Here is a 53,097-nt window from a genome sequence, read left to right on the forward strand (position 1 = left end):
ATTATTATTTAATAGTTGACTGATGGCAGTTAGCAGCTTACTGAGTTGAAGTCTGTTATTTTTGCAGTGCCAAACCAAAACACACAAATCTCTCAGTAGGATACAGAAAGACATCCACTAAGTGCATTAACAAATCCTCTCGAGGTGTTACCATGGTTTGAGGCACTTATTACTTTATGATACTCTTTAATGGTTTATGAATTCTATCAATATTTAATTAAAATCAAAATCTTTACACAACTTAAATGATTTTCTGGGCAGACTCACCAGAGCAGCAAAATAGCCCACTGTAGGGCCACTATTCTTCTTTTTTTTTTATATTACCTACTCTCCGTGCAATACATAAGTAGCTATTAAGCATCTGCCTAAATTAGTACGTAAGAATAATATATACTGTAATTTTAAAAGGGGTATTTATCTCAGGGCCTCCAGATGGGACCCAAAGGTTAGGTAATAATAATAAGGTAATAAATAAAAATGTTGCCTTTACAGCTCCAGTCATTTTTGAATATATCACGCACCAGTGGTGCACTGCAAACCTAACACAATAAATAAAATGTTCAGCTAATCAAATTAACACAAACTAATTGCTACACTGTGAACCTGGAGAGTTTGGGCCCCATGTGGGTGTGGATGTTTAGTGCAGCTCCTGGGACAGTTGCCTGCTTCTCCTTGTTGCAGTTTTTCCACTGTGCAGTGCACTCCCACTGCAGTAAAAAAAAAAAAAAAAAAGACAACCCACGATCATTTGTTAAAGGCTGAAGGTGTTCACTGACACTCCTGCTGTCTCTGCAAATACAATGAGTTTTGGCTGAGCTACCACTATCTACAGGAGTGGGGAGGGAGTGTGTGTGTAACTTTTTTTTTTTTTCCAGGCTCACTTCAGCTCTTCTACCTGCAGGGGGCGCCTGTGTGACTCAGCAGCAGCAGCAGCAGAGCAGCTGCAGTGATAAAGCTGGTCAAAGAGCGCCACCGCTCGCCGGTTCACTTAAATACCCCTCTCCCCTCCTCCTCCTCCTCCTCCTCTCTACATCAGGTCCCCTTGACTGTCTCCTTCACACAGTGCGCTCGCAGGCAGATACAGCTGAATTTGCAACCGAGCTGGCCGCTGTCCTTGCAGTACGAGGGGGAGAAAAAAAAACACAGGGACCTTGCAATGATCTCGCTGGACTTCAATTTCAACATTTTGACAAGGGACCTGTCATATTATCTGGAAAATCAAGTGAAAGTTGGGCTGTTCGGCTCGGGGGTGGGACTGTCTCTGGTGCTGGGCTTTAGCGCAGCGTACACCTGCTACTATTTGATTTCAGTAGCGAAGGTAAGTAACGTTGGCATGAAGGCTGCTTTTTTCTTTTTTTTTCTTTTTTTTTAAAGACCCCTCTTTGTACCGTATAGTGTGTGCATGCATGTGTGTTGTCAAGTTGAAACCGACCGTGTGTGCTTTTCATGCATGAGTGATGATGATAGTCGACCGGTGCGTCGGGGTGATGGAGGTTTCGATCCGGTTGCATCGGTGGGATAAACGTTACACGCCTCCTCCTGCTGCTGCTGCTGCTGCTCCACATGTGGCTCTCACCACCACCATGTATTATCTGACATGGTTCATGTCTATAAGCACGTGCAGACACTTATATAACTGCAGTAAATCAACCAACATACAGATATGTCGGCGTCGTTGAAGCTAAGCTAACATTACTGTACGTTAGCTAAATAAAAAAAAATGCCGGTAGACCGTTAGTTGCTTTCGTTTTCACTGGGGGAGGAGGAAATATGTATAGAGATATCTATAACCTGTTGAGTAGCTATGATAAACGCCCGAGTTTAACAATTACATGATAGTAAAACAACTACATTTTAATAATTCTGCATGCTGCATTATCATTTTCTCTAGTAAGCAAAATAAATACACAGCAAATGTTTTTTTTAATTATTATATGCATAGATATTAAATAAAATATGAATAGGCTATTCGCTTTCATTATGCAAACAGGCGTTTACTATCAGTCTGTCCATGTGTACATAAAGGCCTAAACCGCAGGTTAATGCAGATGTGCTTTACTTTACACTCTGTGCTCAGTAGGTTTCTACTGCTTCCTGAAATAGTTGGATCTTTAAAAAAAAAAAAACATTTAATCATGTCATACCCTCTGTGTTAAATATTATTTTGAAATCAACACTTTATTCTATGCATCATGAAACTTGATTTTAAGTTAAATAAGTTAATGTAATGCTTTGGATGGTCTCATGGCAGGTGATGAAACAAAACATTGCTTGGAGCTCAAAAACATGTTGTGAAGGATCTGTTGTCATATTAAATAACTTAATTTACTCGTGTTTTGCAGAAACCACAGCTCATCTCCGGGGGTAAGAAGTTTTGCCAGTTTCTGAGGGAACAATGTCCAGTGGTGTCAGAGACCTACTACCCCACCTTTTGGTGCTGGGAGAGCCGCATCCAAACTCTACTGAGACCCTTTGTCACAGCCAAACCTGGGGTGGTTTACAGAAAGTAAGTCCTCCGAATGACTAACATACTAATTATTCATTGCATGAGAGATGTTCCTTCTCCCAAACTGAAAATGATTTCCTCCCTGTGAGCAGACACGCATCACGTGCACCCAATCTGCATATGAACTCATAAAGCGGCTTAAGTCAAAGAGGTCATATCCATGGAGAGATAAGTGTGAAGCATGCAAGCTAGGAAGTTCACCTTTGGCATAGTAATAGTAAATGTGTATTTAATATCATGGCCGTCGTCTATTCTGGAGTTAGAAATCGTGAGGGCAGACATTAAGAATGTCTTCCATGCCCACTTTTGCACAGCTTTGTTCAGAAACTTCTTAACCTTGCTTGCTCAGTGAGAAACTGCCATTGTCTGTTCCCTGATTTCTTTTTTTTCCTCCAGTTTCACAACTGGAAAACAAATCCCAGTCTTGTTCTTAACCAAGACTCAAAAGCTCAGAGGAGAAAGAGATCTTTTGTGCCACAATAGCTGGCTTGGGCTGCCCGGCCTGCTGCTCGATAATGTACATTGTGTTGAAGATTAATTGGCGCTGCATTCTTTACCCCCTGTGCATAAAGCAGATTAAAATGAATTAAGAGAGCCTTATTTTTCATCAATTATTCTTGTTACATACTCACTTAATCTGTTTAATATGTATTCCCTGACATTCCCTACTTTCCATGGACATGCTTTTAGACTAGTTGTGTGTGTCTGTATACAGTATAAATTGTATATGTATTATGTGATCAAGTATTGTGTGTCAGCCAACCACTTGGGGTTGGACTGAAATAAAAACAAAAAACATTTACTGTAAATGTAGTTTTTATTTTGTTCTATTGAGGCCTATCAGACTATTTGTAGTTTAGCTTTCTTCACCCTTAACATAGAAAACAAATCCTTGAATTAATTAATTAACAATCAATTATTATTATTATTATTATTATTATTATTATTATTATTATTATTATTATTATTATTATTATTATTATTATTATTATCATTTATAATTTTTATTGCAAAGTGCTAGAAGAAATCTGTTATTTGGGATTTGATAATCCCTTAGTTGAATTATTAGTCCCATTGTTTATGTTTGTCCCAAGGACATTCACACTGCCTGTGACTGTCTGCTGTCCCCTGAGTCAAGGAGATAAATATTCCCATAATGCACAGCAACACCTGTATCCAGCCCAGTCCAGCTCCCTGTTATCAAACATGATAAGAGTGATGGTCACATTGGCTGAAATTATTATCACATTTCCTCGGGGGACAACAGGACAACCCCCCCACACACACACACACACACACACACACACACACACATTCACCCTCGTTAATGAAGTTACCCAAGGTCGACCCAAGGGTCGACCTTGGCTGTGAAAACTGTCCTATTTGTCCTATACGCTGTCTGGGGGTGAAATTCCACTCATCTTGTTGTGCGAGCAGAAAGACCGGCAGCGAGATCCCCTCCCACTTTTCGCACTGGACACTCTGGATTGGTCCCCCACCTCCTACCCCTCTACCCCCTCACCCTGACTTTAAAGGCTAGCCTTAGGTGCATATTTCATGGCGGTTCTGTAATTTCATGCTGATGTCTTCACCGCTGGCTGGGCCAAGTTGGCTCACGGGGCTGCTGCGTGTGTCCGTGTGCAGTGCAGGTTTTAAAATACACCGGCACTGGGAATGAATGACCTCATCTGCCAGGCTTGGGTTGTAAAGGCCCACAAATTGATTGACCATAAGAACCCACTAGTGCAGTGCAGTGCAGTGCAGTGCCCCTTCTCCCCCCCTCCTTATCTTAACTCGCTGTGTGTTGCAAAGCATGCTGACAAGATGATCGCAAGGGAAATGAGGGAGCTGTCAGTGAGCATTGCACTCACATATCCAATCCCCTTTTGGCAGTGTGTGTGTGTGTGTGTGTGTGTGTGTGTGTGTGTGTGTGTGATGGATACAATGACACAGTTTGCCTCCAACTGAACCAACAACTAATTGGGCAGAGAATGGAGTATTGTGTCCTTTAATTACCATGCAATGAGAAGATGTGCATTTAATCCCAAGTCTAACATTGAATTAGTACTTTCTCTATCACTGTGTGTGTGTGTGTGTGTGTGTGTGTGTGTGTGTGTGTGTGTGTGTGTGCACCCGTGTGTGTGAACATGTTTGAAACAAACAAATGAGACAAATAAATGACACATAGAGAGAGAAGATGCTGTTCAGAAAGACCCGTGTTGCTGAGTTGCGTGTCCCGCTCGTCTCTGCAGTGAGCTTATTAAGGCAGCAGATGGAGGACAGATCTCTTTGGATTGGTTTGACAACGACGACAGCCTCTCTCATCCCGACCCCGCCACCAGGCCCACGGTCCTGCTTCTCCCCGGTCTGACCGGCACCAGCCGAGAGTCCTACATCCTGCACATGGTCCAACAGAGCCGGGATCTGGGCTATAGGTGGGTGGTCTTGGCTTGGATAACCTGGCTGAGGTCCAGCACTGTGAGCATGCAGCGCACATTCAGGACAGCAAATCGCACAAAACTGACATTCATGTTCTCATTTTGCCATTCATCTAGAATACAGATTTTTTTTTTCATCCAATCAAAAAAAAAAAAAAAAAAGGTTGCCACAATCATACTGATGCTAATTAAATAAAAACCCACCACTGCTTCATTTGGGGCGATTTTGTAACTTTTATATAATTGGTGCATGAGAGAGAGAGAGAGAAAGAAGGGGGGGGTGGCTTGGGGTTATTTCAGGCGAAGTGCACAAATAAAGTTGGACAGCTTAGCTCTGTGTCAAGAGCTGCTTTTTTTGTAAATAGCCAAACGTAGCACAAGCTTGAAGAGTTGCAGAGGGAGGCAGTACCCCCTCCGCCCTCCACCTCTCCTGTTTCCTCCCTCTCTCCCAATAGGTCCTCTCTGTATTCTCTCTCTGCACTCATTCTTTCACCCAGATTTGGGGAAGGCATGGGAAGAGAAGCCGGCAAACTCAGCATCTTCCACCCCTCACCCCCCTGTCCGTGTAGCTTAATGAATTACAGCTTATCCTATCCCGGTACAAGCTTTGCAGCTTAGCCCAGACCAGCATCCGAGTGTATGCTGCAGTGTGTGTTTAAGCACCCCACCACCACCACTACCACCCCCCCCACCCCCCCATCCATCCTCTTGCCCAGCACACTATCTTAGCCCCACCCTCCTGCTGAGTTACACAGATAGAAACTGCAGGTTCTGACTTCACCAGATAATAGATGACTTGCTGGAGGTGTGGGGTGAGGAGGGGGGAGGCCGATGCCCGTGCTCCACAGTACAAAACAGAACGGTGCTCACACAGCTGTGCCTCTCTGCACATCCCATCATGTTCTTACTCCGGTTTTTTGTTTTGTTTTTACAAAGTGAGAAACATTTGGGGCACTGTGTTCCTTTGTGCATGAAGGTTGATAACTTGCAGTGACAAGGAAAAAACAAACATAAACCTACCGGAGCTTTGAAATGTTGTTGTTTTAGGGCTGCAGTCAAATACTTTCATCACTGATTTTCTGGACAAACAGTCTGTAAAAATGTCCACAGTGGCGTAATAATTTTTCCCATTTATGCTAAAATTGTCAATCAAACATTTGACTTGTCGTTTTAGCTTTTCTTCAATGTGTTTCAGTTCAAATCAAGAGATGATGTGATTAAAGTTGTCATTTATGAGACTACAATGATTTAATACTTTATCTGATTTGTGTATTTCAGATGTGTGGTATTTAACAACCGAGGGGTTTCCGGTGAAACGCTACTGGTAAGCATCTATCTAAACCAGAGGTGTCAAACTCATTTTAGTTCAGGGGCCAAATTAAGTGCAATTTGATCTCAAGTGGGCCAGACTGGTAAAATAATGCCATAATATCCTAGTATAGAACTAGAACTCTAAACTTTTCTCTTTGTTTTAGTGCAAAGAAGCTCATTATTAAAATGTTTACATTAAAGAACTATCCTATTACAAAATATATTATGACCAACCTGAAATTTCTTGAGAATAATACATGCAATTTCAACAACATAATGCCTCTTCTGTCTTCTATGTAATTTTTTACATCTGGTAAATTCATCCCGCGGGCCAGATTGGACCCTCTGGCGGGCCGGTTTTGGCCCCCAGGCCACATGTTTGACACCCCTGATCTAAACCATTGCCAGTGTTTCTGTTTTTGTTGTTTGTTCTACACGGGGGTAAGCAGGATTGCTGAGGACAAATCACTTTCTCAGTTTGTTTGTATGTATGAAAGCTTCAGAGCAGAGTTGTCCTTTTCTTTGCCTCAGCCGTCCCCAGAGCACGTCAGTTGCACACACACGTGTCACCGAGTCCACAGGGACCCTGAGCAGACGCCGCACAGACAATGTTGTTGCACAGCGGGGATTAAGTTGCAGGCAGATACTGTATTTTAATGCCGATCCACAGAAATATGACCTCGTCGAGCACGTGCTGTTCTGACACCTGGCTTAATCTGTCCTCTTACACCCGGGTATATTTAGCCAACAAAATGGGCTGTGATAGTGCTTAGCATGCCCACTGTGTTTCATGCCTCCGCCTTCTCCTCTCTTGTCTGTATGTCTCCGCTTTGGAACAGAGACACGTTCTTTACAGACGACTGTATCACCCTGATCTAATCATGCCATCACTGCCATTACAGAGATCTCGTCCAAAGCACAAATGGTGTTTCATTACAAGCAAGGGCTCCCCCCCCCACAATCAATCTAATGTTCCTCTTAGTGGGTATCAATAGCTGATCTGTGTGCTGCTGCTGCTGCTGTCTTCGTCGTACTCTGTGTCAGCTGCAAATAAAAATGCGATAAATGTGACACTGAAGCAAAATGTTCGGTGTCACTCAGTTTGATTTAAACCTGCATTCTAGGTCATATCCAGAGTTTGGTTGGCTCAGCTGTTCTCAGATTTAAGGAGAAAAAAAAAAGTTGGACATTGTAGCCTTGGCACTGTATCAAGAGGTGATGGTGGAGGGGAATTATAGTCTATGCAAATGATTTAGCAATTGTGCGCTCCCGTGAGTGTTTTCTCTGTGTCTAGTTAGTGTGAATATCCTCTATTGTTTAAATAGGCCAGCGCTTTGGAATGACCCACTGTGTGAAAGATGCCCCCTGCCTCAAAAACTGTCCTAAGTGCCTTTTTTCCCCTATTTTTGGAATAATCTTGCAATAAGATTTTTTTTTAAAAGTTGGTCTCATTACACTTTCCTGTGAAACAGCTTTTGCAGTGCATTAGTTTAAGTCTGTTCACAATATTCCCCACTAACAATATGTATTTCATTTTCGCTTTAAATTACTATATTTGTTATCATCCGAGTTGTAGGTTCTGCTCTATTGCTGCAGAGTTCAAAACGTGTGTGTGTGCCTCTTAGAGGGAAGAAAAACAGGAATTTTCTTTGCCCGAGTTTCTGCTTGAATCTTAATGAAGGGCCTTGAAGAGCTGAGGATCTACAGCCTCCTGAGAATTTAGGCTCCTTCAAGTTAGAGCGAGTTTGTTGTCCAATGTTAAGTAACCTGCTCTACCTCACTAACTGTGTCAAGTTGAAAGTGATTTTACTTCTATTCCTAGAAAATACTGGATGTTGTTTTGATTGCAGTGAAATAAATGATGAAATAACATGGCATGTGTCAATAATAGTTGAGAAGTGCATGGTAAATTAACATTCAATGAAGAGTTCAAAGAATGTATACGCAGTTCGCACTTTTAGACGCATCATGATAACAACGATTGCACAATTAATGTGTTGCAGTTTAATGGTAGTAAGGCAATGCATGTTGACGTTTTACACTTTGGTTTGGATGTTTGCTGGTTATTCAGCAATCAATTAGCACCTTCAGTTTCTCAGTGTCAGTGATGTTCTTTAATGGACTGTAGTGTACAACCAAGGGTCCAAAGATAATACACCCCAGATGTGACTCGAACCCACAATCCCTGGCTTAGGAGGCCAGTGCCTTATCCATTAGGCCACTGGGGCTTTGAAAGGCCATTAGGGAAGCTACTCTTTACGCAGCATTTCAGTAGTAGTAACACTGGCTTGTTAATCCCTTTATGTTGATTTTCTATGGACAGGGATAGCAGCCTTTATGTGTGGTTCAGGAAAGTGTTCAGTCCGTGCCTGATGATGTCCACTGTAGCCCACGCTGCACACTGGTTGTTCTGTCTTTTGCTACTATATACTATATCCATTTTCTAGTGATGGTTTCTAGTTTAGGCTAATTGTGTTTCCTAATATTGAGCATATACCCACTGAAAACAGTTAGATAATGGATGTGAATGTGTTTACCAAAGCTGAGTTTTATGTTGAGTCCTCATTATTATTTAAACAGAAGTAGAAATTAGAGAAAAAAGTGACTGAATTGTCCGTGTTGTCCCATTTTAGACCCCGAGGACCTACTGTGCGGCCAACACAGAAGATCTAGAGACTGTTATTGAACACATTCAGAAGACCAATGAAGCTGCTCCGATCATGGCTGCTGGAGTCTCTATGGGCGGGTAAGTGGGGAATGGCACTGATTTTGGAGTGGGAGGCTGGTGTTCAGTCCCATGAATTTGTTTGCAAAGGGCGAAGGGATTAAGGACCCCCACACGTCGGTTATTACACATAGACACAGTAATTACACAGGAATTTTTCAGACACCTAATAAATGATTGTCCCAGTGTTTGTAACAGTCAAGTAGGTGATAAACAGCATAAAATCCCAGATGTTCCTTATAATCTCATTTAAAAGACCTGTGCCCTCAGAGGTTATCATGGTGATTTGATTTCACCTGCAAGTTTTACTGAATGAAACGTACCTCTCAAACATAGGCTTACAATGTAAATATCCGAACTTTTATCACATAAAATGCGTTAGCCCCATGCCACTAATTAAGCTATAAATAAACATAAGTATGGGTGTAGAAGTTTAGAACTCTTTATTAAGAAAGCAGTCTGGCAGAGAAGCTTCAATCATCAAGCTGTTAACTACCTTCCCATTCTTCGATGTAGCTGTAGCATCTATATTCACTTCACCGAGCCTCTGTCCTTCAAGATTTGTCGGGGTTTCCCAAAACAGCAAGGAAGGACAGACAAAGAGAGCGACATGCTAACCTGCGTTTCAACTGTATGCGCTGATTGGTTGACATGATGATGTAGTCTTGTAGTCTTTCTTCACAGCCGTCCGAGTTAGATTATTTAAAAACGTCAGTCTTGCAGTGGCGTCTTAAAAACTAGAGCTACTTTTAAAATAAAAAATCAAACAAACCTATAGCTATTCATAATGCAGGACATCATCTCAGTGTGCGTGATAGAAGACAAGGGATTGAAATGCTGTGCAGGACACCTGGTCACCCTGAGCTGTAGTATCACTTCAGTCATTTATTGCAGCACAGCTCTAATCCTATGAATTGAAAAAGTCTCTCTCTCTCTCTTTCTCCCTCATCTGCCCTTTCCCTATCACCCTTCTCCCTATCCAGGATGATGCTGGCCAATTATTTGGGGCGCAAGGGCCGGGAAACCTGCCTGAAAGGTGTCGTAGTCTTCTCAGCAGGCTGGGACGTATTTGAGTGCACCGCTTCGCTGGAAAAACCCCTGGACCGCTTCCTCTTCAACTCCTACCTCACCAGCTGCCTACAAGCCTCGGTGCACAGGTCAGCCAAGGCCAGAGCGGGATTAACACGGCCGCTAACTCACAGCTTGTGCTCGGGACTAAATGTTTCATGAGCTTCAATAACTGGGGTTTTAACGTATTTATTTATTTATTTATATATGCTGTTTTAAGCTTTTTACAGTGTTATGGAAAAAAAACTAAACATATTTGTGAAAATATAATTCAATCTATTCCAGTATATGATAATACATGCACAGTGATTCTTTTACTGTGAAAGTTGAGCTCTTTTGTTGTTTCATTAGGTTGTTACAACCTTGTCAGCATCCCTGAGGGACATTTTCTAATGCACATTATTCCACCTAACAGCAGTGGGTGACAGTTTTATTTTTAATCTCCCCTCCAGACACAGACCAGTGCTTGAAAAGTGTTACGACATCGATCATGTCATGAAGGTAGGGATTATTTTCAGTGACACCTGGCTGCAAATGCTAATCCAATTAAATGAGATGGCCAGAAGTTAATCATATTACTCGAAACCCACCACAGGCGAAGACCATCCGAGAGTTTGACGAGAGGTTCACCTCCATAATGTTCGGATATCCGACCAATGACGACTACTACCACGATGCCAGTCCTGTCCACAGGCTGAAATCTGTGCAGGTGCCAATGCTGTGTCTGAATGCTGCTGATGATGTCTTCTCTCCCTCTCATGGTGAGTCCAAAACAGCACCCGATTTCACTATGGAGCTGTCCTTTTTTAATCTCCTCTAAGATGCAAACGATAACAACTGTTTTCGATGTATATACGTTATAAAATAGTAGCTCCTATGCACTGTCTGTCACTGTGAATTTCATTTCATTTATTGGATCTCTATTAGCACCAGCACATTAGCATAGCTATTCTTCCTGGAGTCCAAACATTAAAGGGATAGTTCAACATTTTTTTCAACATTGGCCCACTGCCATAATCCCTATAGTTTTAGGAGTAGGTTTGTTACCTGTAATTGTCAGTGCAAGCTGTTTTTAGAATGGCGGAGCAGAGCCGCGAGCTGCTCAGTAGGCTGATGGGATTTCTTGGTTTCCCTCATCAAACTCATCAAATACACAATCCAACAACTCCACAACGCTCTGGTGGACAAGTTGTGACCTGCGCATTCACCACGCTATGAGATAATAACAGAACGTTACGAGACTGCTTGCCGAAAAACTGCCCCAAAACGGGAACACGCGTTAGCGGTTTTGCATGAATTGAATGGGCCAATTTGCCAAAATGTTGAACTATTCCTTTAAGTCAAATTGTCCATTCATCCGAGTCCATCAAAAAAACAAAAACAACAACAACTTATACAGTCACAACACATACACACAATCATAGACGTAGACAGACATAGAACACATGACATGATCACCTGTACAGTACAAATTAAGAATCCATAATTAAATGTGAGGGGAAAACAATACAGCAAAACATTCAAATAACAATATCACATGGCAGGGAAGAAAACAGGCACTACATCATATCATATAACAATAATAGGAGTAAATAGGCCTGAATGTTGTGTTTCCTTTGCAGCCATCCCAGTGGAGGCAGTGAAGCAGAATCCCAACCTGGCCCTGCTTATTACCTGTCATGGCGGCCATATTGGCTTCCTCGAGGGCCTGTGGCCTCGACGGAGCACTTACATGGACCGTGTTTTCAAGCAGTTTGCTAAGGCGGTCATCGAAGAAGGCGGCGGACTTGCAGACCTCTCCTGATAAGAGAACTTAACAAAGTGTTCCTCTAGTTTTACTTCCTCTCTCGTTTTCCTTTTCATCTCCACCGACCATCGTTCCATACCACATTCCATCCTTTATTCTTTCCATTTCTGATTCCATCTTACGTTACTTCCTTCCTTCCTTTGACACTTTTCCCTCTTTCATCCTTGCCCTGCATCCCTCCTTACTGCACTCCATAGTTTATTCCCCCCCTCTCTACCTAATCTCTACCTATTTCCTTCCTTCCATTCAGTCTTTTTTTTTTTTTAATCTTTGCCCTCCATCCCTCCGTCCCATTCTTTCTCCACAAGCAAAAAACAAAAATCATTCATTCTCATCTGAAGGGCACATCTTATTGAATGCAGCATTTGTGTTGCAGTCAACATCCATCTATTTATTCCATAGTTAAGTCATTGTATGTAGTAATGCTCTCAATGGCATGCTTATTTAAAAAAAACAAAAACAAGCATAGCTGTCACTGTTGAAAGCGGAATCCGTGCCCATTTGGTTTAGTTAGCTAGCTAAAAGAAATCCGCAGTTACCTTGTGCAATCATCATTTCAATTTCTTTTAAAGATTATACAAGTACTGTACATGAAAATCCAATCATTTCTAATCATGGAACGTCCCTTAGTTCAGTTATTAGTAGGATTGTAGCCCTCAGGGATTTTCTTTATTTACTCATACTTCTTCCCTTCCTGTGTTTTATAGTTTATCAATCATTCTCCAGCACTTTGTATTTTCCTCCTTTTAAGGGTTGATGATACTTTTCAGTTGAATTACAAGAGTGTTTTTTTTGTTTTGTTTTGTTTTTTAAAGGAATGGTTCAACATTTTTGTGAGATGCAAGGATTAGGCAATAGGATTGACGCTGCCAGCAAAACTAAGCACATTAGCTTAGCTTAGCATAAAGACTGGAATCAGGCGGGAGAAACAGCTAGCTTGGTTTTGTCCAAAGGTAAAAAGAAAGAAAATTCCTACCAGAGCAGCTTGTAGGTGGGTTTTGCTACTGTTGGACAGATCTAGGCTAACTGTTGCCCACTGTTTCCTGTCATTATGCTAAGCTAAGCTAAACAGATGCCTGATATTTAACACACTGACACACTAACTCTTAGCAAGAAAGGGTATTTATCAAAATATTGAACTTTCCCTAACTTTCTTCGGCATGCACTTTTATTTTCACACATTCTACCTTTACGCACACCAAATAGTTATTCAAATGTATAGTGAGAATAATTCATTAATGACAAGGAATGTGAAATTGCACTATTTTAGTTGAAACTACCATGCCTCTAATTCCTTAATGCAAGGCACTTCGTTTCATTTGATATATATGAAAGTACATCCCAAAGGCTGAACAGAGAATTATATGAATTCCATGAGGTTTCCTATGTGAAAATGTTGGCGGATAGTTCTGTTAGTAAGTCTGAGGGTGCTACAGGATACAGTGAATGAAGTAACGCACATGGGAGGAGAGAGAGTGTATATGTCGGCTGTTTAAAGTGGTGGATGTTACTTTACGAGATGCATAGTATCGCTAATGGAGCCTGGCTGTCAGTCTTATTAATTTTTTTTTTTGTTGCTTATTTGCTTTTCTTTTTTTGTGTGTGTGTGTTTGTTTTTGTGTTTGCCAACAATGATCAAGCGGCTGGCTACCGTGTATGAGTTGGCGTCGATTAAACAGGCAGATCTGACTGGCGGCCAGGCTTTCAGTAATGCACTGCATGAGGGATTTTTTGACTTCCTGTTCCTGTGGAATTTTTTGGTGTCTGTTTGTTCTGCCAAGTGTCCATTGAGTAGCATGTGTCTCGTCAGCGTCATCATGTCCTGAACCTTAACACCACCTCGTAATCTGTAGCACAAAGGACATGTTTGTGTTTTTTTTTCATAGGATGCTGCATTTCATTTTGTACACTACATAAAAAAAAGAAATAAAAACATTCTGTTTAACATGTGCAGCAATAAGATTTTAAATTAAAGAAGTGTCTCTATAGTATAAGTACGAGTATATGCACATTATCAACATGAGTGTAATATGCTGTATTTAATAAATTATTAAACAGAGTCCAGGTCCATTTTTCTGTGTCTCCAGTGCTTTAAAAGTATATTGGATTACTCGATTGACGATGCACTGCAGCCCTTTAGTCAGCAGCTTTTTCTGTCCTTTCTGTCTTTCTTTCTTTCTGGATACACGCCACATGTGGATACATAGGCCTACTGATAATATCCAGATTGTATGGTCAGAAGCCCGTCAGCTCACGCAGGACGTCACCTTTGGTCACAGACTCGTCCCCTGAAGGTGAGACATTTGACAGCGACGTTGCAGTGGTAGGTAGCAGGCTTTACTACTGAGTGACCGGTGTGTCACTGCAGGGTCACACTCCCCCTCCTCTCACATCACAGTATTGGGTTTTTGCTCCCTGGAATTGACTCACTCCACACTCACAGGCTTAGCTGCTGATAGGATATGCATCGCTGCAGTAGTGGATGTGATCCACCAAAGGCAAACTGTAATCCCTCGGCACTCCACTTACCTTCACCCCCCCCCCAATAAGCACACAGACAGATGAGCTTTGGTTTTAGCTAGGTGGTTTATGGAAGCCTGAGAGTAATTAGAGTAGACTGCCAAGAGGGATGAGTGATTTACTCCTGGTTACCATCTATGAAAATTGATATTATGTTACAGGAATCCCTCTGTTATGAATGTTGCTGATATCGGTCATGTGAGAATGTGCACTAAATACATTATAGCCTATAGCTAAGGTTTGTTAGTAGACCAGTGTTGTATTTTTTATGTGTTACGATGACAAAAAAAATATTTTACAGCAGTATCAGCGATATGTTTAATCATGTGTTTAAAAGTAGTTTAATATTAAATACTGCTTTGCCTGAGGACTCCGTATCTGAAAGAAATCGGTCAGAGGGAATTATCAAGAGATTTTCTTTCTCTGTCAAAGCATTTGCTGAAATATCAGCCAAGAGCGCGAATCAAACGATGACATCATTGTGTCAAGTAAAGATCACAGCATAACTAAGATCTGTATATACTGTATGGTTGTATCGTAAAACAGTCAATTAACCCTTTGGCCTCTTTGTAAGTATCGGACCACTGAATCACTTTAGGACGTCCAAAATCTTTAGAGACAAGAATCTCTTGAGCTTTGTTCACAATATCTTTCTACTTTTCCCGAAAGAGCAATTATGAAGTGCAAGAATCAGCATGCCAGCCACTTTGCCCTCTCTTCCTTATCCTTTCCTGACAGCAGCTGGCTGAAAATAGCCTTGTGTTATATCACACAGGGGCTGTAGGTTGATGGAAAGTGTGCTCTAATATTACCTAGCAGGAGCTGAAATAGGACTGTCCCTGGACCAACAATGCCCCTGTGCCCTTACAGTGAAGCCAGAGAATATCCTAGCATCCATTATGAAGCCATATCTGCCCTTGGAAGAGATTAGGGTCATTGTGTGTATGGTCACAGCACGGTTACAGAAGTGTTGGGTGGAGAGGAGATGGTGTTAAGGCAATGAGCAAGGGGCAGGGATTTTTACTCTTGAGCGGCATAAAAAGATGTGGGATTGAATGCAGAGGAGAGAGTGAGAGGATTATTAATCACAGGCTGGAGTGGAGACGATGGGGCTGCCCATGCATTTTAACAACACTGCTTAAGTTTTGCATTAATGCGCTTGCAATGCTCTTCAAAATACTGAGCAGATACTCAGAGAGAACACTTTAGTTTCCAGGGGTGCTGCTCCAACAGTTTTACAAAAGAAGAGATTTTCAAGAACAAAATTGTTTTACCCAAATCAATTAGATATTTCATTTAATCTAGATTAAATTATTACGTGTGCAGCTGCAGTGCTTCACTAAATGAAAGCAAAGGGAAGTGATGCATGATGGGAATTGCAGGATTCTGTATTTTTGGAGCTTGGGTAAAAGTCAGAGGCTCTTAAAGTAATGTTAAGTAATGTTAGGGGAGAAACTGAATGATGTAAATGATCTTAGATGTCTTGTTTATCATTTTGTACATTTTTCCCATTTTAGAGGATGTTCACTAAAATTGAGAAGTTGAAAACGTAATCTTTGCTTGCACAGCTTGAGTTTGAGTAAAAGCTTGAGGTGTAAATATGAAATACCTGGATGTTACGATGTGTATTTAGTGAAGTTTAAAATGTCAAAAACCCACACGCAACTGAATTTATAAGTCATTTTTATTACATTCATAAATTTCCAACAACAATCACATGGCTCTAATGTCATATTTTCACAGCCCATGAACTGAGGTAGATCACCCAGACACCGAGGCTACCAATGGGCTGTACACGGTTATCAAGCACATTTCAGTGAAGATTGTGAGAGCAAGTTGCATATTAAGTGTTAAATTATCAAAAAGACAGACACATTCTGTGGACCATTGGAGTTTGACAAGAACGTGTTGATCACTAGTCTTATAATTGGAGCAATACTGGGGGATTGGGGAACTTAATTTAATTGTTTTGCTTATATGGAAATATATATATATTTTCTGCTGGCAACTTGTATATAGTGCAAGTTCACATTTTTCCTTCCCCCCATGACATTCAGTAAATCTAAGAATCATTCGTTTGGGTCTTGTGCAAAGCCTTCATGGATGGTTTTGAAGTAGACACACTCCCTTGGTTTAAGCGAGCTCAGCATGCAATCAAATATTACACTTCAATATGATTATCACTCCAAAAATGCTTGTCAAATAAATAAGAATCCCTCATGGACCTGATTTTCATTTTCAATAAAAATCCAACACAAGAACAGGAGGAGATACAGACATATATGGTTAAGGACACATCTAGGTAGATTCTTCTTGCCTTTGCAACATAACATAAGATGCAGAAAGACATTATGACCAAAATATACGGGCAAAAGTTACACAAGACTAAAAAAAAAAAAAAACATCAGTAACCCTCAGTGGTTAAGGGGGTGATACAATATATTAATAATGTAAACAAAGCTTTAAACAGTACAGTAGTCCAAAATCCAATTATTCCTTCTTGTTTCACTCTGACAAACATTTATTCTTCCTCACAGTTAAATGGTTTCTTCATTCTCATTGGTCCGAAAAATGCGTGACTTGAGCAGTGACTGTATGAAACGTCACTTAAGGCATATTCTTTGGACAACCCTGTGCAGAAAAATATAAAAACATTCCACTTTCAAGTATATAAATTGACCTGGTCGACTGCCTGCTTTTGACAGTGTGTAGCCTTTTTTCTTTTCTTTTCTTTTCTGTGATTCCCCTTTGTTTTGGAGGGAGAATGAATTTAAGATGAAGTGGATGATAGCCAACAATCATCACGTTGTGTACAACAGGAGGTGAAATCAATCCCCAGGCACAGCAAGTTGCAGGAGAACAGGCAGTGAAGAGGCTTATTATGTTGCTTTTACTGACTTAACAGGTCAGTAAAAGACTTCATGCAAAATACATGTCAGTGAGAATACACCGTCTGATTGGCATTACACATGAGCAGATGAGTTGTCAAAAATACATTTTGTACTTTTCTTGAGCCGTGGAAAAAACTCTTTGGATAAATTTATTGTGAAAGTCATTTTGGAAACCATGACCACAGCTCTGTGTGTCAGGGGGATTATCGATGCCACAGAAATAGTTTAGAGGCACAGGAGAGAGAGTTTGAACGTGCTGGTTCAAATGGGCGTTTCCCATTTGAATCCCTCTGGTGTTATGGTGTTATGAATGTGATACTCAAAGACGATAGAAATCCAATACAGGTCAACATCTATGTTTATATTTGTTTGATTTGATTTCTTTCTTTTTTTAAATAGCCGATGAACGCTATGCAGTTTGAGAGGCAAAGCAGGTGGAGAAGGGTCAAGGAAAGCGAAGGAGAAAAGGCAAGGTGCAGCTGAGGGTGTCTTTGGTGCCAGCTAACATTAAAGCCAAAAATACATGGTGTACAGGGAGAAAAGCTCCCTAGCCCCCCTACCCCCCCTACCCCCCCACCCCTTAAACGACCACCCTTGGATCTCCCTTAAAAACCCTGAGATAAACACGTATGTCCAGGATGAGACATACCATAGTCACAGTCCATGTACACTTACAATCTTCAAATCGTCACATTATCGATCGGAGAGCGTCCATTTTTGCCAAATACGACAATAAAACAAATAAAGTTCAGTTTCAGCTGTGCTTCATTTTCCACAGCAGAGTGTTATTTCAGTAGAACGCGAGCTGAAGTGGAGACGAGCCCAGCAACAAGCAAGAGTTTAAGACACCGCACCGACCCTCTGCAGAGCCAGGCGTAGTGCACTGTGGTAGTACAGGTGAAGAAAGTCCACTTATGGAGAACTTAAGGTCTTGTGCTGCAGTGTATCCTCTCTGAGCTTCCATTGGGACGCCAGGAATTGTGATTTCTGGCTGGTCAGGAATCAGATCTACTCCTCGTTTGGTGATTGTGCCTCTGCAGCAGAGCAGTTTTAGACCTCAGGTTCATACGTGGCGCCCGGTCAGAAAGTAGAGGGGCCGGTCCTCGGTGCAGTTGGCCGTCTGAAACTCGTCGCGCAGCCGGAACTGCCACTCGTCCTCCAGCTCCAGTCGGACGATGGTCTGACGCAGGGAGCTCCGGTCCTGGCAGATCACACAGAGGGTGGCACCTGTGGACATGGCAACATGGCAAAGGAAACATTTAGTGATGGATAAGTTGTATTAAAATGATACGGTATGACAACAGACTACACAGGCCGAAGTATCAGCTACAGCTGCTCTAATGTTTCACCTTTGAGAAAGCGGAATTTCTTGAGGAGCCCGGCGACAACGAAGGAGTCACATAGGTAAAGCAGGAGGCCACTGAACACCAGGCCCTGATGGTTCAGGTTGGTGGAGTGTGGACGAGAGTTGATGTAGCACACAGAAATCTGGGGCAAAAGATAGAACAAGTTAAACTTCATTACGATATTTCATATAGGTTACAATTCATTCAATACAACTTTTATTATCTCTATGGGAAACTTTAGGGAGCGTCTTTCCAAGCAAATGTGACTGCTTAAATAAATCATGCTACAACTGTGCATCATGATTTATTTTCCATTCTGGGAAGAAACAAACAACAAATGTATGTTGGAATGCAGACAATGAAGCTGTGCAGAGTGTGCAGGCTGTTTACACCTGCACAAATATTCATTGTTGGTATTCACTGTTTGCACGTGTGCGTAAATGCAGGTCAGAATGTCCTCGAGAAAAGCAGATGGTGAAATCATCAACATGCTTCTCTGCGGGTTTAAACAGTTCAACAAACTTTGGGCTTATGAGAACATACGAGGTGAACTCAGTCAGCAGGTTTCACTTTTGCGGTTTCCCTGAAACAGTTTGTTCAAATATATGAAATTCAGCATGTGCCGTCTGTCCCAGAGGAGGAGAGTCTGGCTGTTAAGTCTTCCTGTAGGTTTACGTTGCAGGGAGGATGCTAATAGTCTTCTCCCTTGCTTCCAACTGCAACCTCCCGGGAGCTCTTACCTCCGGGCTGATGTTGAGGTAGCTGTCGATGGACAGAACTGGGTTGTTTCTGTTTTGAACAGCCTTTGGAAACAGTCTGTGGCTGCAGCTCTGCAGGAACCTTTCTAGCAGGAACTGGGCCGGGGCATCTAGGAGGGTCTGCTCGCTGTCTGGGGCGCACACGTACTGGGACGGGCTGATTGGAGCCGGGTTCTCTATTTCCTGGAGAGTGAAGACAGCGGTTGAACGTAAGGAAGTGTGTCATATTGTGAGAAGGGAAAACAAATTCTTTGTAACGAGTGAAACATCTACCATGAGTTTCGGTTTGACCAGGAAGTCTTTGCTTCCTCCGGTTGGAATGTGTTTCTTCATCAGGCTGAAGTAGTTGAAGCGACACAGCAGCAGCCCACTGCTGTTCACCCTTAAATTGAAATCCACCTCTTCACAGCTGTACCTGCGTTCAAATAAACAAGTCAATAAATAAGACCGAAAACACGACGACCCCGCACACGTCGCTATGTTTTCGTCACCGTCTCACTTTTCTCTTCGCTTACCGATTAAGGTCGTACTGAACGTTCTGCGTCAGGTCCACATTGAGCATGACAAAGTCGTGGAGGTGACACCGGCTGAAGGGGCGGCCCGCAGCCTTGTGAGAGAGGCTGCTGCTCCACTTGCGAGTGCCGCACATCGCGTACAGGGAGATCTTCGGCGTGGACTCCATGTGCTGCAGCACCGTCTTCAGGGACACGTTGGTGAGGGTTGAACTTCCATCCAATGTCTCACTGAGAGACAGAGCAAAGCGGGGACAGGGAACACAAATGCATGAATGTGAATTAGGACAGCACAATTTAGAAAATGTTGATCTTATTCATTGAATAATTGGGAAATATTCACTTTTTTAAAAAAAAATATAAGATAGAAGTTTGATAGAAGTGAAATTATGTTAATTATTATGTTAATAACCACAACAAAAAACGGCTCACGACTCCTCAGACAATAACTACCTGCCGTCTGCCGCCTGGTGAACGTTCCACAGCACGCAGGAGTCGTCCATCATGACGATGAAAGGCCATACATCTTGCCTCTTGACACCTTGCTCCTCCAGACGGTTTCTCTCCAGCTCCAGGTTGTGGTACGACAGCTCTTTGATCATGAAGCGAGCGGCGCCTAAAGCAGACAGAAGCATGTGTCAAGTTTTCATTTAGACTTTCTCAAAACCTGTTACGCCCACAACGCCCGTCGACCAAAACACACAGCGCCACGGGAGCGGATGAGCGGCGCCAATTGAATTGAAAAGCTCAACATTAAAATTGCAAAGTGTGTATGTAATGGATTCATTACACATGTACAAGTGAGCTCTCTCAGCTCAGTAAAGTTAGAACTGTAAGGTACAATGAGCATAAATGTTTAAATACATAGCCAGTACAAGGTGTACCGGGTCCAGTACAGCCAGATATATGACATGTGGCCACGTTGGCACTGAGGTTCATGGAAAAAAGACAAAGAACAAGGGTCTCTCACACCCTGAGGACACTTATCTGAGAGCAGTTTGGTTTATTTACACCCATATAAGTCAGGCCATGCACCTGATTGGCTCACTTACAAATCAGACTACCGCGCTGTGCGTGACGAAAACAATGGTTCAACGTTTTACCTGCTGTAACAAACCATAAAATGTGACTAACTGTAATAAAGGTATGCTCACGTATGAGCATTGTAATAAATCCCACTATCAGCAGAGAGAGAGGGTTGCGAGGTGAGGTGAGACTTGAAGTCACATGTTGGAGTATTTGACCGTGGCAGGTTCCTGTTTGGCTTGTATTGTGCATGCACAAGAAAAGGCAGATGCAAAATTTACAATTTTAGTTGGTATTTTAAGTTGAGAAACCATTAATGTAAACAGAAAATGTGGTTGTTTACATGAAAATTTTAAAGGGCACCTTTGACTTGACAGTTAAATACTACTAATACGACTGGTTTAGAGATCTAGTTTATTCAATTTGTGTGATACCTAAACCTAAACCTATGGACAGTCACTCTGCACTACAACATTTTGCACAATAACAGTATTCTGTATATATCTTTATTCTATTCTTTTATATACTATATGTGTATTTATAGCATATTTCCTTTTTGTATATAGTATATGCGTATCTTTTGCACTAGAATATTTTAATTCATTCTATTTTATTTTATTTTAATTCTTAATTCTCTAAATTCTTATTCTATTCTGTTTTTGGTACTTTTATGTTTGTACCTGACACCAAGACAAGTTCCTTGTGCTGTAAACTGACCTTTACTGCTCTTGGCAATAAAAAGTTCTGATTCTGATTCTGATAAAGTTTATTCTAAACAACTATATTTTCAATTTCTATGTGATTATAACATATTTTAAACAATCCCTATAGCATAAGTTTCTCAATTCAGCTAAGCTAGTCAGTTGCTCACCGACTCCAGCGTTGTTGAACATAGCCGGCAGGACGAGCAGTATGTGGTTGGGCCAGTACTTCCGGTAGTGGGGCATCTCGAATTGCTTAACCACCAGGATGTGCACGTGAGCAGCGCCCTCCATGGCATGAAAAATGTTGAGCAGGCCGTGCTCTTGGTGTCCTGTAGTCGGGGTGAAGATCGGACTCTTTAAGAAATCAGGGTCCTGGAGCCGAGAAGGAAGAGAAAGAAAAGTCAGAATGTGACAATCACAAGTTTTGAATTCTAGATGTCATTACGTCCGTATATACAGTATACTGTATACTATACTTTCTTAGTAAAGCATGTGTGAACTTATTTGGGCGGCGGTGAACGAACCTTGCTGGAGACCAGAGGCAGGCGCATGCTCTCCAGGTGGCTGCCCTGCTGACTGAAGACAAAGTGCTGCTCCTTGGCTTTGGGAATGACGAACTGCAGCTGGACCTCCTCCCCCAGCATGGACGAGCAGAAGGTGAAAGCATGAAAGGTGCACTCCGAGAGCTACAACACACACACACACACACACACACACGTATGAATTATTAACGCAGGGACTTCACCATTAGACATGACTTCAGAGAGTAAAAAGCTTTCAACTGTCAAAGTATTTTGACAGGTCAGGACGAGCATCCATACAGCTGCAACAAGGCAACATCTGAGTGCCTCAGATGTTTGATGGGAGTCTGTGTACTGCACTCACCTGTGAGGCAGGGCCTGCTTCACAGTAGTGGTGACACTGTTCACAGTGATGAAAGGCATTGTGGGCGGCGAACTTGGTCAGGCGTATGGACTTGGTTTCTCTTTTGGCTAATGTTTGGCTCTCTCCCTCCTGCTTAAAATCTGCGCATACAAACATAAAAATCAAACACGTTCATGGTGTTAAGTCATCATCCGTGTTGTGTTTACAAAGGAAAATTCAAATGTTTAACTCGATCGGTGCCGCATGCGAGTGTTTGCTTTCTCTCTGCTGACCTTTTAAGACCTTTGGCATCTTCTCAGAGAAAACAGGGCTGGCCTTCCTGAACTTAGGGTCTCGGGGGTAGGGGTCAAAGGGCAGATTTCGAATTTCCTCAATGTCAGGCAACTGTGTGTTTACAGGGGTCGTCTCCTCTGACGGCTCTGAAAATGACAAGAACGCAAAAGTATGAGAACCAAAACTGAAGACACCAAGTTACTAATTTTCATTTCCATTTGTTTGTCATTATCCGACACACTTAAGAGCATGTGAGGTCAAAATGGGTGAAACAAGAAGTCTCAGAAACCTTCAGTGTCCTCCTCTTCCTCATCATACACATCAACCTCCAATAGTCGGATGAGCATCCGAAACAGGAGACGGAGGAACTGCAGGTAGGCGCCGGTTTTCCCCACCTAAGAAAGAACAAAGTGATCCCTTTAACACTGCAATGCACATGTAGGTAAACTCAATTTATTACTAATAACCAATCAATTTTATAACTTATTTGAATCATTTTTAACAGAAGTAGTAATAGCAAATCTGCATTATTGATCAATTTGTCATTCATCTGTGAATTGCTAATATTGTTTATCTGCTTCAGGTTACATGAGTCAGTCTGTCGTATGTTCATGTTTATGTTTATTTGCACGATTATAAAAGCAACAATGAAATTAAAAAATTAATAAAACTGAAAAAAAAAACATGTGCGGATGAGGTAGAAACCCACTACAGGTTTATATTTAAACCTCACCTATAAAAGCAACTGCACAAATAACAAAGCAAAACAAACAAAAGAAACATTGATATATCTTGAATAGCATATTCAAGATATAGTATGATGCAGTACATGTGTTCTGTTACCTGTGGGGGTCCGCTGAGCAACAAGCGTCGAGGATGAGGCGGATGTGGAGCCTCGTAGTCGGCGTGATGCTGCCTGGCGACCGTCCACTGGCGGTAGTACAGGCTCTGCTCTGCCCCCTGCTGGTTGTGAGTGATCAGAGGCCTGAGGGGGCTGCTCCAGGACACGTCGGCGTGAGGCAGCAGGGAGAAGGAGCTCAGCTGACTGCCCGACTCCCCCGCCAGCAGGCTGTACGCCGCCCGGGACAAGATGACCGTCCGGGGCGACACTCGAGCGGGCTTGGAGTCGTGGCCGCACTGCGTGGACTGGCTGGGCCTCTGGGTGGAGGAGGAAGATGGGGAGGGGGAGGAGGAAGAGGAGCCGGAATAAAGGGACGGAGGGGTCTTGGAGGCTTTGGAGGGGTTGGAGCAAAGCTGGGAGTCGCACTCCTGCTTGAAAACCTGCGTCCCCGTGCTCACGTCGGCGATGGTGGTGACTTCAGGGGGGCAGGTGGAGGTGGACGGCTTCTGGAAAGAGTCTGCGATATCGGAAGAGCTGACCCCGTTCTCGGCCAAAGAACCTGAAGGAAGACACGAAGGGAATAAAATATGAAAAACATAAACAAATGCTGCTCTGTAAATCTGTCTTTAATCTTCAGATTCAGTATCTCGGTGAGGTTTTTCGGGACTGACCAGAAGTTCTGGTTGCAGCGCTGCCGTTGCTCTGAGGTCTTTCCAGCTCATCTCCGTCGTTCAGGCTGGTGGTGGCTTTCTCTCCGTCTGACTCCGGGCGGGGGGCCAGGTTCTTCTTGGGCTCATGGACGACACCCATGGACACGTAGGTGCAGGCCAGACCCACTTCCTGCTCCAGAGCTGTACGAGTCAGGTAGCTGGAGTCTATCAGACGCAAGTCGCTGTATTTCAGAGACCTAGAAGAGTGTAAGCATGAAGAGGAACATTGTTGCAGAGAAATGTTCATATATTTGGAATCTTATTTAATGCATACACCGAAGTTCCTCCTCATTAGAGCTTTAAAATTGAAAATACCAAGCCACAAGCTATGGTAGCACGACACAACTACACCGACACAAGACACAGGAGTGGCCAAAAAAAAGTAACAGGACCTCTCCTGTAGAGGAGACACACTGTGTGAATGCAGACGTGTAAAACAACACTGGGATGAACAAAAGCCACGGCAACTGCACACCAAGAGCAATAATAGATGAGTTAAAGGGACATGCACTGCACCCCCCCCCCCCATTAGAGAAACTGATATGTTGCCATGTTTTTTTGTGAGCATGTGAGGATTGTCATGTAAGAGCATACCGTGGGAAAGTCTCTCCAAGAGGGTCTTTCCCTGTGAGGATGACGATGCAGGGCAGCCCCTCCAGATCCTCGTAGGTGTGCGGTACCCACTCTTCATTATCGCAGCCTCGCCACGCCTGCAGAAAAAACACAGTTAAACACATCTAATGTTGTAAATATCTATAAATATTCCAAAACATTTCAAATGACAGAGGTGTTTTCATGTCATTCTCACCCTGAGGCGGTTTGTGAAGTTCCTGGGCAGGTTGAGCTCGGAGGCGGGACTCCCCAGCAGCACGGCAAAGCACAACTGGAGCCCGAGCTTGTCCCTCACATCCTCCAGCCGTTCCCGGGCCAGCATGGCCAGCTGGAGGGAGGGGACGCGGACCAGCAGCATGTGGCCCCGGCCCTGGGAGCCCTGTCTGCTGGGGGCATTGATCAGGTCCTCCACCATGGCCAGAGTCTCCGGGGTTATGTGGTCTCTCAGGGAGGGCGAAGAGGTCAGGGCCATCATGGCCTCGGTGTACTGCTGAATCAGCAGGTAGCTTCGGATCACCATGCTATGCAGGTGTGGATGTCTGGGACAACAAAATGGAGGTGAGCTTTTGAAGAGATTATGTTATTTTTTTAAGATCAAGAAACAGTTTTGACAGCTTCAAGTTTCTGGAAATAGTCAGAAACTCCCTCAGATTTCAGTCAGGGCCATCTGACAAAAACACAATTGCGTAATAGATTTAATGCTGGATGACAACAGCCCTCTGCCTTATTTGTCAGTGTTCACCCCATACTGACCTTTCCAGGAGAGTGTGGACCATCTTCTCAAATGCATCATCACAACGCAGGATAGGGCTGGCCACGCCCCACTGCAGGGAGCTGCTGTAGTCCCTCAGGCCAAAGTAGGCCAGCTCGTTGGGCGATTGCTCCCCCTGCTGGACGAAAGGTATACATGGCTGAGTGTGCATAGTAAATTATTGCATCCAATAATGAATTTGTCTGCCAAATAAGTTAATCCAAATCTTTGGTCCATTAAAATGATGAAGGCAATGTGCACTTAGAAGCCTAATTCTGTCTGCTTTCCTGTGTTGTTAATAGTTTCATGAGCCCTTGTGTTTTTGTGGAAAACGTCATTCTACTGCGCTTGGTCTGATCAGTATAATGATGATAACAAATAAAACACTTGTCTGACACTGTGAAATACAAACCTGAATTTGTGTGAATTTTAATATACCATATTTTTAATTATTAAAAGTTTTGACAGTGTTATGTATTAGATGTAAACAGGGTACAGTGTATGTCTGATATATATGTATCAACTGTGCCATAAGCACTGGCGATGCATTATGAGCAGAAATGTCAGCAAAAATATAACTGATATAAATGTTATGATCTCAAACAGGAGTGAAGATCCACCTTCCTGTTAATGTAAGTGCATTTATTTCTACCGGTTAGAGGAGCGACACCACAGTGATGGATGTTAGAGAAATAAAATATCTGTCCTTTAATGACTTTTATTAAACCATACCTATTTACAGATGTTTTTCAAAATAAGCCAGAAATATTCAGCTTGAATGCTTTTATAAAATAGCTTCAACACACAAATTGCACACAAACTCAATAATTACATGAAAGGGTAATTTGTAGGGTAATTTGTGTAAATGTCAACATATTCCATAATAACAATATTTGACACAAATATCTTGATGCTTCTCTGGTGCAAAAAAATGAAAGTATTTACCAGACTGCTCTTGGAGGGCCAGTGAACTTCGTTGTGGAGGCTGATGCGGGACTGGCGGGTCTGCAGTGTGTATGGGAAACAGCTGACCTGCAGGACCAACAGGTTCATGGCATCTAGGACTTCCTGGCAGTTCACCACCCGGTCAGCGAGACCCTGCAGCTCCCCATGGCACACAGAGCCGGACAGAGCACTGGAGAGAGAGCGGGTCAGAGAGTGTTTGAAAGCGATGATGGTTATTTTAGATCTCTGGATGAATCCTACCCGTAGCTTGTAATATAATAAAAAAAATAAAAAAATAACAACTGGATTATTTTGTATCTTTATATTTTGCTTTTGCTATTTGGTTATTCTCAAGAAAGATGCTCTGGAAAACAGGAAGTGATCTATTTTATGTTTCTGGCAGGGGAAACAGCAGTTTGCAGTTTGGAAAGAACAGAGGCTCTTGGCATGAGCAGCACTAGTAATCTTTCAACAGACAAAAAAAACAAAACATAACATAAACCCTAACCCAAATGATGTGGCCTACATTTTTACCAAGATTCAAGGTTAAAGATTTTCTGTATTTGTTTTGCATTGCTTGCAGCTGCTCTGCTCTCTACACTTTAATCAGAGTATAAAACGGGACAAGGCCACTGTTTGCAGCCACAACAACTCCTATTTTTCACACAGCCTCAGATTATCAACAGAAAAAAAACAGTGTCAGTTCTCATAAGCACTGAGTGTGACCTGTGTATGTCAGTGTACCTCGTAAGGTCGACGTGTGAGTTGTCGTGAATGAGGACAAACAGGGTGTAGGGGTTCTGTTTGACTTTCTTCATGAAGGCCTCCATCTTGGCGTGAACGTCCCCGTCCAGACGCACCACGTACTTGTCTGATTTCTGATGGGCTGAGGAGACGTCTTCGATTCCCAGGTCCACGAGCACTCCTGAGCAAAAAAAAACAAAAAAAACACAAGGAATGAATGAGGACACCCAGCTGTTTGATAAACATAATATTTAACTGAATGAATGTAACAAAACACTGGAGTGAGCTCCGGCTGCTCAAAAAAAAAAAAAAAAAAAAAATCATCCTTGAATCTTTGTTAGTGTCACAAACCTGATTGTCTGATGCGCTGTGCCGTCTGATGTACCAGAATGTGAGAGGGCGGGACCAAAACAAGAAAGTCCACTTTACAGAAGCGCCCCAAGTCGAGGTTCTGGGTCCCGGAGTCAGCGATGGAGCAGACTTGAGACAGAAGGCTGCGGGCCACAGTCAGCTGGCTCGGATAGATCTGGAAAACCTTATTCAAGATCTCTGCTGCAGGAAAACATAGAAGGACAAAACTAGTTAATAGCATCAGTACAGCTGTTAATTTAATGTGCAATAAAATAAGATCGACCAATTACCATCAACAACAAACATTGCTATAGGTGTACTGTGATTTTACATTAGTAACTAAACCAGGCTGAAGTTGAAACAGGACTATGGCCAAGATCTGGACTTTGGACCCACATGTGCCAAAAGTGTGGAGTTTAGCTCGTTCACTAAGGTGGTCAGCAAACATATTGAGTCATATTTTTGTTTTCTTTGCGTTTGCTTAGTGTTTGAACTTATCCATTTCCCCCACTGCATGTCAAATAAATATTGATTGTTTTGGTTGGTGAAGAAAAAAAAAAAAACGTTGCTGGCTAATGAGCCAAGAAGTTCAGTTTAGACAGTGAGCGCAATGGAGAGCAGTCTAACCTCTGTCTGTGGGCGGTGACATGCTGGCAGCCTCCTGAGAGTGGATGTGGTCAGTGACATCCCCCTGAAAGGGCTGGACGACCTGCCCCTTCCGTCGCCGTTGGTATCGCACCAGCTGCTTGTCCAGATTGTCCCCTGAAAATGACCAGGGATATAATTAGTTACAGTTGGACCGATACAGGCCCTTCAATGTAACGTAAGGTTTTATGGACGCATAACTTACCTAGTGAGGTGGTTTTGAAGTGAGATGCCAAGATGCTGACTTTCCCTGTGATGAGCTCGTAGCTGATTTCCTTCAGAAACTCATTAGTTGTCAGCATGCCTTCAGCTAAGGCCCGCGCTTGGTACTTTCCTATGTTTCATAAATAGATTTTAGATTTGATTACTGCACGCTCTACAGGCAAACCTTGAATAATTAAGTCAGGATAATAAGATGAGTATGATGATGCTGATATGGAGAAGCCAGAACTCACCCAAAACAAGCACACAGAACTCGTTGCTGCTCATTTTAGAGGCACATATGATGACCACATAGGTGGGCAGGCACTGCTGGTGGTGAGGACCTTCGCTGAGGGAGCGTAGTGACTCAGAAATGCCCTCTCCCAAGGAGTTATGGGTAACCACAACTTGAACGCTGCCCCCTGAGACGCTGGCTTCCAGCCGAGCCAACCAGGGCAGCTGGGATGGAGAGATGGCGGGACCCCCGGGACAACACAGCATGGCCTTTAACACAATCTGCTCCAGCTCCTCCCTCAGCGGAATCTGCTCGGAGCCTGTGGGAAGAATTGAAATATTAAAAACCGTTTAACCTCTGATGAGGAATTTCCTAGAAATGTGCAAATACCGTATATAAAAAGGGGTGTTGTTGTGTTTAAATGAGACGACAGCACCTTACGGTCATTCACCCCCACTACTCTGTGTGTTTGATAGCAGCTAACATGTAACTTCAGAAGAAAAACAAATGAGATTGAGATGAAGTGACGTTGTGTTTGCTGCTTACCTAATCGTGCAAGATACTGTAAAGTGAGCAGAATCATTGTCTCCACACTGAGGAGTTGACTTCTGTTGACGCCCAAAGTCTCCAGTGTTTTCTCTGTCAGCTGGCTGCTCTTATAGCAGCTGACCAGCAGGGGGCTCACTACTATGTCCCCTACATTCCCATAGAAATAAGGTAAAGTGCCGTGCCCTGGAAAGAGAAGTCTTCATTAGACACAACTGAAACATGTAGAGGCAAGAAATCTGTGATTACAAACAAAATATAATGTAAAGCAAATGCTGAATTTTATATTTGAAATAGTTAGATTTTAAAACACGTATCGAGTCTCATAGAAAAAAAATCAAACCAAAATATACAGAAAAAATACAGCTATGTACTTCATGAGTGTGATATGAAATAAGTTCAAAGTTAGACATATCTGAGCTCAGTTTAACTAATGACTAACTCAGTATTAAGATGAAGCAGGCCGCTGAAATAAAGCTCATACCTATGAGGATGACAGGGCGAACACCTGAGGAGCTCAGAAGGTTGTCGGGGACGATGACTGTTTCCCCGGCGGTGACGGGTTGGGGCTGAATGACTCCGGCTGCTGGCGGCTGAGGAGAGGGCACCCCTATGACGGAACCTTAATGGAAATAAAGGGAATAACACATCAGTACTGGGGTCACTTACAGCTGAGCTGCTGCTGCTCCTCAGTTTGAGCGCTTTGGGTATCGATAATTTTAAAAAAAGCACTATATAAATGTAAGCCATTATTATTATTATTATGAACATATTAACATTATCACATTTGCAATGAAACATTGCATTAGTATTTGTAGGTGTTGAACTGTGATCACAGAAAAAAAAATATTAGCCTAGCCAATTTACTTGAAATAATGATAGTACATATAACCACAATTACATGATGTGGCAGAGCAGAGGTCTTCTTCAATCATGCAGTTTGTTTTAAAAATAATTTCAGCTACAAACTCTCCATCTCTATCTCCATGGAGATGCCCTGTGAATCATCCCTAACAACCAGAGAATGTCAGGGATGTGATACACTCGTCTTCAAAGCAGAGGGAGGGGGGGAGCAGAGTTATAAACAACACAGTCTATGCTTCAAAATGGCACAGAAACACACTGCACTCATACACACTGCCATGTGAAATTAGATAAGATGAAGGAGATATGCAACAACGAGGGCCAATTTACACCGACTCGTGTAGAGTACATTATAGCTCACTGGGCCATCCTGATAGAATTCAGGAACTGACCTGGGGAACAAACAATAGGTCGGATGGCTGGAACAGGGACGGCTGTCGGTGGGACGGGCACCAACGTGGAGGGATGCCAGCTCCGGTGACGCTTCTTTGGAGGGCCCGAGTTCATGGCAGAAGATACTGAACATCGAAAACAAGACAGAAGAAACATCAACATAAATTATAGAGTACAATAACTTGATAATAGACATATGACATGTACAACGAGAAGAGGGGGGCACTTACCTGGACTGTCTGCCAGGTCAGCTGTGCGATACCCTTGACCCTGCGGCCCTAAGGAGACCTGGGAGGGGCTCAGTAAGGGAGGGCGACTGTCGGCACCCAGACCGTTAGTCGGCCCGTTCACCCTGAGAGCTGTTGGTACTGCAAACGCACACAGATGCACAAATGAATAAAACCTGGTTAGACTGTGCATTTAACCATAAACAGTGAATGACTATGAGACGGTACATAGCTTTAAGCTAAATGCTAATGCCACAACGATAGCATGATGCTGACAGTGTTATTATACTGATGTGAAGCGGGTATGATGGGTATGTCAATATACTAAAGTAGTAGTTGCGTTAGCATGCAAATAAGCACGATGCAAAAACTACAGCCGTGGCTTCTGGGAAATGATTTACTCATAAAACAAAATTAGATCACAGTGGTATTAAAGATGCATGCTCTGTGAGTCAGGAATGTTTACTGTATAAGAAAATTAGTTGCTAAGATTTTTCATTCAAAATGATGGACCCGTTGATATAGACCATCACTGACATCCCATGCTAATAATGTAAACAATATTAGTGGATACAACATGAATAAACACTTAAATAAAAACACATGTAAAATGTTCCGACAACTTTACCTGTCTACAGGGACAGAGCAATACATAAAAATGAGTCAGGAGTAACAGTGTCTTATTGATTTTCTATACATGATTGTCTATTGCCAATGACCTGATTGGACTTCTTCCAATCTCATATTCACTGTGTATGCAATACACTAAAATATTGATCGGTATGTGTAGCCTTTGCTTGTCAATATCACAACCTTGTAAAGGGCCTAATGGATAGCAAAGCCTTAAAAAGTCATTACGGCATTCCTTCTCCCAGTATTGATTGATGTGTAAATACTGTATAAGAGCACACACACACACACACACACACACACACATACACACACGTGTGCACATGTGTGTGTGTGTTTGTTTGTGCACATCTGAGCAACAAAAGGACAACTGGGGTATAACATGAAAGTAAAGGCTTAACAGCGACTAAATCTTTGTAAATTCCAGTGTCAAAGCCTGAGGAATGTAACTAAAATTGATATAATTTTAGCTTTTATACCAATCAGTTATGTATCATGTATCATAACATTTATATTGATGTGCTACCTATTGGTAGAGTCTTGTTTCCAGGTGTGGAGGCCAAAGGTTTAAGGAAACTGCAGTCTCTGCTGAGGTCCTGATTCCCGAAAAACACAGAGGATGTTTGTGTCGTTCTCGTGGGTGGAGAGTCTAAAAATAAAAAAACAGTGTGATATGGTAAGTGTATTTTTCATAAAATCATACTTAACGCTTACCAACACACTCTGTCCGGAGCATGGTGTTCCTTTGTACACAGACTGCCTACAAGTCTTTTGGAGAGCTCAACACCGTCTCTTCCCCTGATTGGCCGCTTGGTTTTTTTGGACCTCATGCTACAGTATGACCTCATGCTAGTATCAAACAAATGTCAGATACTAACAGTCTCTTCTGTGCCTGTATCCTTGTCCATTGCACAATACAAACAGACCAGAGCTCTGTTTTCATTAATCATTTTTTAAATAAACAGTCGTTTAGCTCTGAGGCAGAGGAGCAATGTTACGGTATCTAACCTCTTGGCTTCCTATTTGAGTGTCGGTGACCTCAGGGTGCACATGAAGGTCGCAGTCAGGTGATTTCATGCAAAGATTCGTCCCAACAACAAGCCCCAGAGCTCAGCTGTCAAACACATTAATGTGCGAGATCTCTGCTGACAGGCAGCTTCCAGGTTCAGAACAAATCAATACCATAAGCCCAGGAGCTTTTTTCAATCAAAGAGGGAGCAGGCGATGTGTGTAGTGACAGGTCAGAGAAGAACAACATCTCCTTGAAGAAAGGCAGAATCTGTCTCGAAGACATGATGACCCAGGATTATGTTACATCATATTCTTGCTGAAGCTGGTGTCACCTTTTATGACAAAAAACAAGTTGTCTTCTATAGAGAATTATAGTATACTCCTCAGATATATATACACGGATGCCCATAAAGTTGGAATACATTTTCTTTTTTACCTCTTATCATGAAATTATTATATAACAAAATTATTCCAACTTTATGGGCAACCATTTTACAAAATATGACTAATGTGTGTGCAAATACTCCTATTACTACTACTAATAATAAGTTATTTAATATTCATACCAAAAATACTAAAATAAAAGATAGTATATAAATGCAACAAAATGAAATGAAACCCAACCAACACAGCAACGCTGCTTGTCACCAGTGTGGTGTCAGACTGTCCTCACCTCATCAATTTCAGGGCTTAGTCTACACAACCTGTCTCTGTGGCAACAACATAAACCTGTCAGCCTACATCAACCACTGCAATGACTGTTTCAGTCAAAATATAAAGTATATTCTGTATTAATGCAGGTAAGTATTTTGTGTAACTTGGTGTACTTACTGCTCAACCACTATTTAAATTTTTAGTCAGTCATAATGTCAGCTTGACCTGGATCTCACAGTGTGTGCACAAGAGTTGTGTGCAGCCTCACCTGAGAGTGAAAAGGGAGAGGAGCTGTGTCCACTGGTGCCTCCGTTCTCTTTGCTGCTCAGAGACGAGGACGAGCTGGGTTTGGAGGTGGACGCGCTGCTGGAGAACTGACGGGTTTTACAGTCTGGGAGGGCACAGGGAGGAAAGATAAAAGCTTTGACATAGGGTCAGTTAAAGCATGTCAGCACAGAGTAAATCTGTCCACTTTGAAAGGCTCTAGATTGTGTTATTTATTTGTTTCATACCTTTCCAGCAGATAGGGGGTCCTTTGCACAGAGCACCCTGAGAGTTCTTCACCAGGTAGTATTTTAAGTGCTTCTGCTTCTTGGGCTGGGTGGATAACTTCAGGTTGATGTGGTTCGAAAACTCAGTGAAGTATCTGAAACCTTTTTCACCACAGCCTACACAGTTTCCTGAAAACCCTGTAAACAATGTAATAAAACAAACAAAGAAAAACCATTGTAACATTGTAATTTCACATATTTGTGCTTTACTCCAATGAGAGCCAAGAGCAGGATACATTCATGACTACTAGTATCAGTCTCCTTCACTCTTATCTGAGACCACTGGGAACAGACTGACCTAAAAGTGCATTTTTCCCATTCTCGTCAGGCAGAAAGCGACGGTCCACGGCGCACACCAGAATGTGCTCGGGGACGCTGGGGGACTTGGCACCCACCAGCTCGAAGCCCGCTGGGACTTCGATTGGCTCCGTTGCTATGGAGACCAGGCGGAGGTCCTTGCCTGCCTGACAGAACCCTGAGAGAGGAGGAAGACGCAGATTAGGTAATTGGAAGAAGAAGGAAAAAAAAAAGAGATGGCAAGAATTTTAATAAAAAAAGAATGTGCTTTAGGCTGAGTTGAGGCCTGCGGCTGCGGGAGGTTACCGTCCAGTGTGCAGCAGCCGTCTGGTGCCGGTGCCTGTAGGTAGGGGAGCGGGGGGCTGCTGCTGTCTGAGTCATCGTCCTCGTCCAGCTCCTCCAGATCGTTGGAGGAGTGGCCGTTGGTGTTTTCGTGGCTCGGCGTCTCCCCACCTTGGAGGTCGGCCTTTGACTTCACGTCTGACGGAGATTTTAAATCGTGTTATTTTCACTTTCATCTTTCACAGTTCTGCAAATTCAGTATTTATACAGAGAAAAGATGCATCTTTCCCATAATGCTAAATGCAATTTGAAAACCATATCCTCCTTTCCCCTTTGCTGAGAGGGTCCTACCTTCCATGTTACCAGGATACGGCTCTGGCTCTAAGTAGAGCTGTGTGAAGATGGGCTGTGGGTCTCCGCCACTCGAGCGCAGTGAAGCCTCAATTGAGTTATGAAGAACCTCTTCAAATCGAGCAGACTTCAGCTGCCCGGCGTATGAATTCCCCATTATCTGAGGAGGCACAGAGGAAAGATGCACAGTCATGATGCCTGTTTATCTCGATGCATTGATTAGTTCCTTACATAAGAAGAGCCAGGCCCTGCAGGCTGTAGCGCAGCAGCAGGTGTCTCACATAAATGAGTTCACATTTTCAAATGAGCACAGCAGAGCGGTCAGACGGCTTGTTCTGTAAAATCAGACATGGGCTAGTGCACGATACAGGCTGTTGGATTATATTATTAGAGTTCATCAGTGGCTATCTATTGGAAACACTGCAGACACCTCGACAGTTCTTATAGTTCAGTATGAAATTAAATCATTTAATTGTCATAGCACCAGTGCAACATCAGACAAATGTGTTTTGCATTATCAGGCTGTGCTTTAGATTTAGATTTGAAATAATCGTGCTGAGAGTTTTGGCCACAATCACAAAATGCTGATAAAATCTGATGAATGAATGTTACTGGAAGAAAAAACAGCCCACGTCTTTCATGATGATGATGATGATGCAATGTATTAAAATCCTTGCAGTATCTTGCCCAGAGCTGACATAGTTTGTTAATAAAACAATGAATAGTTTTTTCATTACAAACTTTCAGCTATTCAGGGTTCCTACACATTTGAAATTTCCAAATTCCATACTTTTTCCAGACCCTAATTTCCAGATTTCTTGGTAAAAAATTCATATAATTTGTGATATTTGAGTAAATAGTTGTGCATTATATAAAAAAAATCATGCAATTAATCATTTGTTTTCATTTGTATTCTGAATGTGTATGCCATTATGCAATTAATCATTTGTTTTCATTTGTATTCTGAATGTGTATGCCATATGTAACCAAATAATTTCCAGGAGATTTTAGCTATAGGTAGCACATACAAAAATAATTAACCCAGATAACTTCAGATAAGACCAAACCCAGATAAGATATTAAGATAAATATATTTCCATACAATAATTTCCATTTTAGGTAGGAACCCTGGCTATTGTGATGATTTCCTGCTCCTTTAATTGAGCATTTCAAACATTTCTGCCCTGAAGCATTTTGGATACATCACTTTCTATTCTGGGAAACTGTGATGAGACTGTTTCATTTTTTCCTGATACATTATATGTGACAGAAAGATCAAGGAAAGGTGATCAAATGAATGAATAATGACCATAAACATTGGCTGCAGTCATTTAGTTTCTGCGGCCCCGTCTTATTTCATGATAAATAGTAATAACACGTGTACACACACATGCACACACTCTTCCTCTGTGTCAGCCCAAACATAATGGCCAAGGCCAATGGCTTTTTTTCCTATCTTTTTTTGGCTCCGTCTGTCTGTTGTGTCACTCTGCCTGCTCTGCCCTCGTGCCCCCTCCACCCCAGCGTCCACTCAGGGACATCTGCCGGGGTCGGCTGTGTGGGCCCGGGGTTGGCTGGCTGCTCTGGTGGCAGGTGGCGGCTGGACAGAGGGCTAAGCATGTGGTCCCAAAGAAGAAAGGAAGAGAAAAGGACACAGAGCTGGACGGGCAGAAAACATCCTAATGTGGAGACAAAAACCAGCACTGACCAATGGCTTTGCTGCATCATTGTCTCCATTCATCACAACATTGCACTCCTACACTTAAACTTCCCATTTTTTTTCCCATTATATTTTGTTTTCAATATACCGAGCCAGCAATCAAGAGCGTCCAAACTGTGTGGGAGGAAAAGTTGAGAAAGAAAATAAAGGGGAGGTTTTGGCTGCTTTCCTCACACATAAGTTGAGCCTGAAGTGCTTTCCATGTTTGTCCTTGGACTACATCTGACTGGCGCAGACCAGTGTTGGGATTCATAAATACTGCAGCAGCCAAGTGGAAGTCCAGGTTACAGACTTCAGCTGTTTGGAGAAAGTTCAGACTTCTCACTCAGGCCAAACATTGATCCTTGCCGGCTGTTGAACCCATTATATGACCAGGTTATGTCTTTACATACAGTATATTCTGTTATATACGTGACCTAAACTTGAGCTCAGAATTGAGTAATAATGATGGAACCAACCACACACTGGCCTTTCATAACGGTTGTGTTTTCCCCAACTCATTAGCCTTGAAACACATAGACTGCCATAAATCACTAAAGGCTATGATTCTTTTTGAATGAAAGTTATATGAGTAAAAGACAAATTGTTTTTATTTCAGTTCATTAGGGCTGCAACTCATCACAATTTTTGATTCTTGGTTAACCTGCAAACTTTTATCTCTTTTATTGTCCATCAAATGTCAGAAAGCTGTGAAAATTGTTCACCACAGACCCCAGGGTGACATCTACTTGTATTGCTTTCAACCAACACATAATAATCCAAAAAAAAACATTCATTTTAAGACATGATATGACAAATATCATATATGTCAAAGTAGCAGCAATGTCTCACATAATTAGGAGCCAGAGTCAGACAAGATTTGGTGTTATTTCTTCACAAAGGAATAGTTTTTAAAAGACTAAACATAGTTAATGATTAATGTTCTGTCTCTAAAGCTCATTAACACACTGCACCATCAGAATCTATTCACCTTTTTTTTAATATGTCATCTAAAGCAGGTGCACAGAGGTGGAAGCCTGTTTGATGAGAAAAACAAAAAGGCTTTACTGCAGTTTAATCATTTCTGTTTGTTGTATGGTTCTTTATCTGACTGAATATGTTAGGCAGTGAATTAACATCCACCAGACGGTTGTTGTGTCTTATATTCTGTAGCTGATGGGGAGGGTGGGGATCAAGCTGGACTGGCCTTTCTTCTCTCAGATCTCATTTTGCCCACGCCTGGACAGGTTCCAGACCCTGTGTTTACCTAACAACCTTCCTGAGGAGGAATATGACCAAGCCAGACAAAAGAGAAGATTAACAGTGCCTGACTGTGCTGTCAAAGAGATAAGCAGCTTAACAGAGTGAAGCTACAGTAATGTCTTGCTTAACTGACGGAGGAAGGTGGCTGCATCGAAAAACAATGACCAAAAAGGGTTAAAAAAGAGAAAGAGGGAGAGAAAGAGAGGAGGAGCAAGACAGAGAGAGAGACAGAGAGAGAGAAAGAAAACGAGGGCCTGAGGGCATTTTTAAGCAGCCGCTGCCTGTTCGATTGTGAAGTCAAAGGAGGCTCCGGAGTGTCTTTGGCAGTCTGACCCTCAAGCCTCAGAGGACAGGTTTGTCATTAACCCCGCAACGGCCGGAGATGAACACAGAGGTTGACCTTTTATCACCTGCACAACTTAAAACAAAGCGTGACTGTGGCAGAGGTCAGCTAACGGATGTTTCTGGGGTGTGACTCCGGTGGTTGCTAAGGTCAGTTGTAGTGGCAGAGGTGGGGGGTTTCAGGTGAGTCAGCGGCTGCAGCCCGCATGACAGACGAGTGGATTCTGCCAGAGGAGACGCAATTTAATGTTCAAAGACTAATGGGCTAAAAGGAGGGTTTACGTGCCATTGAGCGTTGCTTAAAAAAGAAAAAGGAAAAAAAAAGGAGGCTCTCGGCCAGGCAGACGGTCAGTCAAGGCCATTCCTCTTCTCCTGGGTGGCATCAACAGATTGCATGAATATGACCCTGGGTCAAAATAAGCTTGACTAATCTCCACTCAGTGGATTTGAGTGGACCAAGGTAGAGAAAATATGACAACACAAGACCCTCTGAAGCAACAGCTGACTTGACTGAGATATAAGCAAAAAAACAAAACAAAACAAAACAAAACACTTACGTTGTCGGATTGTTCCCAGGCGTGAAGGGACTTGTTCACCTCTGCTACATGCTGGGCCACTACCACTCAGCAGAAACTTTCAGCAAAGACTGGATCTCAATCGGTGCTCCGAGACCTGGAGGAGAAGCGGGGAGAGATCACTGATTAGCACACACACTGTCACTGTCAATGATGCGGCCAAACACAGATCAGACGAAACCAAAATAAAAGCATGAAAATCCAACATTAATCTTAACAAGATATGATTTAGTTTCCAATAAATATTTTCCTTAAAACCACATCCCACTTGTTCCCACAGGAGGACATAGTACATCTTACAGGACCTTTCAAGAAAATGGCCTCATTGTGTCAGTGTTTCCTGAAAAGACACTGGCGGATTATTTGAGGTACATTTCATCCTTGAAAATGGCAGGTGAAAGAATTTTTTTTTTTAGTTTTATCACAGGTGAAAAATTGTGACCATCTGCAGTTTTGGTTTCCATTTGCAATTTTGTATCAAGAACATAAGATTGAAGGGAACAGAATGCTCTGTATTGGATATAATTGTTTTTTGTAAAGAAAAACCATGTCGTTGTATGGAAAGCTGAAACATGAATGCAACTGTGGCACCACAGTCGGAGGAAAATGTCCATTCACAAAATGAATGGCTGCACTTATGGCCACTCAAACATTTAGAGTGACTCAGACCATGACATATGTACTGACTGTTGGGAGGCTAAAAAGGCGTTACATGATACAACGGCCCTGGGGCTATTTTCATGAAACACAATTGGGTGTTTTAGTTTGTAGCTGCACTCACTCCACACAGTCACTCTCTGAATGGATTTGCCGGTTACTTTGACCCTTTGACAAAGTATTGTTTGGCCACTCAGGCTCTGATATAACTGAAGCAAAGTTCCCTTTAAAAAACTGTCACAATCTACCCAGTCATCACTTCTGACTGTGTGCTGCTATTCTGTTATAGAGGGAGGCTGTTCTGGGGTCCAAGTCCTTCAAATAGCAAGTGTACACAAGCTGGTTCAACTTGCATTCACTGACTGGAACTTATTTTGTGAATGATTAGCCAGCTTGATACAGCTAATCAAACTAAACAGTTAAAAACGTCAATACTCTAGAAAGAAACCCATGCTGCTCGGCCCCCTGGGTAACTGAATTGCTCGCTCCAAATAAATATAGGCCTGCCTGTACTGTAGATGTGTCAAAAAAGAAGCCATTGATCATATAAAATGTGCCGTCCTAAATTACACGAGTTACATTTCCTGCTGTACTTTCCACTCGGGGTTCCCGCAAAGGATATGAATCTCTACCGAGGCTTCCACGCTCTGCTAATTACCCAGGGAGCAGAGTCTTGGAATATTTTGATGCTTATCTGGTTGTGAAGTGTAGACAACACAGAAGGAGACGCAGATGGCTCGCGAGATGAAGACGAAGGTGCCGTAAATCTAGACACACCGACACTGGCCCAGCCCAAGGCGCTTAATAAGGTCCTGGTCTCCCAGCATTGATATTTTGGGGAATGTTTCAGTGACAGGCTCGAATAGTTTCAGGATTCAAGGTGACGGCTAAAGACAAATGCATTTCTCCCCTACACGTTGTAAATCAAGTGCAACAACACGTGCATGGACAGTGCACACCATTACTTCTAATATCTATATCATATATTGATAATATCACAATATTTATTTAGTCCCACGTGACCTTTCTTACAATACTGTCTATTCCCATCTGTGTTTTCTGTGGTTCACTGAGCACTGTGGTCATCAATGATCAGGGCTTCATTTGAGATAACTAAATTATTACAATGCAAAATAGAATAAATACTGAGTGTGGCTAATATTAAAGTAACTAAATCAAACTTAATGAAGCATGAATGTCCATGTTCTTAAAATGGTATGGAATTGGTTAAATGCAAATTCAACAATTCAGGTTTGGGTAAAGTGTTAAAACAATCTGACTCATATCACGTGTTGTAAATTAAACCTTTAGGTGGTACCAGTTTTATCCTAAAAATAAAAAAAGAAGAAATTTCCCCAACCCTTTTTTTGAACCTCGTCCTTTTCTTTCTCTCTCTCTCTCTCTCTCTCTCTCTTGTCCTTTTGTTTCTCCCTCCGCAGGATAATAACATTACAGTGTTTACACCAGAGGGGGAGAGGCTGAATTAAACTCAGCTCCCATCTTCACGTCACTCTGCAGTTAATACAGTACATACTGTCAAATTTGACCCCATGATTGTTTAAAAAATCTGGCAGCTTCAGGTAAAATAAAACACTTTACCAGGATTTGCTTATAAAAATCAGTTATCAGCCCTGAGCATGACAGCAGGTAAGATGTTAATGAAAATTTTGATAAATATCTCAGTCGTTTTCACCTCATTGTTATGCCTCAACATGCAGAGCTCCATACCAATGGGTGAAATGCGGGAAAGAGCTCAGCACACTCTTAACATTAGAAAAGCTTCGGTAAAGAGACACTGCCCATCAGACATGAGAGAAAGGGGGATGGGGGTAAGAAATGAGGTGGGGAAAAAAAAGACAAACATGCCTCCATGTTCTCTAAATTAGGTGCTAAAAGGCCCATCTCATTAATGCTACATCAGGGCCCCATGTGACTCACAGCAAAAAAAAAAAAAAAGAAACTTCTCCTGTACCTTCCATGACTCCTCCACCAGGGGATAAATCCTTAAAATCCAAATAAAAAATGCTGTAAATCCCAAATATGAAGGCAGTTTATCTTTTCTTCTCTCAGATACAGTCCATGTTGGATAATAAATCCTTTTTGGGGAGAATTTGTTGATATCCAGGCAGCATATGGAGTTTCACTCTCCTCTGGTGGGTCTCAGGTCACCTTTGTCATGATCCTCCATAGAATGAAATGAGAATCCCACTCTTTCCCTCAGTACAGCAGAAACCCTCTCTCTCTCTCTCTCTCTCTCTCTCTCTCTCTCTCACTCACATGCAAACAAACTCACACACACACATACACACAGACCCCTCCCCCAAGTCCCCTATGCCCTCCTCTGTCCTGTGCCATTTGCCAAGGAGGGAGGGAATCCACCGGGGGCTCATTCATCTTGGCCCTGCTGACCCCCTGTGGTGACAGATGCTCTTGGAGGCCTGCGGAGGCCGGTGGTGGGGGGGAAACAAAGAAGGGGGACCGGCATCTCCCCACTGCCACACGGCCACGGCGCCCTGCCACGCGTGACCCCCCCCCCCCCCCACACCCCACACACCCCCAGCATGCCAAGACATCTGGCGTGGGCACTGCGGGTCATGTGGAGGTATTCCAGAGAGGGAGGAAATCTTTACATCTAACTTTCACTCTCACACTTGAGCTCGGTTCAGTCTCACGCTGCCACGCCCAACTTTTTATTTTTATTTTTATTTTTTTATTGGGGGCCAATTCAGAGACAGGAGAATCTGTCTCAGGTCAGCTTGAGCATTTTGTCTTCGTAGCCTTGCCTGGGATTGACCCCACACTGGGGTTTTACTCCCGCTATAAATACCAGAGGCTCATCTGGTCAAAATAAATAAACGGAAATGCACCACAAATCAACAGGCGCTGGCAGATGCTGAGGATTATATGTCATTATAGCTCAATGATGAGTCCTTGTACCTTATCACAATGTTGTGAAGAGGAGAGGAAGCTCATCTTTTGAGGAAATAACCGAGGAGAGTTCAGGACTGGTGACACTGCATGTCGGCTGTGTGAAGTTTGGTATGTGGCACATCACTGCTGGGAAACACAACAGTGGAGTAAAACATTACCGTTAAGTAATATTTACCTAACACTATTCACTTTTTTCCATGAGTCACAGACTGTCAAATTCTTCGGTTGAAAGGTTTACAATGCAACATCAATGATTACATCTGCAAAATAAAAAAAAATCCTTCTATTTACATTTGCTAAAATGCTCAAAAAACACACATTATCATCTTCTGACGCTGAATGGGAAACACAACTTGCAGACATTATCTAAACTGAGATCTTCTGCCATCTGCCAATAAAAAAGAGTAAAAAAAGAGATAAATAAAAAAAGAGTTACAGTATGAATAGTACAGTACCCTAAAGCCACTGTGTTTGTTTTCCTGCCAGCTAATTAATGTCAAGTAAAGTCAGCAAGAATTTGTCAGGTAAATATTAAGTCTGAGTAAACTCCCAGCTACTTAGCAGGGAATAGATGCACTCAACACTCTGGTCTCTTCTTATTGCCACTACCTCCCTCCAAATAAGTTGATTCAATTCATTAAGACAGATAAGAGCAATAAAAACATAAATGTCAAATTGTCTACAAAATTGGGTTTTGTAACTGAAAAGACAAAAAAATAATAATTGCAAAATAAGCTCTGGTATCAGTTTTTTACATTTTCTTCGCCATAAACACCAACATCTCCTTTTACTGGCCCAGGTGTCTGTCTTCACTGAGCCGTGTGACTGATGTTCCAGTTCATTACCACAGACACAGTCAACAGTTGTTTTAATCAGGTTGTGTGCAGCTCTTCTCACCTCCTCTCCAATGGTTATATTAGGGCGCAGTCAGTGTGAGGGCTGCTGTAAACCACCACACGAGCCAATCAGGGCGCCCATTAGTCCTTACGGGGCTTTCATGCACTCATTTCTCTCAATCAGCCACATTTGTCTAAACATTGGGCTTGAGTTTGACTGTGAAATTTGTCCGGCTATTGCTGTTTTGGACCACACATGGTACATTATGGGTGAGTCTCGAGTGGTGCATCTGATTACATTGGACAGTTTAATAATGTTAGATATCTGTTAGCTATCAGGTGTATCAAAAGTGAAGTCTCTACAGCGATCCATCTGATGCCAGCGCAGCCACAAGTTCAACTGGGGGAAAAGAGCTGTCAGTGTGATTTATGTCCAAGCCCCTGACTTTGACATGGCCTGTCTTAAATAGCCCATTTAAAATGGAGATAATGAGTAAACCCCGCATTTTCTTTGGCCTCAAAAGACACTGTGCAAAAAAAACAAAAGAGTGTGGATTGAATGGTTGCCCGCCCCCCGAGCCCATCTTTCACCGCTGCATTGAGCTCCTGTTAAAATCCCTGACAAAGGGGAAGTGTCCCTGCCACTGCCACCTGAGGAAAGACAAGTCACATGACCTGCTCGGGGGGTCAGAAAGACGGAGAGAGAGAGAGAGAGAGAGAGAGAGAGAGAGAGAGAGAGGGGGGGGGTTCTTCCTCTCTTGGGATTCCCAGAGGAGTGCCGCAGCTTTGTCTTAGCTGACTCAGCAGATGCCAAACACATGACGGGTGTTTGGAGCAGCTTGGACAGAGCTCCAGGAGAATTGTCCACCAAAAACCTGCAACTTGGGACAAGAATGAACCTCATCGGGCTGATCTAACAGAGAACATGAGAATATCTACGGAGTAAAAAAAACACACAGGCTGAGGCTCTGACGCTGCTAAAAGAAATGAGAAGTCATGAGCAGATGAGATTCCTCTGACAAATTGATAGATGAGAAGAGGTGAGTATCAGGTGGGGAGGAAGCGCAGCGGCGGAGGTGCCAGTTAGCACGTCTGACTCTTATAATAAGAAAACAATCACCGCCACTTAACTGTCAAAAAACAAAACAAGAAAGCAACATTGCTCCCATGTGAAAATTCCCGCAAGAGAATTCCCTTTTCTGCTCGCTTCATATGGGCTACCTGACGCCAAGAGTGTGAGGACTCACACTGTTGTTTACTGTCCGGGTGGCAGTCCACAGCTCTAATTTCCTTATAAAAGCCCCACAAGCTTCTTCGAAACCCCCCTCCCCACTTCTCCTCGGGACTACCTGCTGGGCCCTGAAGTGCAAATCGGTGCTAGTGAGGATAGCAGATGAGCTAAGGTCATTCATGGCTTTCCAGTAGGCCACACAAACAAAGGCAAACATTCCAGCTGAATGCCATTGCTGAAGTCGGCAGCAACACAGAGAAAGAGAGGGATAAGGAGACAGAGCAGGGCTCAGTGGAGATAATAGCCCGAGAGTGTATGTGTGTGTGTGTGTGTGTAGATACCACATGCATGTGTGTGTGTGTGTGTGTTCTACGGGATTATCTGTGGAACTATAAAGTGGGGTGAACCAAGGTTTAAGGCCTGGTGTGACCAGAGGGAACGGGGGCAGGGCCCAGGGCCTGAGGAGGGGTGGACAAAAGGAGCATTTGGGCAGATGAAGAAGCCATCATCATTAAGCCACTGGAAGTTTACTGTCCAGTTATAAAACTCATTTCAAAATTAGGGGCTAGGGGGTGCGTGTGAAAGGGCAGCAGGGCTGGGAAGGCCTGTCAGGGCCTGGAGGGTGGTGTAGCGACTCATTGAGGAACTGTAGAGCTAATCCATTAGGGGACAAGCGGCCTTTGTGTTAACACTAGGTTGATTGGAGTGGTGACCTTGCCACACACTTTGGCCCAGCGGATGAGTTTAAGGGCAAGGCATTTAACCTTAAACTAAATCTCAGCCACGGACAAAGGCCAGCAGCGTTTAATGGCAAAGGCCCATCGAACAGATGACTGATGCAGCACAAATGAAAAACAAACCTTGTTAAAAGCAGCCAAGTCCTGAATATCACTGCAGACTCCACCTACGTGTTTACAACAAAACCACAAATATCATAACTGAGACCTCAGTATAGTTCACCAAATATGTAGTCATGAATTATTATTATTAGGCTATTATTATTATTGTACTTGATTTTATTGTAAAGTGTATTGAGACCATGTGCCATGGTGATTTTTAACTTTAAATAAATTGATTGATTGATGAAAAAATGAGTCAGGTACTTAATTATTAATCGTATTCATTAATCAAAAATTAATCAACAAACATTTTGAGAATCAATTAATCATTGAGGTCAATTTATATGGTTTGTAAGTGGAAATTTTTTTTAATAATTATTATTTATGATGTGAAAGTGAAAATATCTGGATTTTGGACTACACAACTGAAGATAGAGCAATCCTAAACATTGTATACACACAATAATGTATCAGTGATATTTATGTTGCACCCTAACAATTTACAAATCGCTGAAGTAGCAATCTCGTAGATTTCTGCATTGATTTCTTTGGTGACTTGTGTGGCCATGCATGGTAATTGCAGGTTTGTTTTGAAACCACACCTAACTCACTTTGCGTTCCTTGTGATTTTGTGGTAATATCAGACACCACGTTAACACAATAGAAAGAGGACTCTCTACAGTTTCATTAGTGGGTTACAGGCTCAATCACCATTGTCACCATTACCTGATAAATATAATAACTTAATAACTTTAATGGATGTTACAATTGAACAATGAACAACTTTTGTTCAGGAAACTGAACACATGACTAATTTCTTCACAGTTTCATCCTTTGTAAAGTTAAATGCAAAATACACACTACAGTTTTTACTTTGGGTTTCTCATCCATTAATCACAAGTTCCACAATTTAAACTAAAAGCAATTTTAAGGATTCAAATCAGCATCGTCACTTCCCAGAAATTCCTGGTCTTTGACGATGTGACCAGCATTCAGCGAGATCTGCTCCCATGACTGTTGCCCCCTGATAGAATAAGTGAATGAAAGTGAAGGACCAGTGAGTTTACAATGCTGTTCATGACTGTGTAATAAAACGGAAGGCCTGTCAGTCAACCCAATCTGCATTTTACAGCTCTGCTGGGTTGAACACCAGTTCACCCAAGTCGGAACAACAGGGAGAGACACAGGACCCTAATGCATTTATGGACTTATTCAGGGAAGCCATATTGAATAAGACAACAATGAGTTCTATTTCATACTGTAAAGCTGTCACTGGCAGCGGTCAAACTCTGGTCAATGGTAAAGGGCAAGAGGAGGGGACGAGGAAAAAAAACAAAACATAGGCAGTCACAAGTTCTTTCAAAAAAAAAAAAAAATCTGCCACTGCAAAAGGGAAAGTCTTGGCCTTTAAAGAAAAAAAACTATTTAAAAGTAATTTGGGACCAAAGTGAAACCACATATTCATTCACCAGTTCATTTATTGCTCCCTAATCTAATGGACATAGATAGAAAGTGATCCTCTACCATCATCTTCTTCTAACATCTGGTCCACACCTAATTGCTCATCCTAGAGTAGATCTTTGATGATGGTTGACCAGGCCTTGTCCTGGCCATAAATGGTTGTTTAGACAGCCCTATTTGTTATGGGGTGTAAAAGGTGAGTCATGGATCATGTTGAGAGGGCCAGCACTATCAAAACATTGGCTCTTATCAGATGACACAGCCAGCAAAGGGGTCAGGTTCTATTGCCAGGAGCTGCTAGCTTCACTGTGCCTCCACATCGTGTGTCAGTCAGACTGAGGCGGTGACGTGACAGCAGTGATGAGCCGATCACCAATCACCATGTTGGATCATCTCTTTTTAAAACTGAGATGCCACTACACCTGAATATTGCTATACCATAATACTTTCAACTTGTCCTTACTTTTCATCGGCCTATAGCATTTTGTGTATTCTACTGATTGTTCCATCCAATAATGGGCCTGGTTGAGCCATCAAGATTCAGAAGTGCAGGATGTCCATCACATTATTATAACAAATAAATTTGGTAGTTTTTGATTCTCTTTCACTGCCTCAAAAGCAGTGAGCTGAAATTACCTGCTTTGGGGCTGCTAGAAATAACTAAATTGATAGAAAATTAACTATAGAAGAACTACCATCAAGTTCCAGTTTCTCTGCCAATAAGCACAAGTTCCTTCTTTGTCTTATGTGATTGAACATGGACCATTTTGCATTAGTTTACAGATGATAAATGAATTAATTAAGAAAATAATTAGTGCGTTAATGGATAATGAAAGTAGTCATTAGCTGCCACCCAACCTGGTTCTACCCATTACAAATGCTGAAGCCAAGTTGAAGATAAAGATATGTCTGAAGTCTAAAGAGCTTCACTTAACATTTTAGATGCTTTTATTTTCTAACTAAAGGGATATATATAAAAGGCACTGGTACAAAAGACAGGCAATCCACTCAACCTTCCTCCTTGGAAAGTTCACACCACTGACACACTAACTTAATTTAGCCATGCAGAAGTACTGAGTGCCCATGGAGAGGACATAAGAAAGAGGTCTGTTGTGTTTATCAGGCGTCCAGAGAGAGACCCACCTTTCACAATAGGACTTCTCCTTTCTTTTCCTCCCTGAAAAAAAAGTCTCAGCCACCTTGAATCCATTTGAGTGACACCGTGACAAAGAGGCTTCTTAATGTCCTGACGAAGGAGCCTCCTCCCCTTTCTCTCTAAACTTCCTTACCGGGCGATCAGCTGTATCCATCCTGCCCCTCTTCCTGACCCCAGGCGCCACTGTTGCATCCACCGGACCCCACCCCCGATCGCCCCCTCTGCCTCTCCTCCATTACCCCCCACCCTCCCGATTAATAAGCACCAGGTTGCCCTCGGTGACAGGGCCCACACTTAAGTCCCATCAGTCCTCCTTACTGCAGCAAGAGCCACGGCATCAGCAGGACTCTTTTTGTCTTAATGGGACAATGGAAGCAGGGCCATCCTTTGTTGGGGGCTTGACCCCACACACAAACCTTGCTGATGAGAAAAAGTGACAGTAAACCCATTCAGGACTGGTGCCACTTCATCTTGCACTGATCCCCCCGAGAGATTGATACTTCACAAGCTGGCAGATGTGACAGTTAAGACAGGGAGCGGTGGAAAATATGGTGTAAAACGGTGGTTAACAAGGCCCTAAGGTGCAAAGTGATACAAACGTTTCCTCCTTTCTTTACAGCCATGGAGCCAACTAATAAAATTATCTATTTAAAAGTTGTTCCCACTTCAAGATGCACCAACCAAAACATGGGTACCTTTCATTCCACATGCTATCATCAATAAAGAACAGATTTGATTTCACAGCAGGTAGCATTCTCAGTTAACTCATGGGTTAAAACATTGCTACTCTTGAACACATAAACAAACAACAGAAAACAAACCCTACCTTTACTTTCTTGGGGCTCACATCAAGCTCCCAGTTCTACAGTTACATCCATTACTGTAAAGAAGTATATTTACCAACATGAAACAACAGCAGAGCTACATTTGCCCTTAGGTATGGGGACATGAATGTGGTGATGGAGTAACAACAATCTCAATTACTTCATTCTGCACTGGTCCAAAATAATAATATTGCAACTAAAACCATAAATGAGTTAAGCAAACTAAAGGAATGGAACAACATTTTGGAAAATGTGCTTGTTCTCCCTCCTGCTAAGAGTCAGAGGAGGAGGTTGATGCAACTCACATCTTGTCCCATCAATAAGGCCATACCCTGCAGCAGCTGGGAAACAGCTACTGTAAAGTGGCTCTGTCCAAAATTTCACCCTCTAACATTAAATATCACTTCCTTTGATTAATCTGCGAGGAAATGGAAGTAAAAGTTTGTCATTTGAGGTGCAGCTGTGTGTGTTTTTTTTCCAACAGTAACTAAGGGTTACAGTTTGTACAGAAAACAGCATGAACACTGCCCAAGTGGATTACCACACTGCACACAGTCTAGAGTAGGTCAAGCATTCCTGACAAGGCCTCCTCCTCTTGTCATAGTGTAAATAGAGAGATAGAGAGAAAGAGAGAGAGTCTTCGTGTATAAATATGTGCTTGAGCATTTAGTATTTTTTCTTCTGAGAGACGAACACTGAATTTCTCAATATTTGCTGTGGTCAGAAAAAACATTCGACTGGACAAGGTGTGAGGTGTTCGACCACCACTGGAGCTCCAATACTGCTTAGCATTAAGTCAAGGACATCAATGATTTATTTATTTTTCTCCACATGTTCTTACAAACTCGCCCCTCCATTCAGCCTGGCTCACGGCCTGAAGGTCAAAGCATATGATTCACACAGTCATTAAACCATTCAGCCGCCCCGCATCACCTGTACAGAGACACCTTCCTCACAGCTTCACATAACCGAGCAAAACCAAAAAGTGCAGCCACTTCAATCATCCGATTGGTGTCACTGAGTTAGTGTGATGAAAAACACATCTCTCTGTTCTAACGCCATTGGTTTTATTTCATCAGAGCACAGATCTACTTAGAAAATAAAAGAAGATTCCTCCAATACTTTTCTATTTACTGCCTGTGTTTTTGAACTGCAAAAGCGCAAGCAGAGAGAATGAAAGGAAGAGAGAATGAAAGAGAGAGAGAGAGAGAGAAAGAGAGAGAGAAAATGACCTCCCCTGCCACAGAGGAACGTTGAGTCCTCGCAGTGGAGGGCTGGGTCTTGGTCACCGTAGCCTTGGACAAGCTGTGACAGCCTATGGAAAAGCCTTCTGCTACAGACAGCCCTCTCCCCCACAAACCCTGGCAACGTCAACATGGTGACCTTGTGATTCAATTTGTGGAGGGAGGGAGAGTGACAGAGAGTGAATTGTTGGTTTGGGGTAGTGTTTGTGCCTCTCTCCCTCTCTCTCTCTCTGTGTGTGTGTGTGTGGGCAGGGAGTAGTGAGATTTGGGACAGTATATGCGGGTAAAGGTAACAATGCTGCTGTGGAAATCTGGCTGTGAGCCTGAGCGTTTCCAGCTGTTGTTAGCACACGTCCTGCAATTCACAGCAACAACACTAAACACACAACACTGCAGGATGTTTCCAACTTTTAGTAGCTGAAAAGTGATGGGTGCCATACACAGATAAAAACTGCAATTAAATCACAGTATTTTTTTTTAACCTCTGCTTCTCATTCAATGTAATGATTTGTTGATTAATCAATAAATCATTGGGTCAAGAAATTGTCCGTTCTGTTTGTCCAGATCAGCAGCTGAAAACCCCAAAAATGAGTTGAAAAATGTGGCATTAACGACAGTTGTAGTTCATTGCACTTGATCATGTTTTGCCTGTGCACCACAACAGCCGCCTCATGGATATTAGATGCGACATGTAATCAAAAGCAGAGCACTTGTGAAAATGTGAAGTGTTCCTGTTGCAGCTGGCACACAAAGAGAAAATTCAATCAAAGCACAACAATGAACGTAGAAGGTGATCACTGTCATGTGGACACACGCTAAAAAGAATCAAACACTTGTTTATAAAAAAGGCCAGGACGTGAAATTCAACCTAAAAAAACATCTACTGTCTTCCAGGCTAATCGTGCAGTGAAGCATCCCATAGCACAGCACATACTGTACTCTTTAAAAAGAACACGTAAGCTGCAAACTGTAATTTGTGGCTGCAGGTACTGTTCCACTGAGGTTGGCATCTGTGCACGGAGGGAGTGGGGAGATTGGGGAGGGGTGGGGGGGGGATACGGCGGTACACCCTGTGAGAACACACTGTTCCATAACAGTGCTGTGCAAGAAGGGATTCTCAGCTGGACACTTTCCAGGTTTCAGTAGCAAGAATGAGGATATATTATTACTAAGTGCTCTCCACGGAGCTGCACACACATGCTCTGCTCTACATGAACTCACATCGGTGTAATGGAGCCCACAAAAAATCCAAGAGATTGATCAAAAAAGAAAAAGAAAAAAAAAGAGGGAGGAACACTGCAGACAGGAGATAAGCACTTCATGCCTCAGCCCTGCCCTGGTGTGATGTGATGCGAGATGCAAGGTTGCTCAGACGATGGGGGTATTATTATTATTATTATTAACCTCATTTGTTTACAGTGAGTTCGAGTCGAGGAGCAGAAAACTGAAACTCCTCCTTCACCCCTTTATGCCACTACTCTGTTGCAAAAGACACACTCACACAACGAAGTCACTCGCCTTTTAATGGTGACCCTTTGACTTTGCTGCGGACACGCTTCCTGACGAACGACTTGGGGGCAAGTCCAGATAAGTTCCATTCATTTCTGTCAGGGAGGTATTTCAGCTTTGATCTGGGGATGGGCGCAAAGAGAAAAAGGGAGTAATGGGGGTAAAAAATTTGATGCTTTTAACTTTTTATGCTTGTTTTAGCTTTGTATTGAGATGCATCTCGTCAAATACTCTGCTATGAAAGAATATCATGAACAGTGTTATCAATGTTAAAAACAGAGAGAGAGAGAGAGGGCTGAAAGAAACCAGGGAATTTCTCCATGCATTAAGTTGGCTGGTTGGTGAACCAGGAGATCCAGTGGTGCCAGATAAGAACCTGTCCTGCATGTCAGAATCAGAGATAACCAACAGGACAACAGGAAGTGCCATCTACTGGGGTCATGTTCCACTCATGCATGAATGTGCACACGCCCCCCCACACACACACCCACACACAATTAGCATCAGGAGCCTGCCTTGCAACAAAGAGCAGGATGGGCCAGGCCAGTCCGTTTTAGCTGTACTCCTGTGTATTGTATGTCCTATTGTATGACTGTAAGTTCCTCTCATCCATCACCAAAAGTCACATTCTAGGACTGCAAGAGAGAGGCATGTCTTTCTTCTTTCTGGCTTAGAGGAATGTCACACACACAAGCTTTCCCTTTCCCCATCACTCCTGAGCAGGCAATAAACACAAAGGCATTACGCACTCTCACGGCCAGCAGGACAAATTCATGGTCAAACATTTAACCGAGAGTAATTTGTCAGAGAGTGAAGTTAAATAGTTAATTAACTACACAGGTTTCAACTCATAGCAGGCTACTGTGACTCAACAAAGCTATTACAAGGCTGAAAACATGTGCAACAAAATATCAGATGATGCATCAGGAGCAAAGTTGGATGGGCTTTAGGCCTAAATTAGTTAGTTCGTTTTTTTCATAAATAATTAGACACTATCCTTTGCCTCAGGTTGAAAATGTGCTCTTGACTAGATGCTCATTGGAATAGTTCATCACTGGGCTGTTTGTTCATTAAAAGCACCATTAAGACCTCAAATTCCTTAGGCTTCGATATTCTAATTAGTAGGCACTATAATGACTTTCCTTGAATACATTGTTACTGGTTTGTAATTAAAGGACTGAGACTTACAAAGAGAAGAAGAAGAGACAATATTCTCTTTGCAAAATGCTCCTCAAAATGTATCGAGCCGACAATGCTGTTTCTGCTCTGCTCTGTGGAACAATAGCAAGGCAGCAGCTAGTTAATTAGTGTCAGTTTCCAATAATCCAAATGTTATGTTAGGTTTATCTATTTCAGTTTTGATTAAAAATGTGCTTTTCGGAAATATCAGAAAATAGTTAAAATGCATATTCCCATAGTTTACATGTATACCACTTGAACACAGGTCATTTTAAACATTTACAATTTAGTAGAATACACAGAATAAGAAAAATAATTGAGGGGGATTAAAGATAAAATATAGTAAAATAATAAAAAATAAGGTCTTAATATTCGGAAAAAAATATATATATATTTTTTAATGTTTGTTTCCTGCAGGTGAAGAAGATATAACAGCTAATGGTGGAGGGGCTTGTGGAGGAAGCCCCACCCCCACCAGAGGGATCAATGCACATAAATGGAAGAGGTCACAGACCTTTGACATCTCCTTTCAGCCGGGGGAGGGGCGCAGGCCTTTGTGAGATTGGCTTTAATGATCCAATTGTCAACTGCATCATACACCTCCATACAGTTACAGTGCATACAGTTCGGCTCACGTGTCCCCTCCACACTTATGTCCAGTCATCATCGTCATAAACCAGCAACAAGTATGTCGTTCAGATAGAAATAAAAGTATAGCCCTGTGTCTCCCTTTCAGTCTG

At 42.5% G+C, this 53,097-nt stretch overlaps 2 protein-coding genes and 1 non-coding gene across 6 annotated transcripts; 1 reads left to right on the top strand and 2 right to left on the bottom strand.

The window, feature by feature from the left end:
• The first annotated feature begins 1,033 nt into the window (after positions 1 to 1,033).
• Positions 1,034 to 13,913, top strand: abhd3 (abhydrolase domain containing 3, phospholipase). The gene is made up of 9 exons (XM_085805056.1): positions 1,034 to 1,318; positions 2,343 to 2,506; positions 4,759 to 4,941; positions 6,223 to 6,268; positions 8,889 to 9,001; positions 9,964 to 10,137; positions 10,501 to 10,549; positions 10,644 to 10,809; positions 11,671 to 13,913. The coding sequence occupies exons 1-9, from the start codon at positions 1,157 to 1,159 to the stop codon at positions 11,850 to 11,852; spliced, it is 1,239 nt and encodes a 412-aa protein (XP_085661182.1). The 5' UTR covers positions 1,034 to 1,156; the 3' UTR covers positions 11,853 to 13,913.
• trnar-ccu (transfer RNA arginine (anticodon CCU)) lies at positions 8,411 to 8,483 on the bottom strand. Its single transcript has one exon. It is a non-coding gene; the product is annotated as a tRNA-Arg (tRNA).
• Positions 13,914 to 16,371: 2,458 nt separating the features above from the next.
• Positions 16,372 to 41,345, bottom strand: greb1l (GREB1 like retinoic acid receptor coactivator). 4 transcript variants are annotated; one of them, XM_085806049.1, is made up of 34 exons: positions 41,120 to 41,345; positions 38,473 to 38,587; positions 34,612 to 34,771; positions 34,285 to 34,458; positions 33,980 to 34,156; positions 33,643 to 33,819; positions 33,399 to 33,521; positions 31,992 to 32,114; positions 30,839 to 30,976; positions 30,608 to 30,733; positions 29,836 to 29,973; positions 29,352 to 29,537; positions 28,825 to 29,124; positions 28,575 to 28,703; positions 28,352 to 28,486; positions 27,725 to 27,925; positions 27,374 to 27,554; positions 26,630 to 26,819; positions 25,687 to 25,820; positions 25,130 to 25,472; positions 24,916 to 25,031; positions 24,283 to 24,518; positions 23,614 to 24,170; positions 23,060 to 23,165; positions 22,770 to 22,916; positions 22,498 to 22,637; positions 22,137 to 22,298; positions 21,780 to 21,984; positions 20,336 to 20,498; positions 19,886 to 20,113; positions 19,644 to 19,785; positions 19,353 to 19,553; positions 18,616 to 18,754; positions 16,372 to 18,493 (listed from the first exon to the last, which is right to left on the bottom strand). In XM_085806049.1, the coding sequence occupies exons 3-34, from the start codon at positions 34,766 to 34,768 to the stop codon at positions 18,330 to 18,332; spliced, it is 5,838 nt and encodes a 1,945-aa protein (XP_085662175.1). In that variant the 5' UTR covers positions 34,769 to 34,771; positions 38,473 to 38,587; positions 41,120 to 41,345; the 3' UTR covers positions 16,372 to 18,329. The 4 variants fall into 4 exon arrangements, with proteins under 4 accessions (XP_085662175.1, XP_085662174.1, XP_085662177.1 ...); XM_085806048.1 differs by having other exon boundaries at positions 25,687 to 25,823; positions 41,120 to 41,340; XM_085806051.1 differs by having other exon boundaries at positions 27,725 to 27,922; positions 41,120 to 41,333.
• Between the last annotated feature and the right edge of the window lie 11,752 nt (positions 41,346 to 53,097).

The sequence above is a fragment of the Trachurus japonicus genome, chromosome 17, assembly GCF_045865225.1.
Source record: "Trachurus japonicus isolate A0001 chromosome 17, Traja_1.0".
Lineage (NCBI taxonomy): Eukaryota > Metazoa > Chordata > Actinopteri > Carangiformes > Carangidae > Trachurus > Trachurus japonicus.

Bases quoted from the DNA above. Each gene is read 5' to 3' on its own strand.
- abhd3 (XM_085805056.1), top strand. From the start codon at position 1,157: ATGATCTCGCTGGACTTCAATTTCAACATTTTGACAAGGGACCTGTCA. The intron at 1,319-2,342 runs GTAAGTAACGTT...CGTGTTTTGCAG, and splicing joins ATTTGATTTCAGTAGCGAAG to AAACCACAGCTCATCTCCGG. The intron at 2,507-4,758 runs GTAAGTCCTCCG...TCGTCTCTGCAG, and splicing joins CCTGGGGTGGTTTACAGAAA to TGAGCTTATTAAGGCAGCAG.
- greb1l (XM_085806048.1), bottom strand. From the start codon at position 34,768: ATGGGGAATTCATACGCCGGGCAGCTGAAGTCTGCTCGATTTGAAGAG. The intron at 29,974-30,607 runs GTCAGTTCCTGA...ATTTCCATTAAG, and splicing joins ACCTATTGTTTGTTCCCCAG to GTTCCGTCATAGGGGTGCCC. The intron at 29,538-29,835 runs GTATGAGCTTTA...TTCTCTTTCCAG, and splicing joins TCGCCCTGTCATCCTCATAG to GGCACGGCACTTTACCTTAT.